This window comes from Rutidosis leptorrhynchoides, chromosome 3 (assembly GCF_046630445.1).
Source record: "Rutidosis leptorrhynchoides isolate AG116_Rl617_1_P2 chromosome 3, CSIRO_AGI_Rlap_v1, whole genome shotgun sequence".
Lineage (NCBI taxonomy): Eukaryota > Viridiplantae > Streptophyta > Magnoliopsida > Asterales > Asteraceae > Rutidosis > Rutidosis leptorrhynchoides.
The window spans coordinates 45293497-45365585 of NC_092335.1; the positions used below are offsets into that span (position 1 = coordinate 45293497).

Sequence of the window (72089 nt, forward strand, 5' to 3'; positions counted from 1 at the left end):
CTTCGATTCCATCAAATTCCAAAGGTTTGCAGGCAGTGAATTCTTTGTAGGTGCATCCTACACGATTTCCTGTACTGCCAGATCCAAGGTTATTGTTGGTATGTAGCGCAGCCTGTACTGCGGCTATGTTTGAAGCTAGAAAAGTACGGAATTCCTCTTCATTCATATTCACGGTGTGTCGAGTAGTCGGTGCCATTTCCTTCAAAATAGTCAAATGGAACAAGTTAATCATACAGAATATTAAGAGTAGTTAATAGTATTTCGTAGCATAATATGAACTCATTTATAAAAGCTTTTTCTTCATATTAGCGTTTTATAAGTTTAAATTCGGGTAGTACCTACCCGTTAAGTTCATACTTAGTAGCTAATATACAATTCAACTACTACAATTCTATATGAAAAACTGATTGTAATAATATTTCGCGTTCAAACTTTTATACAATATTTTACAAACTTACAATACCGCTTATTTTACATAAAGCATGAAATATAGCACACAATAACTTTGATACAAGATAGTTGTGAAGATAATTCTAGCTAGTACACAAGTCGTTCAGCAAAGGCAATAAAGACACGTAATTCATACGTCCAGAAACAAGTCATGCATTCTGGTTTTACTAGGACTACTTCCCATCCTTGGTCTTGTGGAACATAACCGTTATGGCCATTGATAAGACAGCGTGTTGTAATGTCGTCAAAGGGACGAGGGTTACGTAATGTCCAACAGTCCCGTAACAATCTAAAAATCTCATTTCTTACCCCAATTACCGACTCCGTCACTTGTGGGAACGTTTTGTTTAATAGTTGTAGCCCGATGTTCTTGTTCTCACTTTGGTGAGAAGCGAACATTACTAATCCGTAAGCATAACATGCTTCTTTATGTTGCATGTTAGCCGCTTTTTCTAAATCACGAAGTCCAATATTCGGATATATTGAGTCAAAATAATTTCTTAACCCATTGCGTAAAATAGCATTTGGGTTCCCCGCAATATATGCGTCAAAGTAAACACATCGTAACTTATGGATTTCCCAATGTGATATCCCTCACCTTTCGAACGAAAGCCTTTTATAAACCAAGGCATTCTTGGAACGTTCTTCGAATGTCTTACAAACTGATCTCGCCTTAAATAGTTGTGCCGAAGAATTCTGACCGACTCTAGACAAGATTTCATCAATCATGTCTCCGGGTAGGTCTCTTAAAATATTGGGTTGTCTATCCATTTTGTGTTTTTTATACTGTAAAATAGACAAGAGTTAGATTCATAAAAAAAAATACTTATTAATACAAGCAATTTTTACATATATCATAAAGTATAAGCACACTATATTACATATATTACACCACACGAATACAACTATCTTATTCCGACTCGCTTGTTTCTTCTTCTTTGGTTTTGGTTCGTTTTGCCAAGTTTCTAGGGATATATGATGTTCCCCTAATACGAGCCGTCGTTTTCCACATTGGTTTAGAAAAACCTGGTAGTTTAGAGGTTCCCGGGTCATTGTTACAACTTAAGGACTTCGGGGGTTGACGATACATATAAAGTTCATCGGGGTTGGAATTAGATTTCTCTATTTTTATGCCCTTTCCCTTATTATTTTCTTTTGCCTTTTTAAATTCAGTTGGGGTAATTTCTATAACATCATCGGAATTCTCGTCGGAATCCGATTCATCGGAGAATTGGTAATCCTCCCAATATTTTGCTTCCTTGGCGGAAACACCATTGACCATAATTAACCTTGGTCGGTTGGTTGAGGATTTTCTTTTAATTAACCGTTTTATTATTTCCCCCACCGGTTCTATTTCTTCATCTGGTTCCGATTCTTCTTCCGGTTCCGATTCTTCTTCCGGTTCCGACTCTTCTTCCGGTTCCTCTTCGGGAACTTGTGAATCAGTCCACGAATTATTCCAATTTACATTTGACTCTTCATTATTATTAGGTGAGTCAATGGAACTTGTTCTAGATGTAGACATCTATCACATAATATCAAACGCGTTAAGAGATTAATATATCACATAATATTCACATGTTAAAAATGTATAGTTTCCAACAAAATTTGTTAAGCAATCATTTTTCAAGTAAACACGGTCGAAGTCCAGACTCACTAATGCATCCTAACAAACTCGATAAGACACACTAATGCAAATTTTCTGGTTCTCTAAGACCAACGCTCGGATACCATTCTGTAACACCCCATCTTAACATGACCACAATATTGTCCGCTTTGCCCGTAGGCGCACGACTTTTTCTTGGCAACCACACACGAGAAGCACTTTCCCAGGAGGTCACCCATCCTGGTAGTGCTCTCGCCCGAGCACGCTTAACTACATCGTACTCACACATCTGCTCTGCCTATGGTCCCAAAACGCGTTGTGTCATTTAAGCGTGAGTATTACCTTATAATCCCATGATCACTCATGTCTGTGGGCGATGTGGGATTTGCCTAGGGTGTTACATTCACCCCCCCTCAGGGACTCATCGTCCTCGATGAGGTTTGCCCCACCACCCCCAACGGCACATGAGTGGCTCTGATACCAACTGAAATGTCCCGTTCTTATCGATTAAAAACGTTCCATATTAATTGATTTCGTTACGAGGTTTTGACCTCTATATGAGACGTTTTTCAAAGACTGCATTCATTTTAAAACAAACCATAACCTTTATTTCATCAATAAAGGTATAAAAAGCTTTACGTAGATTATCAAATAATGATAATCTAAAATATCTTGTTTACACACGACCATTACATAATGGTTTACAATACAAATATGTTACAACAAAATAAGTTTCTTGAATGCAGTTTTTACACAATATCATACAAGCATGGACTCCAAATCTCGTCCTTATTTAAGTATGCGACAGCGGAAGCTCTTAATAATCACCTGAGAATAAACATGCTTAAAACGTCAACAAAAATGTTGGTGAGTTTTAGGTTTAACCTATATATATCAAATCATAATAATAGACCACAAGATTTCATATTTCAATACACATCCCATACATAGAGATAAAAATCATTCATATGGTGAACACCTGGTAATCGACATTAACAAGATGCATATATAAGAATATCCCCATCATTCCGGGACACCCTTCGGATATGATATAAATTTCGAAGTACTAAAGCATCCGGTACTTTGGATGAGGTTTGTTAGACCCAATAGATCTATCTTTAGGATTCGCGTCAATTAGGGTGTCTGTTCCCTAATTCTTAGATTACCAGACTTAATAAAAAGGGGCATATTCGATTTCGATAATTCAACCATAGAATGTAGTTTCACGTACTTGTGTCTATTTTGTAAATCATTTATAAAACCTGCATGTATTCTCATCCCAAAAATATTAGATTTTAAAAGTGGGACTATAACTCACTTTCACAGATTTTTACTTTGTCGGGAAGTAAGACTTGGCCACTGGTTGATTCACGAACCTATAACAATATATACATATATATCAAAGTATGTTTAAAATATATTTACAACACTTTTAATATATTTTGATGTTTTAAGTTTATTAAGTCAGCTGTCCTCGTTAGTAACCTACAACTAGTTGTCCACAGTTAGATGTACAGAAATAAATCGATAAATATTATCTTGAATCAATCCACGACCCAGTGTATACGTATCTCAGTATTGATCACAACTCAAACTATATATATTTTGGAATCAACCTCAACCCTGTATAGCTAACTCCAACATTCACATATAGAGTGTCTATGGTTGTTCCGAAATATATATAGATGTGTCGACATGATAGGTCGAAACATTGTATACGTGTCTATGGTATCTCAAGATTACATAATATACAATACAAGTTGATTAAGTTATGGTTGGAATAGATTTGTTACCAATTTTCACGTAGCTAAAAGAGAAAAATTATCCAATCTTGTTTTACCCATAACTTCTTCATTTTAATTCCGTTTTGAGTGAATCAAATTGCTATGGTTTCATATTGAACTCTATTTTATGAATCTAAACAGAAAAAGTATAGGTTTATAGTCGGAAAAATAAGTTACAAGTCGTTTTTGTAAAGGTAGTCATTTCAGTCGAAAGAAAGACGTCTAGATGACCATTTTAGAAAACGTACTTCCACTTTGAGTTTAACCATATTTTTTGGATATAGTTTCATGTTGATAATAAAAATCATTTTCTCAGAATAACAACTTTTAAATCAAAGTTTATCATAGTTTTTAATTAACTAACCCAAAACATCCCGCGGTGTTACTACGACGGCGTAAATCCGGTTTTACGGTGTTTTTCGTGTTTCCAGGTTTTAAATCATTAAGTTAGCATATCATATAGATATAGAACATGTGTGTAGTTAATTTTAAAAGTCAAGTTAGAAGGATTAACTTTTGTTTGTAAACAAGTTTAGAATTAACTAAACTATGTTCTAGTGATTACGAGTTTAAACCTTCGAATAAGATAGTTTTATATATATGAATCGAATGATGTTATGAACATCATTACTACCTCAAGTTTAGTAGGTAAACCTACTGGAAGTGACAAGAAATGATCTAGCTTCAAAGGATCTTGGATGGCTTGAAAGTTCTTGAAGTAGGATCATGACACAAAAATAAGTTCAAGTAAGATTTTTACTCGAATTAAGATAGTTTATAGTTATAGAAATTGAATCAAAGTTTGAATATGAATATTACCTTGAATAAGAAAGATAACCTACTGTATATAACAAAGGTTTCTTGATCATAGATGATTACTTGGAATGGATTAGAAAGCTTGGAAGTAAATTAGTAAACTTGAAGGGATTTTTGAAGTGTTCTTGAAGTGTTCTTCCTATGATGATTATAGCTTGATTCTTGAAGTGATTTTTGATGAAGATGATGATTAACTACTGGAAAAATACGTTCATAATAGTGTGTGTGTGTTGAGAGAGAATTAGAAAGAGAATTGGAAGTGAAATGGAGTGAATGATGAGTGGTAATTGGTGAGTGGTGAGTGGGGTTAAAAGGAGTTCTAGTTAGTTGACTAGCTCATGGTAGAAGTTAAAATTGATTAGTCATACATGACATAATCAAGAGTGGAATCCCATGCTAGTTCCTATTGGTATATACTCATAGTAAGTACGTTTTGAAGCTGTGTATAATACGGGTAAGAATACGACTAGAATTCTTGATGAAAGAAAAGAATGGAAAAGTAACTGTAACCATTTTAGTTAAGTATGAGTGTTTTGATATATGTCTTGAAGTCTTCCAAAAGTATTTTAATACATCTAAATACACTACTTGTATATACATTTTAACTGAGTCGTTAAGTCATCGTTAGTCGTTACATGTAAGTGTTGTTTTGAAACCTTTAAGTTAACGATCTCAATTAATGTTGTTAACCCATTGTTTATTATATCTAATGAGATGTTAAATTATTATATTATCATGATATTATGATATATTAATATATCTTAATATGATATATATACATTTAAATGTCGTTACAACGATAATCGTTACATATATGTCTCGTTTCGAAATCCTTAAGTTAGTAGTCTTGTTTATATGTATATAACTCATTGTTAATATACTTATGGAGATACTTACTTATCATAATCTCATGTTAACCATATGTATATCCATATATATATCGTCATGTCATTTTTACAAGTTTTAACGTTCGTGAATCGCCGGTCAACTTGGGTGGTCAATTGTCTATATGAAACATATTTCAATTAATCAAGTCTTAACAAGTTTGATTGCTTAACATGTTGGAAACATTTAATCATGTAAATATCAATCTTAATTAATATATATAAACATGGAAAAGTTCGGGTCACTACATATGTAACTATATATGTGTATAAAACATAGGCCGAAGTGTTTAGCTTATTTTTTGAAAAACATTCGTTTCGCATATAGTTAGTTGCGTTGTGTTCGTAAAATTATTTCGAGTTGTATGGTGAAGTCGGAAAAATTTAACGCGTATCGAGCGGGAAGATATAACCGGTTGAATATTTGGGTGGAGTTTGTTTAAGTTTTTTTTTATTAAAATAATGATTTTACGTTTTTAACCCTTGAAAAGTTGTCATTTTAACATTGTGTGGGGGTTGTTTTGTAATTATGTTGAATTTTCACTATTGTCGTTTTTGGGTGAATATCGGGAATGTACGACACCAGAACCTTTGGTTGATATATATTACTACTAGCTTTTAAGAGCCCGTGCGTTGCACGGCGGGCCCTAATAAAAAAGCTATAAAATAAGCTTAATGGAAATAAGATCAAAAATTGACTGCAACTTACAAAAAGATGAGATGAACTTGCGTGTAGAGTACAAAAGGGTTTCACATAAGTCGATGGAAGTATGTACATGGATTGGAGAGAGCAAGTTGGGGTGAAGAGAAAGATATGCCGATGATTGTGACTTCTCACCTAACTTAAAGAGGCGAGTGTGTTTCAACCGATGGATTGGATATTAGATCGGTTCAACCATTGTTGGTTTGATGGGCCTGATCGATTTTGGTCTACGTTAGTTAACTATTTGGATCACTAAGTTAAACTGTTAAAAACCCCATGTATAAATTGCGAATTATGTGAAAATTATTTGAATTATTACATAATTTTGGCCCATATTTATTTTGATAAGGAATAATAAAAGTAAGCAACAGGTAATTGTTTATAATTATTCTTATGTCTGATTAGTTATAGTTTAGGAAAAATGTACATCTGTTTTTATATGTTGTAGGTAATGTTTGGGGAAACAAATTATGTACTTTAACTTAGAAAAGATTGGCAGATGACCAAAGTTAGAGAAACATTTATGAACAGACTATATTATGATTATGATCCTGCAACTGATGAAATTATTGTTCGATGACAGTGTTATTCCAAATAGCATTTTGGTTTTAAAACAATGTTAATGTATAGAAAAAGCGTAACAACATCGAAATATGATTCGAGAATAATCCCTAAATTGATAAAACTGACAAGAACTTTTGTCCAAAGGAAACTTTGGAGGGGTGTATCTGGTGCTGCTTGTAAGGTCCACCGTGTGTTTATCCTTAGACAACATGCTTGAAGAACCACACTGTAATGGAGATTAACAGATGAAATTTGTTAGTGGCAATGAAGTTTCAAACCGATTGTCTACTATATTTTTATGATGAGTGGATAAACACTGATGGAGTAAATATTTGTACTTTTGTTGAAAATGACAGATCAGACATCTCAGCTTCAAGTTTCATCTGTTTGATTTTTTTCCTGTCAAGCTGTGAACGAAAAAAGGCAAAATAATTGTTAATTACTATAAACAAATGAAGAATAGTAAATGGTTGTTTTTTTAATTTGTTCACACAACATAATTGTTAAGGTGATGTGTTGATTACCTTGAACTGTTCACGGAAATTTCTCAACAAATACGTCATCAGTCGATGCCTCTTTGACTGTATACTTAGATTGTGTGTACTTTTTGTTGTTACCATTAATTTCCACCTTGAACAGAAGAGTATTACTGACTAATGCTTCTAATTTCACGGGTTGATCCTCATCTTCAGGTAAAGAATTTTTTTATCTCATAAGCAGACTTGGTAACATATTTCTTCACCAGAGATTCAAAAAGAGTGAATGTTGCTACCCCGGTATCGTCTGCTACACGGACACTAACCTTGAACCTGTGTATTGTGTAATAGATGTTATAAACTTGACATAACATTATGAATATTATCTTATGATCAAAATACATAGTGTTAACAATTATGTTTCATGCATTTCAAATACCTTAGTGCAACTTGTGGATTTTGACCACGGTCTTTGCATCTACGCTTCAATAATAGTTGTTGGTCTATGTCAAGTGTAAAATCGACATCCTTCGATGTTGGTGGTTCTTTCGTGTGACATTTCTTACATGCGATATATGACCACGTCTCGTCCGGTTCAACAGCAATGATCTCTGCTTCTACAACAAAGACACCTTCCTACAAAGTAGACAAAGAATCAACAGTATATGTTAGTAACAAAAATTGTATAAGTTAATGCATAATTACGTATACATGAGTATATATATTTTTTAAAAATATAAAGGATAGTAATAACAATATTAATTGATAAGTCCCCACATCCAACACAAATAACATCCTGAAACCACTCTTCAATAGGTTTGCCTTTTGGTGTCAACGATGGTGTAAACGAAGGTGCCAATTAACTCTGAGCGTCATTCTCTTTATGTATTGCCATATACCTGTAGCAATTATAGCAGTATCGATTAGCGTAATGTGATAGGAATTGTGACGATCGCTCCAAATCCATATGGACGAACATGTCATTCATCGATTTCATTGCGAGGTATTTGACCTCTATATGATATGTTTTGTAAATATTTCATTCTTTTGAAAAGGCACACCATAAATGAATATTTAAATCAAAGGTTTTTGACATCTGATGATTTCTACATATAGACAATCACCGTAATATAATAGTTTACAATAGTACTTCCGTTGACAATGCAGTCAAAATAAGATACATGGTGATGATTTGGTGAATACAACGTTTCCTTGAAAAATATGCCATGTAAGACTCTATGCACATAGCTTGTCTAACATATAAGCAAACAGCGGAAGACTTCTAGGGAACCTGAGAATAAACATGCTAACAAGTGTTAACACAAAGGTTGGTGAGTTCATAGTTTTAATGTTTTGCATAATCTGTACATAAAGGTGGATCACAAAATTTCAGTTGTTTCATCCAGAAACGTTTATCAAAATATTCTACGAAATTGAGCACCCTGGTAACTAAACTTAACGTATATATAATTTATACCCTTTGTATAATCATCTTAATAATACACGCAAATCAACGTGTACGCTTCTCAAATAGCATACGTCCGTTAAAAGGCTAGTGCTCTAGCTCAGACGGGGATATCAAGCCCTATGGATCCATATACTACTACTCGCGCCCACCAGTTCTTATAATTGGCAGTTACTAGTTACCAAAGCTAAGGAATTTTCGGTTCAAACTCGGTGTAGAATTTAGTATGTACTTGTATCCATTGCGTTTAAAATAAAGTGCATGTATTCTCAGCCTAAAAATATAGATTGCAAAAGCAATTAAAAAGAGAGCAAATGAAACTCACCTTAGCAGCATATAAGGTCATCCACTGAAATGTGACCGAAATTCGTAATGCAAAATAATCGTAGATCTCAACCTAGAGAACATATGTTGGTCAATACATGTCTAGCAAGCTATGTCAGGTCATAGTGTATCACAATCCTAATGCTCAAGATCGACATACAAAAGTTATCCAAAGTCGTTTCAAAAAGTCAATTTTGACAATAGTTCAACAAAACAAGATGTGCCTTATATAAGGATTCATTTACTCGGTTGGTAATATTCAAAAATCCAATTTATCAATCTTACAAACAAGTTGTTTAAATATTAATTGCAGATTCAAAAGCAATTCCAATTAACGTCAATCATAATTCAGTTGACCATATCTTTTAATTCGTTCATCGAAATTACGCGATTTCTAAATGAAAAGTTATTGATTTTTCGCCAGCTTTCCAAAAACATGTATATCATATACCTTTTACCAGTAATATATGTATTTAATTCGTGATTCATTATAAACTGTTTAACGACAAAATTTAGCATACAAGCATGCATAAATATATATACTCGAGCACTAGACATGGATACACAATTAATATATAAAAGATAAGATATGAATGCTCACGTATCAATATTGTGATTCAATATTGCAGGAAAGTACGTAGACGCAACGGAGATGATAAATACTAGGTTTGACTTGTGAACAATACCCATGAGCATTACCCATAACCTCCATAGCTATAACCCATAGTTTCCTTATCTCTATCCCACTCGAAAACCCATTTTGAAAGTGACACGCTCATAACCTCGTCGTAGTATTTTATGTATAATACTACTACTAATAATAATAAGATTAATAATAATAATATTAATCTTAATAATAATAATAATAATAATAATAATAATGATAATAATAATAATAATAATAATAATAATAATAATAATAATAATAATAATAATAATAATAATAATAATAATAATAATAATAATAATAATAATAATAAATATATATACGGAGATAGAGAGGAGTGAATGAGCAAACAAAACAAAGAATTCGATCGAATTTATAGCACTTGGCCTGTCCCAGCCCTCCATGCGATCACATGGTTTTTGGGCATCATGGCCATACGATCGCATGGCCCTCTGATCCAGCTCACATTCGTTTAACTTCTAGTTTGTCGACATATTTTTATATTAATATATAATTTATATAATTAATTATATATTATATTAAATTCACGTGCATAGTTGACTTGTAATTTTCGTTTCGATAAGTCGTACGTCGTCACTCGAATTATGTCCCGGTTCCGATTTTTCGAACGTCCTTTCGTATACTGAGAAAACTTGTACTTTACGTTTCGTGAATCGTACCTTTGTCAAAATATAGTCTTAAATTATCCATAAACCATATCTCTCAAAGTATATCTTAAACTTTCGAGTGTTTTGGTCATTTACTTCTATAAATCATTATCTCGCTATTTTTTACATATATATAATATATACATTTTCATTTTGAAATAGTGTTTTACTGTAGCAAAGTTTTTTACTGTAGCAAATAGTGATTTTCGAAAACACTGTAGCTTTTCGGGTACTGTAGCAATTCTAAAATACTGTAGCAAATTAGTATTTTACTGGTTCATCTTAAACGTTTTAGTTAACTTATCTAAATATTAATCGAATCAATAATCGAATGTTAATATCGTTTACTAAATAACTTGAAATCATATATATATATATATATATATATATATATATATATATATATATATATATATATATATATATATATTGTTCGTGAATCGTCGAGAATAGTCAAAGAATAATTGATTACATGAATATAGTTCCAAAACTTGAGACTCAACATTACAAACTTTGCTTATCATGTCGAAAACATTAAATCATTTAAAGATAAAGTTTAAATTTGGTCAGAAATTTCCGGGTCGTCACAGTACCTACCCCTTAAAGAAATTTCATCCCAAAATTTGAGTGAGGTCGTCATGGCTAACTATAAAAATGTTTTCATGATGAATATGAGTTGATAATTAGAGTTTTATCACCGTTGAATAATATGGATAAAACAATCCAATTACTCGAAGCGTATGAGAGAAATTATCGTAAAAGAGTGAAATGAGGAAATAGAGATTCGTTTTAACTCTTGACGTAGTAATGATTGATTTTCGGAATTTAAGGAATAGAAAATTTTCATAATCTAAATAAGATTTGATTCTTCGGAATTTAAGGAAATTAAGATTTCCTTTGATTAAATGTGTAATCTGCCTCGATTGCTATGTCTGATATTTCGCTATAAATTGACCTCTTCCGTTTCATTTATTTTCACCACTCCTATAATCTTCTCCCTTATTTCATACTTCCAAAAGATTGTGAAAATGCTTCATCCAGTTCTGATTATTGATATACTCCTAACTTTCATATCTGTCATTCTTCTTTTTCATCTACCACCAGAGAAAGTTATTTTATTCTACTATTACCTTGGGGTTATAGTGTTTTTCATTCTCTTATGTCTTTATATTGCTATACGCATTGATATACACGGTTCGTAGTTTCGGGGTTGTTATCGGGCTTTATATTTTCCATTATATTTCGGAGATTCTTGCTTTCATTTTCTCTTCCCAACCTTAAGTCAAGCAAATAATGGTCCAGAATTCGTAGGTATGAAGTTTCAGATGAACATAACTAATGTATGAAGTTTCAGATGAACATAACTAATGTTCTAAGAAAGAAATGGTAATAGCACGATCTTGATTTGTTAAATTACCAGAATTCACGAAAAAGACCGAATCATCAAGAAAAATATTTTCTTGATATTTTTAGAGATTATATAGAATGAAAGAGTTATGTAACATGGTTCATGATGAGGGTATGATCTGTGAACCTTTATCACGTTCCATTAGAAACTCAGCATGACTTACTGTAATATAATCATGTTGATCAGGTGTCATTATATTATACTAACTCATGCTTCAGTTCCCAAACACTACTTCAAAAACATTATGATGTTAAAGCGAAGGGGTATAAAATACTATTAATTTTTACTACAAAATACTATTAAATACGATGCAATTTTACATAAGTTATTTATTTATTTATAGAATGGAAATACCTAAACCTTGCTACAACACTTATAGGCAGTGTACCTAATCGTACAGTAGTGTAGTTTTTAGTAAGTCTGGTTCGTTCCACAGGGAGCTAGCCAAGTTTAATGCTATATTTTTAAAACTATATTTGTATAAATATATATATATATATATATATATATATATATATATATATATATATATATATATAAATAAGTAGTTTTATTATAAAAAAGGGGGTTTTTACCGTTTAATGACCGGTTTGTCGATTTTAAAACTTTAGTCGCAGTTAAAACCTAATGTAAAATATTAAAAATATAAAAGACTTAATTTAAAGCGTAAAGTAAATAACAATAATGAAATTGCGATAAATAAAATGACGATAATTAAAAGTGCAATTAAATATAAAATAAAGGAATTATGCTTATTTAAACTTCCGTAATCATGATGTTTGACGTGTTGATTTTAGTTTATTACCATGGGTTAATTGTCCTTTGTCCTGGATTATTCAATATGCCAGTCTGGTTTTTGTCCATAACAGTCCATCAGTCATAAATATAAAGTGCGAGTGTCCTCGTCAAATTATTCTTATATCCGAAGTCAAATATTCCAACTAATTGGGGACTTAAACTATAATTACACCAAGTGTCCTTGTATGTAATTCACCCCTGTTTTAATAAGTCCATTAACTATTAATTCATTCCCGTGTCTGGTTAAATGAACGATTATTAGTACTTATAAATATCCCGCCCATCGTGTCCGATCGAGTGTATGTGGTTATTTATAGGTACGTCCAATTGTAAATATTTATATTAAATTAACGAACTATCATTCAATTAAACAAATATAAAGCCCATTAATAGCCCATAGTCTAATTTCCACAAGTGTCGTTCTTTTGTCCAAACCCCAATTATGGTACAAAGTCCAATTACCCCGTCTTAATATTTTAGCCCAACATCATGATTACTCTGGCTTAAATAAGCATAATAATAACTTAGCTACGAGACATTAATTTAAAAAGGTTGAACATAACTTACAATGATTAATAATAGCGTAGTATTACACGGACAGAATTTCGACTTACACCCTTACAACATTCGCTAACATACCCTTATTATTAAAATTAAAATTAAAATTAAAATATATATTTATTTTTACGTAAGAGGAAAGAAGAGAAAAAGATGTGTTTTTGTTCGACTAAAACTGCGAAATTTATAGATGTGGCCTGACAATTGGGGTCATGCGACCGCATGATTTTTCTACTTCCTGGCCATGCGATCGCATGGCCTGGGATTCCAGCTCACATACGTTTGTCACCTAGTTTGCCGACGGTTTTTAATTTAAAATATAATATATATATAATTTTAAGAATTATTTATATATTATATTATATTTATGTGCATAGCTGACTTGTAATTTTTAGTCCGTTGCGTCGAGCGTTGAGAGTTGACTCTAGTCCCGGTTCCAAATTTTCGAACGTCCTTGCGTACAATTTAATATCTTGTACTTTGCGTTTTGCGTCTTGTATTCTTGTAATTTTGAGACGTTTCTCATCAATAATTTGAACCACTTTGATTGTACTTTGTACTTTTTATCTTTTTGGTCATTTGCGTCTTCAAATCGTCGAATCTGTCTTTTGTCTTCACCTTTTATTATTTAAACGAATATCACTTGTAAATAGAACAATTGCAACTAAAAGCTTGTCTTTCTTGAGGGATAATGCTATGAAATATATGTTCGTTTTTAGCATTATCAAATATTCCCACACTTGAGCGTTGCTTGTCCTCAAGAAATATAGTCTTGAATTAAAAATACAAGAATCACTTCTTTATTCTTCACACTTTGTACATCAGTAATTTTAATACGGCGGTATGAACAATGGTAGTAACGATGTAGTTTACAGTCTCACATGAGTATAAAAATTTAGATCCTTTAGGAAATTGGATCTTTATGAAAACATTTGATCTTTTGAAAATTAAATCTAGCTTTTAACCTAGATAAGTTTTTCGGAATAACCCTTCACCGATGTTTGCAAATTGTTTTTGTGGGTTTGGTGGGTTTCAGATTTGAAAATTTTAGCTCAAAACTTGCGGTTTTGTGTCACCCACTTGCTAACCTTGTATTGGGAAAGCAACACGTCCAGTATACTTGCTCCGTATATTACCTTTCGGTAAACTACCGTCCGGTTGTAAAGGAAAGCGTTGAACAAGCAACTGTTAAGGCAATGTCCCGTGACATGCTTTTAATTATGGTCTATATCGTGTCGGATGCAATTACTATCCTTTGTTGGAGCAATAGTAAAGCTCACCCTATAGTTTTTTCGGTCTGGCACAAGGTCCTGTCTTTGACCATGCTATGCAACCACCGTTCTTACGGTTGACACCCGATTTGGTTCAGGTGACCTAATGAATTCCAGGTGAATTCCTAGGATTTTACGTTCAATGGTAATGAACGCATTAAAAATGGGTTTTCAGAAAACAAATCGGTTTGTAGTTTGATCAAAATATTTTCTCGTTCAAGCTCGAGTTTAGATATCATCGAATTCCATGAGTTTGTAATTCTCAATCTTTAAAAATCAATCTCAAGGATTGAGTAATATCAGTCTTAAAAGCGGATTTTTGATCTTTAAGGAGATTATCCTTTCTGGAGATCTGATTCATTAGTCTTATCAAGCTAATTTTCACGGCGCCCTCCCCATTTTACGAGACAGATCCTCTCATGGTTAGGATAAGTCTGACCACTTGGCGACCCTGTTTGATGCTGAGGTCCGTGGATTTCCAGCTGATTTTCGAGAAAACTTTTCAAGGTTTTTCGTAGACTCTACAACTGGCCTGGACGACAACTTCCTGACCTAAATCAAGAAGCGCGTTTCTTTTTCAGAAGACTTTACTTCCTTTTAATGATGAAATTGATTCATCGTGTAGATCTATTTTTCTTTCAAATATATTACAATTTACCGGGTAAAACGGTTAATTTTGTCCAAAACAAAAGTATCTTCAATTATTTGTACAAAAATATGTGATATATGTTTTAAATAACTTGGTAAATTTTCCCACACTTGGCTTTTATTTTCCTTTCTTTGCCTTTTTATTGTCCTCTATTCCATTTTAAATGAATTCTAACATTTTGGGTTGTTTCTCAATTTATGTCCTTTTCGAGGTAACAATAATTTCGGTATTAACACCTAGTTTTATTGTTCATAAATATGTATAAACATGATTTTGAATTCATTTATTTGAAAATTTTAAAAAATTTTACTAGAATTGGGTAGTCAGTATATAAGACTAGGGCTGTTCTTTATTATCAGAGAGCACTAGATTCTAATACAACTACTGCATTACTAGTATTTTTAATGATAACCAAGTGTATAAGTTAAAAAATTTTAAAAATTCGAAAGAATTTAACCCCTTCCCACACTTATGATCTTGCAATGCCCTCATTTGCAAGAAATCAGTAACAATTTAAATTATTGAGGGTGATTAGCGTAGAAAAATGATTAAATTTTACCAAAGTTTCCAAACATATTGGCGTTTGTTTGTTGAATGATAAATGGTGCACATCATTTGTTCATTCCGTCTTGTTGTTACATCACATTTGTTTTTCATTTTGTCGTTAAAATTAGTAGCTTTTGCTGAACTTAATGCCAGTCTTTGAAAATGCGCTGTTTTACCCTGTTGTGTACAATTGACAACATACATACAAATAATAAAATGCATGGTAATTTGAAATGGGACTTAACATCCCACTTTCAAATCAAATATGAAATATTAGTACAAAATAATAAAAATGTTAAAACTTACATAAAAGTATCACAATATAATATGTTTAAACATAAATAAATAAAAATAATAAAAAGATAAAAATCATAGAAATAACCAACGGAACTATATCAATCTGGATAGGGGTTCCAGTTCATGTCGTCGGGCGGGTTCCATGGTTGGTTATAGGTGTACTGATATGCCTGGTTAGGGTCGTAGAGAGTAAATGGTGGTCGCATATCGGGCTGGTGTGGAGGATAGTAAGCAGGTCGGTTCAGTACGTAGTGATCCTGAGGTGATAGCTGGCTCATGATCTGATGCTGATGATAATTCCATCTATCATGCTTTCGTTGCCTGGAATTCTCGTACTCATTCCAGGCTTGCCACTGCTCGTATCGACTATGTCTATCCTGGTTTGTCATTTCTACCTCATCTATACGCTGGTAGACGTCAGTCATAGCCTCCCTAATGACATCCCTAATGTCATCTGCTTCCTCCATTTCCTCATCTGAACCTCTCTCTACCTGTGGATGACGACCAACATATGGTACTGCCTGATTGCGTCTGCTCTTCAATACCTTAGCACCCTGATAGACCTTCAATCCTAAAGTATCATCCTATTCCCTACATACCATAAGTGGACCCCCTTGATCCCTATCTACACCCAAATACTCTCCAATGAGAGTAACAAAAATACCTCCTCCTATTATTCCCCCTTCATGTATTCCGGCTACCACTTTGAACAGATAAAAACCAACACAGTAGGGAATATTAACAAAGCTTCTATTGTTTCGAATACACTTAAGGTAAAATAAGTCATGTAAGGTCATCTTCTCCTTATTTTTACCTCTTTGTGTAATCGAATTAGCTAAAAATCTATGTATAATACGTAGCTCTGCTTTGTTAATATCTAAGTAGGAGTGTCTTCCTCCTAGCGAAAAAACATTATAATTTGACATACGCCTCCAGACGGCATTCGCGTCAAAATTCCTATCTACCCTTTCACCATGATAAATCAAATTCATACAATCAGGTAGTAGTAATTCACTAGGAGTGTAAATCTGTAAAGCCCTGACCATGTCCAGCATGGACATCCTGTACATCCTACGGCCAAGTATAAATCTAAGAAAACTTCTATCATCTAATCTATCTACATCTGCATTTAACGCTATAGTACTCATAAGCTCAACACACCATTCCTTATATACAGGCCTACGAATGGTGAATAAACGTTCCTAATCGGGAAAAGAAGAGCTGCCATACCTTTGGATCAGATGCAGTCTAACTGAGTTAACTAGTTGGACCCTTTCCAAAGGCTCCCAATCAATTACCCTCGGCACTTCTACATTTTTCGTTACCAGTTTGAATTTGTTACTTTGATATGTCGGGTAATCTCTCCAACTTCGATCAAATCTTAGATTGGGATGCAACTGTACTTCATGAATCGTTGGGTGTTCTACAATCGGATGAATCGGAAAAATTACGTAGGCATTAATATATTCTTGTTACGGATCATAATATGGTACGTGTTGATTAGGTTGTTGTTGTTGTTCCTGTTGTTGCTCTGTTCATATTGCATTTCTGGTTCAGGTTCTGGAGCAGGTTGTCTAGATGATGATGATGCACCATCAGTATCAGTAAATCTCTGCAAAACAAATTAAACACAAAATTTGTGCATCCAAATATGCATTAGTGTTAGCAAAATAACAAATTATCACAATTACAATAACATGTTTAATCAAAATTAAACTTATACACATTTCACAATTTTAACAATTCTACTCTTTTTCAAATAAGCATTTATGAAAATGTTTACAAAGTTCATAAGCATTTAACTCAAATAACATGTTAAAATAACCATTACTAGCAATTAAACAAGTTTCAAATGGCATTTACATCAATTTAATCTAGTTCATGAATTTTATACCTAAAAAGTCCACTTTAATTCTCAAAAATCATGTTTAGGATCAAAGTTTGGATCATTTAGCTACCTAAACATGTTACACTACTTAATTTAGCAATAATTCATGAAAAAAATCGGCCATAACCTGTTTATATCAAAAAGCCCCAAATTGTTCAAGAACACAAACCCTAGATTTCTAAAATTTTTGAAGTTTTTGGCTTCAAATCATGTTAAATAGCGTCAATCTAGGTTATACATGCATAATATACTAACAATTTAACTCTAATTACACTGGAAATTAACAAAATCAAATTAGGAAAATTATAGCTCAAGAACACTAAAAATCAAATTTAAAGAGGTTTAGGGGTGAAATCTTTAACTTCTTTGAAAAGCTTCTGAACAATTTCATAATTAGAGCGGATTATAGCAAGAAATTTGGTTGATTTTGGTTAAAAATTGCGAATTTTGAGTGTATTTTGGAGTATGTTCGTGTGTTGTGTGTGTGTTTGTGGAAGAGACAGAACAGCTCACTGGTATTTGTTCCTGACCAGTTTTCCTCCTCCATGCGATCGCATGGAAATTAAGGCAAAACCCCATGCGATCGCATGGGGTCCTTTTTTTTTATATATATATATATAAAAACCATTCCTAATAAAACATATAATTAATTAAAAATTAAAATTTTGTTTCTTTTAGGATGAGGGCGTTTCGGATCGTTGTCCTAGTTCGTCCCTCGACAAAATTTTAAAAATTTGTCACGTTTTAAGCGTTGTTTTAAAAGCAAAGATTTTTGAGTTTTTTTTTTTAATATTTTTGGCATACTTTAATTCAATAAGATTAAAAATAATGATAATAAAAATTCTCGTCCCTCCCTTGGGTAAAGCAATTTCGGTTCAACGACCTATTTTTCAACTCACGACGAATTTTAAAAATCACATTTTTAACTTAATGAAATAAAGTAAATTTTTGTTTTTAAATTCACACCAGACATAAATTTAAAATGCATAAAATTAAAAATTCATATTATTAAAATTAAAAATTCACACCAAACTTATATTATATTTTTGTTTTTATACATACAAACTTATATTAAAAATATTATTTTTTCAAATATTTACAAATTTAAATATATTGATTTTAAAAAGTTTACAATATTAATTTAATATTTATATATTAATTTTAAAAACATGGTAAAAATTAAAATTAAAAATCTTTTTGGTCTTTTATCCCACTTTATTCAATCAAATATTATCAAAAATATACGCCCCTCTTTTTGGTAAAGTAATTTCGGCTATATTACCTAGTTTTACTCCTGACGAATTTTTGAAATATTTTGGGTTGATTGATTAAAGATATTTATACCTTAAGAATAAACGGTAAATTTCGCAGTGATGTAATAAATTTTTGTATGATATCAATAATTTCGGTTACGCATACCTAATTTTATTTAATACCAATTTAATACTTTATAGTGAACGATTCAGCGTTTATTATCAAAAGGTTAAAAGCAATAAAAATAAAAATAAAAACTGTACATACTTACCTATGAGAAAGAATTCTCAGAGACCTGCTTTAGCCGACTCATAGGAGAGTCGTGTGATTTGGTTCTCCATAGCTACATAAGCGTAACCTCGATTCTTCAATATCTTTTCTTCTAAACATATAAACGGTCATTCTCTGCATAGAGTAACAAATTCGGTATTTGAATATGTTTGATTATTTGAACATTTACCTTCATGTGACCATTTTCCGCATTTATAACATCTTTCAAGGTGTCGTGCTCTTTTTTTTTTGCGGATTTTAATTTTCCTTTTCCAAAATGTATCTTATGATGATCTTTCCTGAGTTCTTTTCTTACTCCGTCCATTTTGCTTCTTATGAATGATACCAGTTCACTCGGAAGGGTGTCATTATTACGTTTAGTAATCATAGCGTGTAGCATTAGTCCATGGTTCAGATCAAAGGAATTCTTCATCTCGTAAAACCTAAAAAAAATAAAAATTCAGAATGGAGGGAGAAGACTAGTTCTTTAGGGTCTGCTAGGGAAAGACCATTCGGATTCCATTCTCGAGAACTACACGAAAACAGAATATCTAACTCTAACAGAAATATATATTACCCTAAAAAGATTCGAACCTTCCCACACTTAGTTAGCTGTGGTGTCGAAATTGTGATTAACATCATCTTCAACTTCCATTGGACTATCTATGTAATGTTTAACTCCGTGACCATTAACTTTAAATTCAATCCCATTTGAATTTATTAACTCTATTGTTCCATATGGAAAAACTCTTTTGACTATGAATGGTCCAGACCATCTTGATTTCAATTTTCCAGGAAATAGCTTGAATCGTGAATTGAAAAGAAGAACTCTGTCTCCTTCTTTAAATTCTTTTGAACTTCTGATTCTTTTATCATGCCATTTCTTCGTTCTTACTTTATAGATTAACGAATTTTCATATGCTTCATGTCTTAATTCTTCTAATTCGTTTAATTGACTTAACCGTAGACGTCCGGCTTCATGTAAATCAAGATTACATGTCTTCAAAGCCCAAAATGCTTTGTGCTCAATTTCTACTGGAAGATGACATGCTTTTTTGTAAACGAGTTTAAAAGGTGTGGTTCCAATTGGAGTTTTGTAGGCTGTTCTAAAAGCCCAGAGTGCATCCTCCAATTTCATGGACCATTCCTTCGGATTTGATCCTACGGTTTTCTCTAGAATACGTTTTAAAGCTCGGTTGGTATTTTCAACTTGTCCACTTGTTTGTGGATGATAAGCGGTTGAGATTTTATGAGTTACTCCATATCTTTTGAGAACTTTCTCAAGTTGATTGTTACAAAAATTAGTACCCCGATCACTTATTAAAGCTTTCGGTGTTCCAAACCTAGCAAAAAGACGTTTTAAAAAGTTGACTACAACTCGTGCATCGTTAGTCGGGAGAGCTTGTGCTTCCGTCCATTTAGATACATAATCAATGGCAACGAGAATGTAGAGATTATTATGAGATTTTGGAAATGGACCCATAAAGTCAATACCACAAATGTCAAATACTTCACATACTTGAATGACATTTTGCGGCATTTCATCATGTTGACTTATTTTTCCAGACCTTTGACATGCATCACAGGATTTGCAAAGAAGGTGTGCGTCTTTGAAAATTGTAGGCCAATAGAATTCAGCATCGTAAACTTTTCTTGCTGTTAGTTGAGGCCCATAATGCCCTCCTGTTGGTCCTGTGTAACAATGGTTTAAGATTTGACTGGCTTCATCTCTGAATACACATTGGCGTATTATTCCATCAGGACAACTTTTAAACAAATGTGGATCTTCCCAGAAATAGTGTTTTATATCACTAAAGAATTTCTTTCGTTTTTGGTACGACAATCCTTTTTCAAGGAATCCACATACTAAGTAGTTTGTATAGTCTGTAAACCATGGAATTTCATTATAATCGATCTTCAATAAATATTAATCAGGAAAGTTGTCTTGTATGGCTGGTTCATTCAGAACTTCTAATTCAGGATTTTCAAGACGAGAAAGATGATCAGCGGCGAGATTTTCTGCTCCCTTTTTATCTCGGATTTCAATATCGAACTCTTGTAAGAGTAAGATCCAACGGATTAATCTTGGTTTGGCATCTTGTTTTGAAAATAGGTATCTAAGAGCAGAATGGTCGGTATAGACCACAGTTTTAGCTAGAACGAAATATGAACAAAATTTGTCAAAAGCAAAGACAATAGCAAGGAGTTCTTTTTCAGTAGTTATGTAATTCGTTTGTGCTCCTTGTAACGTCTTACTAGCGTAATAAATATGTTGAAATCGTTTTTCAATCCTCTGTCCTAAAACGGCTCCCATTGCAAAATCACTTGCATCGCACATGAGTTCAAACGGTAGATTCCAATTTGGAGTTGTCATGATCGGCGCATTAGTGAGTTTTTCTTTAAGAATATTAAAAGATTTGATGCATTCATCTGAAAAGATGAATGGTGCATCCTTTTCTAGGAGTTTATTCATAGGAGTGGCAATTTTAGAAAAATCTTTTATGAAACGTCGGTAAAAACCGGCATGCCCTAGAAAAATCCTAACTCCTCTAACATTGGTGGGATGTGGAAGTTTAGCAATTACATCTACTTTAGCTCTATCCACTTCAATTCCTTCCTTTGAAATTTTATGACCAAGAACGATGCCTTCTTTAACCATGAAATGGCATTTCTCCCAATTAAGAACTAGATTTGATTGTTCGCATCTAATAAGCATTCGTTCAAGATTAACTATACATATTTCAAAAGTATCACCGAAGACTGAAAAGTCATCCATGAAAACTTCCATGCATTCTGTCATGACCCGAAAAAATTTCGACTAATTTTAAACCAAACTCTCGATACGATATTGTATTTTTTGACACGATAAGCAACGTCTGTAAAGTTGAGTCTCAAAACTTTTGAACTGTTTCATATATTCAATTGACCTTCGACCATTCTCGACGATTCACGAACTATTATTTGTAAATAAATGTGTATACATATAAAAATAAATATAAATATATGTATAGTGTATATTAAATATAATGATTTAATGATTGTAATACTCGTTGGACGTTTCGATTATTATTTAGAGAAGTTTAATTCGAACTTATAGGATTTTAAAATAAACGGTGATCCGAAAGTGAGTTCTATAAATTTTAGGCTTATTAAAAATGTATTTAGGAACTATTTGTTAAGTTTTAACACTTTTTATATTTTACCCATAAATGAGAGAGACAGTTGAGGTAAATTTTATTTAATAAATTAATGATTGAATTTTATACCATAATGACCAAAATAAATAAAGATAATTACTGTGAAAGTTTGGGATTTTTCTGAAGACTTTTATCCGCCACTGATTTCAAATAGTGGACGATACACAGTCCGTGAAAACTGTCGGTAAGAAGAATCCAACTTATGAGGCTGCTACGCTGTGTCACTTATAATTCAAATGATTGTTGCTTTATATTATTATTATTATATTATAATTATTACTGTGTATATTTTGGTTTATTCACAATATAACGGAGTATATAGATATAAATATCCAAGTTATATATACATTATATCAATGCATACAGAGTTAAGGAATCACATAAACACACATACATTAACCATCTATCAAACCCATCACTTTATCTTCTCTACTTTTAAATTTGCTCAATCAATTCACTACCATCAAAACTCGAAACTATCGAACACCATCAAGACCCTATCAAATTGTCGAACACCCATCCTCCACCTTCACCCTACCACCGTCTTCATCCGTCACTTTTTTTATTCGGTTAAAGCTTCATCACAACCATCATCACCAAAAGAGTCACTATGCTACTACTACTGTTACTTTTACGCCACCACTCACCTTCTTGATTACTCATAAACGACTAAATCACAACCACCACGAACCCACCACTATTACCATTACATTTTATTTTCCTTTGTTTATTGTTCCTGTCCAACGAACCACCGAGACAACCCTCATCATCTCATTTACTATGTTTTTGTATGTATCCAACCATAACCCACAACATACATGCTTTGCTCGGCATCTTCCCCTTTCTGTTATTCTGATACAGTAAACGAGGAAAACAATGAAAGTAATGGAGCTACAGTAATGTTGCCAACACATTACACGATCCGTTTAAGTTATAAACGATACGCGTAAATGATTGATAGTGCTCCAAATGAACATATATTTAGTAGCAATATCCTCCCAATATGTAAATTATTTAGTTGTAATTGTCCTATTGTAAGTTGTAATCGTTTATATTAAATAAGTGCGAAGACAAAAGGCGAAAATGACGATTTGAAGACGCAAATGACCAAAAAGCTCAAATGTACAAGATACAATCCAAGTGGTTCAATTTATTGATTAGAAACGTCTAAAAATGACAAGCGTACAAGTTGCGGAACGCAAAGTACAAGATATTAAATTATACGAAAGGACGTTCGAAAATCCAGAACCGGGACCTGAGCCAACTATCAACGCCCGACGCAACGGACTAAAAATTATGAGTCTACTATGCACAAGAATATAATATAATATTTAAATAATTATATAAATTATTTATATATTATATATTATATTAAATAAAACGTCGACTAGCTAGCAAACAAAGCAATTGGGCATGGCCAGAATGGCCATGCGATCGCATGAGATTAACACTGAGAACCCATGCGATCGCATGGGCCTCAGGATCAGACCACATCTATAAAAGGCAACGAGTTTTGGCCAGAAAAAGAACACACCATCCACAATAATAATACTCCCTCTGTAATATATATATATATATATATATATATATATATATATATATATATATATATATATATATATATATATATATATATATATATATATATATTATATTTGTATATATATAATATATATTAGTTTAGTTTTATATTAGATTAGTTTGGGTTATGTAAAGGTTATTTTACTGGTTTTAAAGTCGAAGTTCTGTCTGTGTAAAGCTACGCGATAAATACTCAATGTAAGTTATGTTCTCCTTTTTAATTTAATGTCTCGTAGCTAAATTATTATTATGCTTATTTAAGACGAAGTAATCATGATGTTGGGCTAAAAATATTAAAATTGGGTAATTGGGCTTTGTACCATAATTGGGGTTTGGACAAAAGAACGACACTTGTGGAAATTAAACTATGGACTATTAATGGGCTTTATATTTGTTTAACTAAATGATAGTTTGTTAATTTTAATATAAAGATTTACAATTGGACGTACCTATAAATAACCACATACACTCGATCGGACACGATGGGCAGGATATTTATATGTACGAATAATCGTTCATTTAACCGGACACGGGAATGGATTAATAGTCTATGGAATTATTAAAATAGGGGTGAAATTATGTACAAGGACACTTGGCATAATTGATAACAAAGTATTAAAACCTTGGGTTACACGCAGTCGATAATCTGGTGTAATTATTAAACAAAGTATTAAAACCTTGTTACAGTTTAAGTCCCCAATTAGTTGGAATATTTGACTTTAGATATAAGGATAATTTGACGAGGACACTCGCACTTTATATTTATGACTGATGGACTGTTATGGACAAAAACCAGACGGGCATATAAAATAATTCAGAACAAAGGACAATTAACCCATGAGAATAAACTAAAATCAACATGTCAAACATCATGATTACGGAAGTTTAAATAAGCATAATATTTTTATTTCATATTTCATCGTACCTTTATTTACTGTCATTTTAATTACTGCAATTTACTTTATCGCAATTTAAATTCTGTCATTTATATTATCGTCATTCATCTTTACGCTTAAAATATAAAATCGACAAACCGATCATTAAACGGTAAAAAGCCCCTTTTATAATAATATTACTATATATAATTAAATATATTTTATATAAATATAGTTGTTAAAAATATAGCGTTAAACTCAGCTATCTCCCTGTGGAATGAACCGGACTTACTAAAAACTACACTACTCTACGATTAGGTACACTGCCTATAAGTGTTGTAGCAAGGTTTAAGTATATCCCATCTATATAAATAAATAAAATTTGTGTAAATTGTATCGTATTTCGTAGTAAAATATAATATTATTTCGTACACCTCCGCTCGAACATCAAGTTTTTGGCGCCGCTGCCGGGGACTCGGCAAAACGCTATATTTTTAATATATATTTGTATAAATATATTTATTTATCATTTTTAGAAGAAAATATAAAAAAAAATCTATATATTTTTAAAAGTTGTTAAATATATATAAAGTTAAAAAGTATTTTTAGTTTAGTTTTTAAAATTAAATTTTTATTTAAGTTATATTTGTATTTTATTTAATATAAAAATAGAAAAAAAATATAAATATAAAAATCAATCGGGCCGAGAACTGTAGCAGTCCAATTTCTGAACCGGATCCGAGGCTCATGCGATCGCATGAGATTTTAATTATCAAACTATGCGATCGCATGGCTTGATTTGACCCGCCTGATACATCTGCCGACAGAAATTAGGGTTTTTAAATAATAATAATTATTAATATAAACCTAATTAGGGTTTTAATTATATATTAATTAATTTTAGTTTTATTAATTTGTATTATTTTGTTTAATTAGTTTTATAAATTATAAAATTAATACTTTTATAAAATAAATAATATAAAAATAATATTTTTATAAAAATTGTACTTTTTATAACTTTAAGTTTATTTTTTTATATTTTGTATCTTTTTAATTGTTTTAGCGTAATATTTTTGTTATTTTTAGCTCGTAATTAGTTTTAAGTCATAGTTTTTGCCGTAGTTATTTTTATTTCTTGGTTTTTAGGCTTTGCCGTAAAATCCCTTAAGTGCTTTTTCTTTAGACTAAGATTTAGATGCTTTAGAATTTTGCGACGCCGTTTTTATATTTTAGTACCTTTTTAAGTTATTGCCATTTGGGATATAGTATTTCTTTTAAGCTTTAATATTTTTAGACGCAACTTTTAATTCTTAGTTTTTAGACTTTTAAGTTTCGACGCGCTACGTTCTTTTTATTATTTTTTGACCTTTTATTTTTTTTGACGTTCTTTCGATGCGCTCTTTTTTTCTTTCTTATTTCTCGACGCTCTAGTTTTTAGGACTTAGAATTTTTTTTTCTTCTATTTCTTCTCTAAAATTTCAAAACAAAAAATTATTTTAAGCGGTTAAATTAATAAACATCCAAATTTTCTGCTTCGTAGTAATAGTTGGATTTGTTAGTAGCTGAGTTGTGAGCTTCCGATTTAAAGGGTTCTGGCTCCCTGCTACATCTATTGGCTATTCGAAACGTGGGCAAAAGCAGGAAAGTCTATTAATTTAATAACTTATATAATTTTTAGTTTTATAACTAATAGGATAATTAGTAAATGCACCACATTGTAGCTAAAATTTGGTAAAAAGTGTATTATGGAAAATTTTGAGAATATGTTGGAAACTCTTTCTGACATGCGAAATCAATTAAATCAATACTCTCAAACGGGTGTTGATGACAATTCGTTCGGTCAATCTTGGATCACAAATGATGAAACAATAACTGGTTGTGAAATCTGTGGAGATTATCACTTAACATGGGAATGTTATTATTACGTTCCTATGAAAAATTATGCACCCATGGAACCTGAATGGAATAATTATGAGGAATACAATTCTAATTGGGATTATTCCCAAGAATATATCCAAACTCAACAACCAGAAGACGAGGAAAATTATGTGCCTGAAAATTCTTTAGATTATATGAAAATCAAACTCGAAGAACTTGATGCTCAAAATGAACAAATGAGAGAGTTTGTAAATCGGCAAGCTGAAACTCTTTCAGATTACACACCTGTTGATCTGAGGAGTCGTGTGTAAGAAAATCTCATATCATCGAATTTTGATGAATTCGAGAGCTCCGAAATCACCAACTATCCCGATGATACTTTTTATTCAGCTTTACCAATTTCACAACATATCGACACATTAGCCTCTACCGACGAAATCATCGATCAATCAATGAATGAAGAAGAATTAAGGGTGACAAATTGGTACTCTTGGGAAAACGATAACGTTGAAAATTTTACCACCGAGACCAAAGTGGAGGAACCGATAAGGACCGTTAATGAAGAAGAATTTGCTTCAATCCAGCCACAACCTTCCAACCCAATATTCTCAATAGACGAGTCATCTACCGAAGATGAACTACGAGCTGTAATAGATAATGACACCTCGGATTTCACCCAATTGGGTAATAGAGGTGAAAACTTTGATCCCAAGAATAAACGGAAGGAAATGTTAGGAATTGTCCACCCTATAGAAATATGTATGTCGGTATATATCGATCCATTTGACCAAGAACCAGAAAAGAGATATATCCATTTACTAAAAGCTACACTTAAAAAAGAATTAAGTAGTGACGATCGGGTGGGTCTAAACTTTAAACCCATTGATATATTTTATACCACCCGAGATGTAAATAACTGGCTCACTATTTTAATTGGTGGAACTTATTCTACCGACTTCACATGTCGTCAGCTAAGTGTGGGGAAGTCTAACCCCACTTAAATTTAAATTAGGGGTTCGGGTTAGTGCATAACTCGTTAACAAAAATGCATGATAAGTTAGGGTAAAAGATGCATTTTCAAAGATTAGCAAACAGTTCATAAAAGCAACCATTTTTGAAGAAAAACATGTGTAATAAAACAACAAAAGGAATGAACTATGAGGCGCGCCATCTATCATTCGAAGAGCTTTGTAATTACAAACTGGGTATTTTTAATCACTTTTCTACACTAATCACCCTCATGAATTTATAATTATAGTCTGATTTCATGCAAATGAGGGCATTGCATGATCTCAAGTGTGGGGAAGGGTTATAAATTCTCTCGGGTTTATACTTGGTTTATTTTCTAAATTTTGTGAAAATTTTAAAAAATTTCAACTAAATGAATTCAAAATCATGTTTATACATATTTATGAACGATAAAACTAGGTGTTAATGCCGAAATTATCGTTACCTCGGAAAGGACATAAATTGAGAAACAACTAAAACGCTTGAATTTATTTATTAGAAATAAAAAGACGCATGAAAAAAGCCAAGTGTGGGGAGAATATACCAAGTTATTCAATTAAAAATTATCTATCACATGTTTCTGTAAAGTTTATTGGAGGTGCTTTTGTTTTGGACTAAATTAATTGTTTTACCTAATTTATTGTAATACTTTTGAAAGAATAGATGGATCTGCACGATGAATCAATTCCATCATTAAAAGGAAGTAAAGTCTTCCGAAAAAGACACGCGCTTCTTGATTTAGGTCAGGAAGTTGTCGTCCAGACCAGCTGTAGGTTGACGAAAAATCTAGAAAAGTCATTTCTAATATCAGCAGGAAATCCACGGACCTCAGCATCAAACAGGGTCGCCATGTGGTCAGACTTATCCTAACCATGAGAGGATCTGTCTCGTAAAATGGGGAGGGCGCCGTGCAAATTAGCTTGATAAGACTAATGAATCAGATCCCCAGAAAGGATAATCTTCTTAAAGATTAAAAATCAGCTTTTAAGACTGATATTACTCAATCCTTGAGATTGACCTTAAAGATTGAGAATTACAAACTCATGGAATTCAATGATATCTAAACTCGAGCTTGAACGAGAAAATATTTTGATCAAAACTAAAATCGATTTGTTTTCTGAAAACCCATTTTCATTGCGTTCATTACCATTGAACGTAAAATCCTAGGAATTCACCTGGAATTCATTAGGTCATCTGAACCAAATCGGGTGTCAACCGTAAGAACGGTGGTTGTATAGCATGGTCAAAGACAGGACCTTGTTCCAGACCAAAAAATCATAGGATGATCTTTACTATTGCTCCTACAAAGGATAGTAATAGCATCTGACACGTTATAGACCATAATTAAAAGCATTCAGGGGACATTGCCTTAACAGTTGCTTGTTCAACGCTTTCCTTTACAACCGGACGGTAGTTTACTGAAAGGTAATATACGGAGCAAGTATACTGGACGTGTTGCTTTCCCAATACAAGGTTAGCAAGTGGGTGACACAAAACCGCAAGTTTTAAGCTAAAATTTTCAAATCTGAAACCCACAAAAACAATTTGCAAACACCGGTGAAGGGTTATTCTGGAAAATTTATCTAGGATAAAAGCTAGAATGAATTTTCAAAAGATCAAATGTTTTCATAAAGATCCAATTTTCTAAAGGATCTAAATTTTTATAGTCATGTGGGACTGTAAACCACATCGTTACTATCATTGTTTATACCGCCGTATCAAAATCACTAATGTATAAAGTGTGAAGAATAAAGAAGTGATTCGTGTGATTTAATTTCAAGTTCTGTATTGCTTGAGGACAAGCAACGTTCAAGTGTGGGGATATTTGATAGTGCTCCAAATGAACATATATTTAGTAGCAATATCCTCCCAATATGTAAATTATTTAGTTGTAATTGTCCTATTGTAAGTTGTAATCGTTTATATTAAATAAGTGCGAAGACAAAAGGCGAAAATGACGATTTGAAGATGCAAATGACCAAAAAGCTCAAATGTACAAGATACAATCCAAATGGTTCAATTTATTGATTAGAAACGTCTAAAAATGACAAAAGTACAAGTTGCGGAACGCAAAGTACAAGATATTAAATTATACGAAAGGACGTTCGAAAATCCGGAACCGGGACCTGAGCCAACTATCAACGCCCGACGTAACGGACTAAAAATTATGAGTCTACTATGCACAAGAATATAATATAATATTTAAATAATTATATAAATTATTTATATATTATATATTATATTAAATAAAATGCCAACGAGCTAGCAAACAAAGCAATTGGGCATGGCCAGGCTGGCCATGCGATCGCATGAGATTAACACTGAGAACCCATATGATCGCATGGGCCTCAGGATCAGACCACATCTATAAAAGGCAACGAGTTTTGGCCAGAAAAAGAACACACCATCCACAATAATAATACTCCCTCTGTAATATATATGTATATATTATATATATATATAATATATATATTAGTTTGGGTTATGTAAAGGTTGTTTTACTGGTTTTAAAGTCGAAGTTCTGTCTGTGTAAAGCTACGCGATAAATACTCAATGTAAGTTATGTTCTCCTTTTTAATTTAATGCCTCGTAGCTAAATTATTATTATGCTTATTTAAGACGAAGTAATCATGATGTTGGGCTAAAAATATTAAAATTAGGTAATTGAGCTTTGTACCATAATTGGGGTTTGGACAAAAGAACGACACTTGTGGAAATTAAACTATGGACTATTAATGGGCTTTATATTTGTTTAACTAAATGATAGTTTGTTAATTTTAATATAAAGATTTACAATTGGACGTACCTATAAATAACCACATACACTCGATCGGACACGATGGGCAGGATATTTATATGTACGAATAATCGTTCATTTAACCGAACACGGGAATGGATTAATAGTCTATGGAATTATTAAAATAGGGGTGAAATTATGTACAAGGACACTTGGCATAACTGATAACAAAGTATTAAAACCTTGGGTTACACGCAGTCGATAATCTGGTGTAATTATTAAACAAAGTATTAAAACTTTGTTACAGTTTAAGTCCCCAGTTAGTTGGAATATTTGACTTTGGATATAAGGATAATTTGACGAGGACACTCACACTTTATATTTATGACTGATGGACTGTTATGGACAAAAACCAGATGGGCATATAAAATAATTCAAGATAAAGGATAATTAACCCATGGGAATAAACTAAAATCAACACGTCAAACATCATGATTACGGAAGTTTAAATAAGCATAATATTTTTATTTCATATTTCATCGTACCTTTATTTACTGTCATTTTAATTACTGCAATTTACTTTATCGCAATTTAAATTCTGTCATTTATATTATCGTCATTCATCTTTACGCTTAAAATATAAAATCGACAAACCGGTCATTAAACGGTAAAACCCCCTTTTATAATAATATTACTATATATAATTAAATATATTTTATATAAATATAGTTGTTAAAAATATAGCGTTAAACTCAGCTAGCTCCCTGTGGAACGAACCGGACTTACTAAAAACTACACTACTCTACGATTAGGTACACTGCCTATAAGTGTTGTAGCAAGGTTTAAGTATATCCCATCTATATAAATAAATAAAACTTGTGTAAATTGTATCGTATTTCGTAGTAAAATATAATATTATTTCGTACACCTCCGCTCGAACATCAATGATCACAACATTTCACAAACCACTTAAAAGGTTAGATAAATCGCGTAACTTCTTTTCCACTCGTTTCTGTTTTTGCTATACGTGTTCTGTTTCCTTTCTCTTCGATTAACACAAAGAAACAAGAAAAAGATGCATATATGCAGCTGCTGTGAAACGTCCGTATTATTTCAACCATTGCAAAACCACCACCTCTATCCCTCTCCTCTCTCCTATTCCCATAGTGATAAACACCAACACCTACCATCGATTACACTTATTTTCTTCAAAACCATTACCTCGTTATCTCCTGTTTCTACTGTAAGGATTCTGTTTCAGCTTTATGTTTTTCTTCATACTCGTCATCATCGAACCACTTTATGAATACCCTGGTTTCTTATTAAGTTTCGTATTTATGTTTCTGTTTGTATCTGAAGAACCCATTGTCCTTCTTCGATTTACTGAGCAAACACCAAAACCCATCACTGTATACCTGGAAACGAATAAAGGAGGAAGGACGTGTTGTTTTATTTCGATGAACCCCACCACTCACCATTCCTGGTTCGATTTTAAATAAAACAATATGTTGGGCTTATGATCTATTTAAATAGGCTTGCAAGGAGTTGGGCTGAGATAATATATAAACTCCACTTGGGCCGTGACCTTAGTACTAATTATTGGGTCGTATTCTGTTTGGTTATTGGGCTGAGACAGATAGAACGGGTTAAATAAATACATCGAGCAAAATAAAATAGAAATGTAAGCAGCAGCGTGGGGGTTTGGGTGTATTTTGGGTTAGCGAGAGGTCGCGGGTTCGAGTCCCGTTCTGGGCAATTATTTTTGCGAGCTAGTTTTAAAGGCAGTTTCATTTTTAAAAATTCATTATTATTAATATTAATATCATTATTATTATTAAGTATTATAATTATTGTTATTATTAGTATTATTATTATTATTGAATGTTATGAATAATAGGATTATTATTATTATTATTATTATTATTATTATTATTATTATTATTATTATTATTATTATTATTATTATTATTATTATTATCATCATCATCATCATCATTATCATCATTATGATTATTATTATTATTATCATTATAATTATTGTTATTATTATTATTATCATAGTCACATTTATAAGTATTATTATTTATATTATTACGAGTAATATTATTATGTAAGCACTAAAGACAATATCATAACTATCTTTACCCGCAACATTATCATTTTTACAGTTATTATTATTCAGTATTATTACCATTATTAGTATTATCTTTAAGGTTGATGTTAGTAGTACCATTATGATTAAAACCATTATGTTAGTATTATTATCAAAAAGTATAAGTTTCATTATCATTATTATTAAATTATTTAAATTATTAAAAACTACAGATATTATCACTATTATGAGATTTATTATTAAAACTATCATCATTATTATTATCAGTATCACTTATAATATTATTATTAAAAAATAATTACGTTTATGAAAATAAAAGTTTTAAGAATATTATTAAGGTTATCAGTATATTTTAAACATATTAACATTTTTTTATATAAATACTTACATATAATAAACCATTGAATTCTAACCTAATACTAATTAAAAATATATAGATATAGTAATATAACTAAATGTAAAGATATTAATTATTTTAGATATATACACAAAATAAACAGATATAACATAAGAAATTTGTATGTAAATAAGATATATATTTTTAGAATATAATTACAAATATATAAATAAATAATAAAACTCTTAAACTATTAAATTACATCACTAATAATAATATATAGATTTGTTAAATTACAAGTATATGTTTTAATATATATACAAATGATATAGGTTCGTGAATCCAAGGCCAACCCTGCATTGTTCAATATAGTCATATGTATTTTTACTACAAAATACATTTGGTGAGTTCATTTGATTCCCTTTTACTCTTTATATTTTTGGGACTGAGAATATATGCGTTGTTTTCATAACTGCTTTATTAAATACTTTTGAAATATATTTTGAACTGCGAATGCATGAAATGCTTTTATAAATGTTTGACGAGATAGACACAAGCAAAACATTCCTAGAATGAATTATGTGGACGTGATAATTGCCACCATTGAATTATGTGGACGTGATAATTGCCACCAATTGATATGAATATTTTTTCTCTGATTATTATGCTTGGTAACCTAAGAATTAGAATCGGGTATGGCCCTAATTCACGCGAATCCTAAAGGTAGCTATCGGGTTTGACACCCCCACCCAGAATGTTCACTAGACGGAAGGGCTAGTGGGCGTGGTGTTTAGTACTTCGAATTTTATATATTTATACAGATGAGATGTTCTGTTTTGGGGATATTATTGATGCACATTATATTTTAAGGTCGGTTACCAAGCCAAGAATTGAAAGCTATGAAAGCTATGAAAGAAAAGTGAATGTTATGTATCGAGAGAATGATTTTTATACACATGTTATGTGTATTATTTTTATGCACGAGATATGTGTAAGGTTATTTAAAAATTGTGAGGCAACCTACGGGGGAGAAAAGGATACGAACCTACTCTGCTAAGCATTATGAAAAATGGTTTCATCCACGAGATAGGTGTACTGTATTTAAATCTTGTGGTCTATCAAAATGATGAATTTTATTGTTTATGATAAACCTATGAACTCACCAACCTTTTGGTTGACACTTTTCAAACATGTTTATTCTCAGGTCTGAAAGAAATCTTCTGATATGCATTTGCTCATTTTAAAGATATTACATGGAGTTATTCATGGCATATAGAGTTCAGTACCTAGCAATGGGACCATATGTTGAAGATTTCGTCCAGATGGATTAGGACGGGTCTCTACAGGTGGTATCAGAGCGGTGGTCTTAGCGAACCAGGTCTTGCATTAGTGTGTCTAACTGGTAGTTATTTAGATGCATTAGTGAGTCTGGACTTCGACCTAGTAGTTGTTAGGATATTAATAAGTCTGGACTTGAACCTGGTCTGCATGTCAAAAGTTTTGCTTATCATTTCTTGTCAAAATTACCTGCTTACCATTCTTAGTCTAGACACATCTTACTGCATTGACTGCATGAATAGTGAATAGACAAAATTCATATCTTAGCGTATCTGCTAATCCATATCTTAGCATATCTGTTACCATAAACTTTGCCTGATATATTTCGTAAATTCCTCCGTAATCTACGAAATCTTTTGTTCTATATATCTATGTAATTCGAATACCATTCGATAGTCGAAAATCATTTCATATCGAGAAATCCTTCATTCAGTCGAATGAAATGGAAATCGCAACTAGTTCAAGTTCTTCGGAACCCGACAGCTATTCCGACATGGAAGTTTACCTAAGCTCCAAAAGCAGTGTCACCAGAATGAGTCAACCAATCAGCCATCCCCAATTCATCTGATAGATTCGTAGTCTACTCAATCATTGAAGACAAGAAGAAGGCTATCCTTTCCATCAACCAAATTCACCTTTTGGCGAAGAACCTGAAACACTTACCGGTGAACCTATCAGAAACACCATTTTCACCCTCATTTTCCGAATATCTCGCTATGATTATATACTATCTCAAATTCAAAACCTTATTCATTCGCCCGTTCCTACCGACAATCATCCCGAAGTAATAAGTCAACGAGCTTCGCACCCGAGTTGTAGCCTTGAAAAATATGGTGCAAAATGTACCAGCTTCAGCAACATTACCGGCATCAACAGTACCACCAACAACAACATCCGCATCACAGGCCTAAATTTCACAATCTGTCCCACGGACATCAACATCATACGCACCATAGATACCAAGGAGTACCAACAGCAATGAACGATGAAGTATTGATCCATAACTTCATTAATATTCTGCGAAGAATATGTGGATCCTAATAATTAATGATGAAGTATTAATCCATAACTTCATTAATATACTGCGAAGAATATGTGGATCCTAATAATTAACGATGAAGTATTGATCCATAACTTCATTAATATTCTGCGAAGAATATGTGGTTCCTAATAGTTTTAGAGATTACTTATTCTAGCTCAAATCGAAAATCAAATGAGTCTAATATTATATTGACTCATAAAATCCATAATTACATCTGAAGAAAATATATGTGTATATATATTTTCATAAAGATTGTGATTAAAAATTCTTTCGTACAAACTGTTAATGGTGAAAATATTTTAACGGGTAGGTAAAACCCGAGGAATATTTAGATCTCGCATTAACATGTTGCACTGTACATCCTTCAGTTCCGATTCAACAATCATTTACTATCCTACTTACAACTACAGATATACGTATCCGTTCATTCACGAATAACCAGTTTTATTCCAATTCAATTTCATATTCGAATTTCGACCGATCAGAATCCAAGTCAAAATATGACAAGTGGCATAATGAAGAAAATAATGGACAAAATAAAATTGATTAGTAACTAATTAATTAACTACGTAAAAATTTTAAATCTATACTAACTAAATCCTAGCTAACTGTTCCTATACCTGTAATGAATATTTCCGTATTACATTTTACTTATTGTCATTTTAATTGTCGCAATTAATTATCGCAATTTTAATACTCGCAATTTTATTTGGTCGTCATTTAAATACTGTTATTCACTTTAAGCACTTTAAATATCGTCATACTGTCAAAATATACTAACATTGGTTAATCCCAAGATAATATGATATAACCTTGATTAACTGGACTACATATTGAACTAGTGGACTATCGGACTATTGGACTACCAACATTGGATTACTAACTTTGGACAATTAAAAAGTATTTAAAGAGTAGGAAATATTAATTTCAACATTTTGACTTAAAATATCGTTAATAAGTTACATCTACTATAGTTAAATAATTCTTCAAAGTTTACTACTTGATTTCATCTTAAACCTCATTTGTATCTTGACAATTACAATTTGCATTCAAACCTTTCATGATTCTTGAAAACACCTCAATCGAGAGGATAAACCAACCGCACTTCATCTACGGAAGAAAAGATTTATGCATATAGTATGCACCTGAAAAACTCTTGGAACCTGAGTAAAGGTATAACACGTATCTGTGCTAGCACCTTTGACATTGTTATTACAGAAAATAACATTTCAATTCTTTTTCACAATAGTCAGTTTTGTCACAGCTCCAGCAAGTCAACTTCGATTTTTCGTTTGAAACAACCTTATTATAACCTTGATATATACGCGTGCTCTTTTATTGTTATTGTTACCAGGAAACCTTTTATATTCTACAATATTACCAACAGACGTACCAGCAACCTCGTTGCTCCTTGGCTTAAATCTCTCCTAAAAAATTTTATATTTATTTATTGAAACCCTATCATGTACTCATCGACATCTTGTAGCGATTGTTGCCATACCAAATACCGGGAAGCATTAATCATTAATTCTCGAATTTCGCAGCGTTCTTACGTCAACAGTTATATATCTATATAACGTATATCTTCTGGACTGATGAATTTCAATTCGGAATCTCTGAATTCTCGAAAATCACTATAGCTTACGAATCAGATCTCCGAGTTCTGAAAAAGCTGATGAAGCAGCGAAAACTGAAGACTGTTTAAACTGTCAAAAGTTTGATAATAAAGAGCGATATACTGAAAAAGCTCAAAAGTTTTGGTACTGGAAAAACGAATTGAGTAAACCATGAAGGAGACTGTGGACAAATCACAAAGAGTAAACATGTACTTAACGAATCCAGACGATTCAGTACCTGACGAAATCTTCAGCGAATATCTTGCTTCCTACTTATTTCGATTCTTTGCAGAAAAAGTTTCTGCATCACCCTTTAATTTCAGGTACTTTAGAAATTCTAAGATATCATCGTATCATCCGTTATAAATATCTTCGATATTCCTGAGGATACCTTCATAGCTATTCTTGTCCGAAATTATTTATCTCTTCGTGCTATCTATATTACATCATAAAAGAAACTGTTTTAGTTTCTATATTCTGTAACAATCAAGTTTAAATTATGAATGATTTCCTAGAGAAGTGTTGGGAATTGAAGCATGAGTTAGTATAATATAATGACGTCAGGCCAATGTGGTTATATTACAGTAATTCATGCTGAATTTCTAATGGAACATGATGATTCACAGACTATACCGTCATCATGTGCCATGTTACATAACTCTTTCATTCTATTTAACCTCTAAACATATCAAGAAAATATTCTCTTGATATTTCTGTTCTTCCATAATTCCAACAAATTGCTAATAAATCGTGCTACTACATTTTCTTTCTGATTAGAAGATTTCCTTAAATTCCTTGAATTCCGGAAATCCACCATGACTACGTCAAAAGTTAAGACGAAACTTTTCACTCTTTTGTGATAGCTTCACTCGTACGCTTCGCATGATCGAATCATTTTATCTATATTAATCGAAAATGATAAAACGCTATTTATCAACTCATAATCGTCAGGAAAATATTTTTATTGTTAGCCATGACGACCTCACTCAAATTTTAGGACGAAATTTCTTTAACGGGTAGGTGTACCCTGTCATGACCCGGAAAATTTCGACTAATTTTAAACCAAACTCTCGATACGATATTGTATTTTTGACACGATAAGCAAAGTCTGTAAAGTTGAGTCTCAAAACTTTTGAACTGTTTCATATATTCAATTGACCTTCGACCATTCTCGACGATTCACGAACTATTATTTGTAAATAAATGTGTATACATATAAAAATAAATATAAATATATGTATAGTGTATATTAAATATAATGATTTAATGATTGTAATACTCGTTGGACGTTTCGATTATTATTTAGAGAAGTTTAATTCGAACTTATAGGATTTTAAAATAAACGGTGATCCGAAAGTGAGTTCTATAAATTTTAGGCTTATTAAAAATGTATTTAAGAACTATTTGTTAAGTTTTAACACTTTTTATATTTTATCCATAAATGAGAGGGACAGTTGAGGTAAATTTTATTTAATAAATTAATGATCGAATTTTATACCATAATGACCGAAATAAATAAAGATAATTACTGTGAAAGTTTGGGATTTTTCTGAAGACTTTTATCCGCCACTGATTTTAAATAGTGGACGATACACAGTCCGTGAAAACTGTCGGTAAGAAGAATCCAACTTATGAGGCTGCTGCGCTGTGTCACTTATAATTCAAATGATTATTGCTTTATATTATTATTATATTATAATTATTACTGTGTATATTTTGGTTTATTCACAATATAACGGAGTATATAGATATAAATATCTAAGTTATATATACATTATATCAATGCATACAGAGTTAAGGAATCACATAAACACACATACATTAACCATCTATCAAACCCATCACTTTATCTTCTCTACTTTTAAATTTGCTCAATCAATTCACTACCATCGAAACTCGAAACTATCGAACACCATCATGACCCTATCAAATTGTCGAACACCCATCCTCCACCTTCACCCTACCACCGTCTTCATCCGTCACTTTTTTTTATTCGGTTAAAGCTTCATCACAACCATCATCACCAAAAGAGTCACTATGCTACTACTACTGTTACTTTTACGCCACCACTCACCTTCTTGATTACTCATAAATGACTAAATCACAACCACCACGAACCCACCACTATTACCATTACATTTTATTTTTCTTTGTTTATTGTTCCTGTCCAACGAACCACCGAGACAACCCTCATCATCTCATTTACTACGTTTTTGTATGTATCCAACCATAACCCACAACATACCTGCTTTGCTCGGCATCTTCCCCTTTCTGTTATTCTGATACAGTAAACGAGGAAAATAATGAAAGTAATGGAGCTACAGTAATGTTGCCAACACATTACACGATCCGTTTAAGTTATATACGATACGCTTAAATGATCACAACATTTCACAAACCACTTAAAAGGTCACATAAATCGCGTAACTTCTTTTCCACTCGTTTCTGTTTTTGCTATACATGTTCTGTTTCCTTTCTCTTCGATTAACACAAAGAAACAAGAAAAAGATGCATATATGCAGTTGCTATGAAACGTCCGTATTATTTCAACCATTGCAAAACCACCACCTCTATCCCTCTCCTCTCTCCTATTCCCATAGTGATAAACACCAACACCCACCATCGATTACACTTATTTTCTTTAAAACCATTACCTCGTTATCTCCTGTTTCTACTGTAAGGATTCTGTTTCAGCTTTCTGTTTTTCTTCATACTCGTCATCATCGAACCACTTTATGAATACCCTGGTTGCTTATTAAGTTTCGTATTTATGTTTCTGTTTGTATCTGAAGAACCCGTTGTCCTTCTTCGATTTACTGAGCAAACACCAAAACCCATCACTGTATACCTGGAAACAAATAAAGGAGGAAGGACGTGTTGTTTTATTTCAATGAACCCCACCACTCACAATTCCTGGTTCGATTTTAAATAAAACAATATGTTGGGCTTATGATCTATTTAAATAGGCTTGCAAGGAGTTGGGCTGAGATAATATATAAACTCCACTTGGGCCGTGACCTTAGTACTAATTATTGGGCCGTATTCTGTTTGGTTATTGGGCTGAGACAGATAGAACAGGTTAAATAAATACATCGAGCAAAATAAAACAGAAATGTAAGCAGCATCGTGGGGGTTTGGGTGTATTTTGGGTTAGTGAGAGGTCGCGGGTTCGAGCCCCGTTCTGGGCAATTATTTTTGCGAGCTAGTTTTAAAGGTAGTTTCATTTTTAAAAATTCATTATTATTAATATTAATATCATTATTATTATTAAGTATTATAATTATTGTTATTATTAGTATTATTATTATTGAATGTTATGAATAATAAAATTATTATTATTATTATTATTATTATTATTATTATTATTATTATTATTATTATTATCATCATCATCATCATCATTATCATCATTATGATTATTATTATTATTATCATCATCATCATCATCATTATCATCATTATGAGTAATATTATTATGTAAGCACTAAAGACAATATCATAACTATCATTACCCACAACATTATCATTTTTACAGTTATTATTATTCAGTATTGTTACCATTATTAGTATTATCTTTAAGGTTGATGTTAGTAGTACCATTATGATTAAAACCATTATGTTAGTATTATTATTAAAAAGTATAAGTTTCATTATCATTATTATTAAATTATTTAAATTATTAAAAACTACAGATATTATCACTATTATGAGATTTATTATTAAAACTATCATCATTATTATTATAAGTATCACTTATAATATTATTATTAAAAAATAATTACGTTTATGAAAATAAAAGTTTTAAGAATATTATTAAGGTTATCAGTATATTTTAAACATATTAACATTTTTTTATATAAATACTTACATATAATAAACCATTGAATTCTAACCTAATACTAATTAAAAATATATAGATATAGTAATATAACTAAATGTAAAGATATTAATTATTTTAGATATATACACAAAATAAACAGATATAACATAAGAAATTTGTATGTAAATAAGATATATATTTTTAGAATATAATTACAAATATATAAATAAATAATAAAACTCTTAAACTATTAAATTACATCACTAATAATAATATATAGATTTGTTAAATTACAAGTATATGTTTTAATATATATACAAATGATATAGGTTCGTGAATCCGAGGTCAACCCTGCATTGTTCAATATAGTCATATGTATTTTTACTACAAAATACATTTGGTGAGTTCATTTGATTCCCTTTTACTCTTTACATTTTTGGGACTGAGAATATATGCGTTGTTTTCATAACTGCTTTATTAAATGCTTTTGAAATATATTTTGAACTGCGAATACATGAAATGCTTTTATAAATGTTTGACGAGATAGACACAAGCAAAACATTCCTCGAATGAATTATGTGGACGTGATAATTGCCACCATTGAATTATGTGGACGTGATAATTGCCACCAATTGATATGAATATTTTTCCCCTAATTATTATGCTTGGTAACCTAAGAATTAGAATCGGGTATGGCCCTAATTCACGCGAATCCTAAAGGTAGCTACCGGGTTTGACACTCCCACCCAGAATGTTCACTAGACGGAAGGGCTAGTGGGCGTGGTGTTTAGTACTTCGAAGTTTATATATTTATACAGACGAGATGTTCTGTTTTAGGGATATTATTGATGCGCATTATATGTTAAGGTCGGTTACCAAGCCAAGAATTGAAAGCTATGAAAGAAAAGTGAATGTTATGTATCGAGAGAATGATTTTTATACACATGTTATGTGTATTATTTTTTTGCACGAGATATGTGTACGGTTATTTAAAAATCGCGAGGCAACCTACGGGGGAGAAAAGGATACGAACCTACTCTGCTAAGCATTATGAAAAATGGTTTCATACACGAGATAGGTGTACTGTATTTAAATCTTGTGGTCTATCAAAATGATGAATTTTATTGTTTATGATAAACCTATGAACTCACCAACCTTTTGGTTAACACTTTTCAAACATGTTTATTCTCAGGTCTGAAAGAAATCTTCCGCTGTGCATTTGCTCATTTTAAAGATATTACATGGAGTCATTCATGACATATAGAGTTCAGTACCTTGCAATGGGACTATATGTTGAAGATTTCGTCCAGATGGATTAGGACGGGTCTCTACACATTCTTCTATCATGTCGTGAAAAATCGCCATCATGCACCTTTGAAAGGTTGCAGGGGCGTTGCAAAGTCCAAAATGCATGCGTTTATAAGCAAAAGTACCATAAGAGCACGTGAACGTGGTTTTTTCTTGGTCCTCGGGTGCTATTGGAATTTGAAAATATCCGGAAAAACCTTCAAGAAAACAATAGTAACTATTTCCAGTTAATCTTTCCAACATTTGATCAATGAAAGGTAAGAAAAAGTGATCTTTTCTGGTGGCGTCATTTAATTTTCTATAATCAATACAAACACGCCATCCTGTTACAGTCCTAGTAGGAATAAGCTCATTTTTCTTATTTGTGATGACAGTCATGCCACCCTTCTTAGGTACGCATTGAACTGGACTTACCCATGGACTATCAGAGATTGGATAAATTAAACCTGCATCTAGCAGTTTAATAATTTCTTTCTTAACAACATCTTACATATTAGGATTTAGTCTTCGTTGGCGTTGCACATACGTTTTATGACCTTCTTCCATAAGGATTTTATGTGTGCAATACGAAGGACTTATGCCTTTAATATCATGAATCTTCCATGCAATAGCTGGTTTATGAGGTTTTAGCACAGAAATGAGTTGAGATTTTTCATTTTCCATAAGAGAAGATGATATTATTACAGGTAATTCAGATTCACCATGTAAATAAGCGTATTCCAAATGGTTTGGAAGTGGCTTTAATTATAATATCGGTGGTTCTTCTATCGATGATTTATATCGATATCTGTCTTCTTCTTTTAGCATTTGAATTTCTTCTGTTGTTGGTTCATATCCATTAGCCATAAGTGTAGCTAACATTTCAGCTTCTTCAATTGGTCCAGTTCCTTCTCCTAAAGAACATTCTCCTGTTCCTTGTAATTCTGGAAATTCTTCTAACAATTCTGCATGTGAATCCATAGTTTGAATATAATAACATGTATCATCTGCAGATTGCGGTTGTTGCATGGCTCTATCAACAGAAAAGGTAACACTCTCGTCCTCTATACTTAGGGTCAGTTTCTTACCAAACACGTCTATTATTACTTTAGTTGTGTTTAAGAATGATCTTCCTAATATGAGAGGAACTCGAGAATCTTCTTCCATATCCAGAATAACAAAATCTACTGGAAATACTAAAGTACCAATTTTAACTAGCATGTTCTCCATTATCCCTCTAGGATATTTTACTGATCGATCAGCTAGTTGTATAATTATTCTTGTTGGTTTCAATTCTCCAAGGTCTAGTTTAGCGTATAGTGAATACTGCATTAAATTTATACTAGCACCTAAATCTGCTATTGCTTCTATTGAACTAAGACTACCCAGAAAATATGGAATTGTGAAACTTCCTGGATCAGATAATTTTTCTGGTATCTTATTCAACAGCACTGCAGAACAATTAGCATTCATTGTAACAGCCGAGAGTTCTTCCATTTTCTTTCTATTTGTGATTAGATCTTTTAAGAATTTAGCATATCATGGCATTCCTGAAATTACATCAATGAAAGGAAGATTGACATTTATTTGTTTAAATATATCCAAGAATTTGGATTGCTCGGCTTCAAGTCTCTCTTTTCTCATTTTACTCGGGTAAGGAAGTGGTGGTTTGTATGGTTTAACATAAGGTTTAGCTTTAACTGTGTTATCTTCATTAACCTTCTCAACTACCGGTTCTGTTTCCTTATCTTGCTCAGATTGTGGTTCAAGTGGTATAGGAATAGCGTCATCAGAAATTACAGGTATTTCAGGTGGTTTAAGTGTAATACCACTTCTTGTGGTAATGGCTTTAGCTGTTTCATTCCGGGGGTTAGCATTTGTATCGCTAGGTAGACTTCCCGATTTTCTTTCACCTATCAACCTTGCTAGGTTGCTCACTTCTTGTTTCAAATTTTGAATAGAAGCTTGTTGATTTCTAAATGCTTGAGCATTTTCTTCATTGGTTTGTTTCTGAGATGTGAAAAACTGCGTTTGAGATTCAACTAGCTTCGACATCATGTCTTCAAAATTTGGCTTTTTATCATCGGTTTGTGGTGGTTTACTTTGAAAAATAGGTCTTTGCTGATTGTAAGTATTATTAGGTACTTGTTGATTGCTAGGACCTTGTTGGTTCTTGTATGGAACATTTCGGTTATAGTTCTGATTTTGATTGTAAATTGGTCTTGGCGGTTGATAATTATTCTGATAATTATTTCCAGGCCTTTGGTTTATATATGAAATATTCTCTCTTTGTTCCATTGTTTGTTCAATACTGAGACAATCTTTTTTCAAATGTGGTCCTCCACACTGCTCACAACTAATTCATATTGAGTGAATATCTTTAGTCATCTTTTCCATTCGTCTCTCGACAGCATCTATCTTTGCAGAAATGGAATCAAAGTCATGGCTAGAATCGGCTCTAGCCGCTTTAGATGATCTAACGATATCTTTTTCTTGATGCCACTCATGTGAGTGGGAAGCAGTGTTATCAATAATTTTGTAAGCTACAGTTGCAGTTTTCTTCATAATGGAACCTCCAGCTGCTATATCTATGTCTTTTCTTGTAGTGATGTCGCATCCTTGGTAGAATATTTGTACTATTTGATAAGTGTCTAAACCATGTTGCGGACATCCTCTTAATAACTTTCTAAATCTTGTCCACGCTTCATATAGAGTTTTGTTTGGCTTTTGCGTGAACGTAACAATTTCTCCTTGAAGTCTTACGGCTTTAGATGCCGGAAAGAATTGTTTAAGAAATTTTTCAACTAAAACATCCCATGTATCAATCGCCCCTTCAGGTAACGATTCTAACCAATCTTTGGCTTCTCCCTTTAAAGTCCAGGGAAATAACATGAGATAGATCTGTTCATCCTCCACTTCTCTTATTTTGAATAAAGTACAAATCCTGTTAAAGGTACGAAGATGTTCATTTGGATCTTCCTTTGGCGCACCACTAAATTGGCATTGATTAGTTACCATATGTAGAATTTGTCCTTTGATTTCATAATCTGGCGCATTAATGTCAGGTTGAGTAATTGCGTATCCTTGGCCAGTGCGTTTAGCTCTCATTCGGTCTTCCATACTTAGAGGTTCCAGATTCTCCATTATTGAATTTGTTGAATCTGAATCACTAGAGGATTCTGATTTAATGGGTTCTTCCTCGACAATCTCCATTTGAATGATTGGTGGTTCCGGAGGAAAGATTAGTGGTTCGGGATCTCTGAATTGTCCCTGAATATCCTCCGGATTCTCAATTGTGAGGTCTGGTTCAAAAAATGGATTATCGGAAATTTGAATTGGAGTACTTGGTCGACTGGATGACGATTCTAAGGAAAAATCAACTGCGACAATATTGGCTAGATATCTTGATCGAGTTACAGGTGGTGAACGTATAAAAGGTGGTGAACGTGTTACTCGGTGCATTCACTGAATATCCTATTAGTTATAAAATTAAAAATTATATAAGTTATCAAATTAATAGACTTTTCTGCTTTTGCCCACGTTTCGAATAGCCAATAGATGCAGCAGGTAGCCAGGACCCTTTAAATCGGAAGCCCACAACTCAGCCACTAACAAATCCAACTATTACTATGAAGCAGAAAATTTGGATGTCTATCAATTTAACCGCTTAAAATAATTTTTCGTTGAAATTTAAAGAAATTTTAGAGAAGAAATAGAAAATTCTATGTCCTAAAAACTAGAGCGTTGAGAAATAAGAAAGAAAAGAGCGCGTCGAAAAAAAACGTCGAAAAATAAAAGGTCAAAAAATAATAAAAAGAACGTAGCGCGTCGAAACTTAAAATTCTAAAAACTAAAAATTAAAAGTTACGTCTAAAAATATTAAAGCTTAAAAGGAATTCTATATCCAAAACGGTAATAACTTAAAAAGTACTAAAATTTATAAAACGGCGTCGCAAAATTCTAAAGCACCTAAATCTTAATCGAAAGAAAAAGCACTTAAGTAATTTTACGGCAAAGCCTATAAATCTAGAAATAAAAAAAACTACGGCAAATACTATATTAAAATTAATTACGAGCGATAAAAATACAAATTACGTACTAAATAATAAAAATATACAATTTATAAAAAGAGACAAAAATGATAAAATTACTAATTTGTATAAAAATATTATTTTTATATTATTTATTTTTAAAAGTATTAATTTTATAATTTATTAAAACTAATTAAAACTAAAAATACAAATTAAATAAATAAAACTAAAACTAATATTAGAAATTAATTAATTAATAAACCCTAATTAGGGTAAATAATTAATAATAATAATTTTAATTATTAAACCTAATCCTGTCCGCTAAGGTACCAGACGTGTCAACTCAAGCCATACGATCGCATGGATTTCGCATTATATTTTCATGCGGTCGCATGGGCTAGGGTTCCAGGCCAGAGTTGGGCTGCTACAGTACCTTGGCCCGATTACTTATATTTTTTTTTCTGTTTTTGAATTTATATAAAATATTTAAATAACTTAAAAAATTAAAATAGAAATAAAAATACTTTATAATTTTATATATTTTGAACAACTCTTAAAAATATATATATTTTTTCTTTTTATATTTTTGTATTTTTAATAACTAAAATGTATTTTTACAAAAGCGTATTTTTACAAAAGTAAACTAAGAATTTTAATAAAAAAATTTTATAGCGTTTCGCTTTCGGCGTTGTTTTTCCCCGGCAGCGGCGCCAAAAATACTTGATGTTAAAGCGAAGGGGTATAAAATACTATTAATTTTTACTACAAAATACTATTAAATACGATGCAATTTTACACAAGTTATTTATTTATTTATAGAATGGAAATTCCTAAACCTTGTTACAACACTTATAGGCAGTGTACCTAATCGTACAGTAGTGTAGTTTTTAGTAAGTCTGGTTCGTTCCACAGGGAGCTAGCCAAGTTTAACGCTATATTTTTAAAACTATATTTATAAATATAAATATGTATATAAATAAGTAGTTTTATTATAAAACGGGGGTTTTTACTGTTTAATGACCAGTTTGTCGATTTTAAAACTTTAGTCGCAGTTAAAACCTAATGTAAAATATTAAAAATTTAAAAGACTTAATTTAAAGTGTAAAGTAAATGACAATAATAAAATTGCGATAAATAAAATGACGATAAATAAAATTGCGATAATTAAAAGTGCAATTAAATATGAAATAAAGGAATTATGCTTATTTAAACTTCCGTAATCATGATGTTTGACTGTTGATTTTAGTTTATTACCATGGGTTAATTATCCTTTGTCCTGGATTATTCAATATGCCCATCTGGTTTTTGTCCATAACACTCCATCAGTCATAAATATAAAGTGTGAGTGTCCTCGTCAAATTATTCTTATATCCGAAGTCAAATATTCCAACTAATTGGGGACTTAAACTATAATTACACCAAGTGTCCTTGTATGTAATTCACCCCTATTTTAATAAGTCCATTAACTATTAATCCATTCCCGTGTCCGGTTAAATGAACGATTATTAATACTTATAAATATCCCGCCCATCGTGTCCGATCGAGTGTATGTGGTTATTTATAGGTACGTCCAATTGTAAATCTTTATATTAAATTAACGAACTATCATTCAATTAAACAAATATAAAGCCCATTAATAGCCCATAGTCTAATTTCCACAAGTGTCGTTCTTTTGTCTAAACTCCAATTATGGTACAAAGCCCAATTACCCCGTCTTAATATTTTAGCCCAACATCATGATTACTTCGGCTTAAATAAGCATAATAATAAATTAGCTACTAGACATTAATTTAAAAAGGTTGAACATAACTTACAATGATTAAAGATAGCGTAGCATTACACGGACAGAATTTCGACTTACACCCTTACAACATTCGCTAACATACCCTTATTATTAAAATTAAAATTAAAATTAAAATTATAATATATATATTTATTTTTACGTAAGAGAAAAGAAGAGAAAAAGATGTGTTTTTGTTCGACTAAAACTGCGAAATTTATAGATGTGGCCTGACAATTGGGGTCATGTGACCGCATGATTTTTCTACTTCCTGGCCATGCGATTGCATGGCCTGGGATTCCAGCTCACATACGTTTGTCACCTAGTTTGCCGACGGTTTTTAATTTATAATATAATATATATATATATAATTTTAAGAATTATTTATATATTATATTATATTTATGTGCATAGTTGACTTGTAATTTTTAGTCCGTTGCGTCGATCGTTGAGAGTTGACTCTGGTCCCGGTTTCGGATTTTCGAACGTCCTTGCGTACAATTTAATATCTTGTACTTTGCGTTTTGCGTCTTGTATTCTTGTAATTTTGAGACGTTTCTCATCAATAATTTGAACCACTTTGATTGTACTTTGTACTTTTTAGCTTTTTTGTCGTTTGCGTCTTCAAATCGTCGAATCTGTCTTTCGTCTTCACCTTTTATTATTTAAACGAATATCACTTGTAAATAGAACAATTGCAACTAAAAGCTTGTCTTTCTTGAGGGATAATGCTATGAAATATATGTTTGTTTTTAGCATTATCACATTCGTATTTTAAATTCGAATTTTTCAGAATCTAGAAACTAAAACAGCTTATTTTATGATATAACACAGATAGCGTGAAGAGATAAATAATCTCGGAAAATGATAGTTATGAAGATATCTTCAGAAATATCGAATACATTTATAATGAAAGATATGATAATATCTTCGAATTTTTAATATCAACGGGTGAAGAAGATTTGTCTGTGAAGGTTTAGAGTCAGGAGCAAGGTATTCGTTAATGACTTCAGCAGACACTGAATCATTTAGATTCTTTGAAGGCACGTTTAGTCTTTGTGATTTGTCCACAGGCTTCTTCATAGTTTGCTCAATCCATTTTCCAGTTCCAAACCTTCTCTTTTTCTGTGCTTTTCCAACACGCTACTCTTTATCATCCAACTTTCGACTGTTAAGGTCGTTTATAGTTTTTGCTGCTTCATCAGCATTTTTTCAAAATTAGAAGAACTAGTTTCACTTGGCCTGTCCCAGCCCTCCATGCGATCGCATGGTTTTTGGGCATCATGGCCATGCGATCGCATGGCCCTCTGATCCAGCTCACATTCGTTTAACTTCTAGTTTGTTGAAAAATTTTTATATTAATATATAATTTATATAATTTATATAATTAATTATATATTATATTAAATTCACGTGCATAGTTGACTTGTAATTTTTGTTTCGATAAGTCGTACGTCGTCACTCGACTTATGTCCCGGTTCTGGTTTTTCGAACGTCCTTTCGTATACTGAGAAAACTTGTACTTTACGTTTCGTGAATCGTACCTTTGTCAAAATATAGTCTTAAATTATCCATAAACCATATCACTCAAAGTATATCTTAAACTTTCGAGTGTTTTGGTCATTTACTTCTATAAATCATTATCTCGCTATTTGTTAATATATATATAATATATACATTTTCATTTTGAAATAGTGTTTTACTGTAGCAAAGAGTGATTTTCGAAAACACTGTAGCTTTTCGGGTACTGTAGCAATTCTAAAATACTGTAGCAAATTAGTGTTTTACTAGTTCATCTTAAACGTTTTAGTTAACTTATCTAAATATTAATCGAATCAATAATCGAATGTTAATATCGTTTACTAAATAAATTGAAATCATATACATATATATGCACATTAAGTTATATATATATTGTTCGTGAATCGTCGAGAACAGTCAAAGAATAATTGATTACATGAATATAGTTCCAAAACTTGAGACTCAACATTACAGACTTTGCTTATCGTGTTGAAAACATTAAATCATTTAAAGATAAAGTTTAAATTTGGTCAGAAATTTCCGGGTCGTCACAGGAATGAAGATTTATACAACAATAGTTTAAGAAAATACAAAGTATTGCTAACCTATTCCTGAAATCATCGATGACTGGTATGTCATTGTCCATAAAAACTCTTGTGTGACTCCAGTCTATACCCACAGTAAGTTGACCTGCAGTTAAATATGTACATAAAAAAGGTAATTCAATAGGTTATATAAGATGTATATGGTAAATTAATCATTTGGTGGAGAAATGTGAATTAATGAGGTTACGTTGGTATTTCCTTGTGCGTCCAAACTGAATAGTCAAGATGACACACTGATTTTCTTCAACAGTTTTCATGTATGCCAAAAAGTTGACCATATATTTCGCAAATACAGTGCATGAGACAATCGAACCGCTACAAATATTTATAAACAGTAAGTAAAATAAGTTGTTTAATATAATAGTGTGGTATAAGTATATTGTTGAAGAAACATAAGTATTATGATAAAATTTGCAGGTTACTCTAAATCCTTGTGCTCTAGGTTGATGTATTTTGACTTATCATCACTGCCGGTCCCATAAGACTTCGGTTCACGGTCATAGAAATTAACTCTACTAACTACATCTGCAATTTGTGATTAACAAAATTGTTAGAGACTAAATATAAATTGTTTATTGAGGTAATTCAAAGTTTTTAAAAATAAAGGTAAATAAGCAACAAAAATTATTAGTTCACAATACCTGCAGTGTGTTTTTCTGGAAGTTGACAAGTGATTAGATCTAGAAATGGAATGAATTTGAAACCATTACTTCCAGACCATTGAGTTGAAGGCACTGGCACAAGTGTTGTTTTATTTAAAAAATCAGTTTGCAATCATGTGTACAATGATTAAGATTGGTCCCCTGATTGTTCAGCTTTAATGTACCAACATTTTTAAGCGCATAGACATTGTGCTCTTTCAGAAGATCTTCATATTTTTTCTTATGAGTATTTTTCAGAGTGAGAGCAATTTGATCACCCTGCAATGAACATTAAAGTTGAATTAAACACAAAATTTTGTAACTTTTAAAAAACAAAAATATGAATAAGAATGATACATGAAAAGAAAGGCAAACTATTGTAATTCAACATAGATTTAAATCACCCGTTCATCAGTTGCAATGACATCTAGGAAAGGCAAACCGTTGTCAAAATTTGATTTTGTCAATGTTTCAATGCTGAGTATCTTCACACGCGTGCAAACAGATGGACTCCTTGGAGTGATTGCTCCGACCATCAGCAATTTGGATTTCATTGATGAAAAAAGTTCGTGTTTTACAATATTAATGAGAGTGAAAGAAGTTATAGGAAAAGATAACTTTTCTTTTGTACTTGAGAATGAGAATGATAAAAGAAGTTATATAGAGATCGTGATTAGAGGCTAATTTTGAAATGGATACCACGATGGACTAAAATCATGGAAACGATTGTAACTTCCAATCATTTTGTGATTTTAGCCTTAATTAGGATAATATTGATAATATAGTTACCGAAAATAATTTGTAAAATCTTTTTGAAAATGAGATTAAACATTTTTAATCATAGATGTGATGACCCAGAAATTTCCGACCAAATTTAAACTTTATTCTTATATTATTTCGATACGATGAGCAAAGTCTATTAAACCGAGTTCCAAAATATTTGAACTATTTTTCATGAATGTATTTGAACCTTTGACTATCCCCGATGATTCACGAACAATTAGAGTAAATGAATATGTAAATGCATATATAAATATAAACATAAATATAAATATAAGTGTTTAAGTTTAGGGATAAACTTTAATCAATTGGAATTAAAAATGAATCTATGTACAAATATATATGATTTCGATGTATAATTATTATTACATGTATATTATATAGATAGGGTAAAAATATTCAGTTATATGATTTGTAAACATTATACAAGTGATAAAATATTAATATAATTAAAGATAATTACAAGATAAAATATAGTTGTTATATTATTATTACTTTCATTAGTATTATTAAAATAAATATTAATAATAATATTTATATCGGTATTATTAATATTATTATATATAATATATAAATATGAAAGGTGATACATGTAATTTATTTTAGTATTACTATCATTTTAATTATCAGGATTATTAATTATATTACGATTATTATTAATATTATCAATTTAATTATTATGATAAAAAAGTTATTACTAGTAATAATAATTATTAATATTATTATTATTGTCTTTTTTATTAATATCACTATTGTTTTTATTATCATTATTTAATATTATTAATATATATTATAAGATATATATATATATATATATATATATATATATATATATATATATATATATATATATATATATATACACAAATATATGTAATATACCTAAATATAATTACAAAAATAGATATAAGCGATATATTGTTATATATAAATAAATACGTAATATAATCTATATGAATCCAAATCAATTATGCATCGTTATCAAACTGTATCTGATTGCAAATACTGTTTTTAATTGTTGAATCTATTACCAATAGAGTCCAAATTCTGTTAGAGGTAAGTATCAACTTTTTATTTAATTTTGTGTTATATTTTTTTTTTCTTCTCGTGACTGATTGAAGGTCGATATATCCAAACGTGATATATAAATCTAGCAGCTCTAATATTAACGAAACATTTAAAACTCTCCTCTATCTTTATCAATTACAACTATCACGGATTTTTGATTAAAGCAAAAAAAAAATTTTTATGCAGCTCGACACTCTGTTCAGTCACAAATAAAAAAATAGCTTATTTTCGAATTGAATTTCAAAATCTATAATTGCAACTGTATTATGAATCCTTTACTTAATCTATCTGCAAAGTTCCAATTATCCATTTGCAAAATCAAGAACGAATTTTGAAGTCAAAGTATCAATTTCAAAAAGTCAAATATCGTGTTCATCATGAAATTCGTAAAAGTATTGATGTTTTTGGATAAATTGACGATCCAGAAACATTATAGAGGTGATTTGAAACACAAATAGTGTTGTAAACTTTGTCTAAAACGTTTTCGATTTCAAAATCAATGTGTCAAAGTATCAATTTCAAAAAGTCAAATATCGTGTTCATCATGAAATTCGTAAAAGTATTGATGTTTTTGGATAAACTGACGATCCAGAAACATTATAGGGGTGATTTGAAACACAAATAGTGTTGTAAACTTTGTCTAAAAAGGTTTCGATTTCAAAATCAATGTATAAGTTTGCTGTGTACATCGCGACGTTATTTTCTTTATTATATAATTTTTTTTTTCGTTTGACTGTTAATCTCACAACAGGTCGATTATAATGCTATTTTTAGTCTTAATTAAAACATTAAATTTGCTAGTATTGATAGTTGTTTGATTCGGGTAAATTGAGTAATGGAAGAAGATGAAGAAACCGAAAATAAGTTAAAAACAATTAGGATATGTTTTAATTCAGAAAAAGCAAAGTTGGTCGAATGGTTTGTGTGTGTTGGTGTAACCAAGAGGTCTCGGGTTCGAGTCTAGCTTGGAGCAAATTTTTTTAGAAAAGCAACATAGAAGGGTATACACTTTAATTCTCATTTCTATTATTATTATTATTATCATTATTATTATTATCATCATTATTGTTATTATTATTAATGTTGATATTATTATTAATGTTGTTATAATTAGTGTATTACAAGTATTATAATTATTATTATTAGTAGTAGTATTATTATAATTATTATTATTTATGGATTACTAGTTATTATTATTACTATTAATATAAGTATTAATCACCATTATTATTATTATTATTATTATTATTATTATTATTATTATTATTATTATTATTATTATTATTATTATTATTATCATTATTATTATTATTATTGATATTATGATCATTATTATTATTATGAATTGTTATTACGAAAATACCACAAACTATTATTATTATCCCTAATATTAAGTATTAGTATCAAGTTATAATAATAATAATAATAATAATAATAATAATAATTATTATTATTATTATTATTATTATTATTATTATTATAATTATTATTATTATTAACATATATATTATTATTAATATTTTCATTATTATTATTAATATGATTATTACAACCATTTTATTTAAAAACTATCTTTTATATCAAAAATTAACATTTTTATTAAAATTATTATAATTATTTAAATTTCATTTAGGTTAGTATTATTATTATGAACATTATTTATATAAATATTTACATATAACAAAATATCAGTTTTTAAACATAATACTAAATATATATTTATAGATATATGAAAATAACTAAATAAATAAATATTAATTATTTTAAATGCAAATATATACAAATGATATATTTAAATACATATAACATAACAAAAATTAATATTTTTATATACAAAATGAACATATAAAACATATATATATTATTAACATAAAAATGATATAACTAATACATTTATATATACATATGTGTTCAATTACAACTATGAATATTAATAAATATACAAATGATATAGGTTCGTGAATCCGAGGCCAACCCTGCATTGTTCAATATCGTCTATGTATTTTTACTACAAAATACAATATGGTGAGTTTCATTTGCTCCCTTTTTAAATGCTTTTGCAATATATATTTTTGGGACTGAGAATACATGCGCTATTTTTATAAATGTTTTACGAAATAGACACAAGTAATCGAAACTACATTCTATGGCTGGATTATTAAACCGAATATGCCCTTTTTTAGTCTGGTAATCTAAGAATTAGAGAACATCACTAATTTTGAGAATTAGTGCACCCCTAATTGACGCGAATCCTAAAGATAGATCTATTGGGTCCAACAAGCCCCATTCTGGAATATAGAATGCTTTAGTACTTCGAGTTTATCATGTCCGATGGGTGTCCCAGAATGATGGGGATATTCTATATGCATCTTGTTAAGGTCGGTTACCAGGTGTTCACCATATGAATGATTTTTATCTCTATGCAGTTTGCGAAATGCCTGATACGAGATGTGTACTTATGAGAAATGAAAATCTTGTGGTCTATTAAAATGATGAAAATGATCGTTTATGATAAACTAATGAACTCACCAACCTTTTGGTTGACACTTTAAAGCATGTTTATTCTCAAGTATGAAAGAAATCTTCCGCTGTGCATTTGCTCATTTTAGAGATATTACTTGGAGTCATTCATGACATATTTCAAAAGACGTTGCATTCGAGTCGAGTTCATCAAGATTATTATTAAGTCAATTATAGTTGGATATATTATGAAATGGTATGCATGCCATCAACTTTCGATGTAATGAAAGTTTGTCTTTTAAAAACGAAGGCAATGTTTGTAAAATGTATCATATAGAGGTCAAGTACCTCGCGATGTAACCAAATGTAATGTATTCATCCAGATGGATTAGGACGGGGCATTAGAGTTGGTATCAGAGTGGTGGTCTTAGCGAACCAGGTCTTGCATTAGTGTGTCTAACTGATAGTTGTTTAGATGCATTAGTGAGTCTGGACTTCGACCGTGTCTGCATGTCAAAAGTTTTTCTTATCATTTGTGTCAAAAAAATACCTGCTTATCATTCTTAGTCAAGACACATCTTACTGCATTGATTGCATGAATAGTGTATAGTCAAAATTCATATCTTAGCGTATCTGCTAATTCATATCTTAGCGAATCTGTTACTATAAACTTTGCCTAGTATATTCCGTAAATTCCTCCGTAATCTACGAAATCTTTTGTTCTGTATATATAGATATTCTATGTAATTAGAATACCATCCGATAGCCGGAAATTATTTCATATTGAAAAATCATTCATTCAATCGTACAAAATGGAACTCACCAATAGTTCAAGTTCCTCGGATTCCGACAGCTATTCCGATATGAATTTCCACTCGAGCTCCAAAAGCAGAGTAACCGGAATGGATCGGTCAATCAGCCATCATCAATTCTGGATGAATTGGGGGCTGAGTTCGTAGTCGACTTAATCAATGGAGACGCGAAGAAGGCGATCCTTTTCATCAACCGAATTCACCTCTTGGCGAAGAACCTGAAGCACTTACCGGCGAACCAGTCCGAAACACCATTTTCACCCTCATTTCCCGAATATCTCGCCATGATTATATACTATCTCAAATTCAAAACCTTATTCACTCGCTCGTTTCTACCGACAATCATCCCGGAGTAATAAGTCAACGAGCTTCGCACCCGAGTTGTAGCCTTGAAAAATATGGTGCAAAACGTACCAACTTCAGCAACATCAACGGCATCAACAGTACCACCAGCAACAACACAAACCACAACAACACACGCCTCAACATCTCATTCTGTACCTCGAGCATAATCATCATTCTACCTGACGTTCTACATTATTTATCTTCGTTCGACATGACAATTATGTAATCTCTAATATTTTAGAGATTATATATTCTTGTTCTAATAGTAAATCAAATGAGTTTAATATCATATTAACTCATTAAATCCATGATTATATCTGAAGAAAATATATATGTAAGTATATTTTCATAAAGATTGTAATTAAAAATTCTTTTATACAAACTGTTAATGGTGAAAAAATTTTAACGGGTAGGTAATACCCGAGGAATATTTAGATTTCACATTAATAAGTTACACTGTACATTTTTCGAAGCTGATTCAACAGTCGTTTACTATCCTACTTACATCCACCGATATACGAATCCGTTCACCACGGAATAACCATTTTCATTCAATTTTATATTTGGATTTTGACCTACCAGAATCCAACAAGTGGCATAATGAAGAAAATATTTGACAAAATAAAATTTGTTAGAAACAGACGAATTAACTATGAGGAATTTTGTTGAGAATCCACGCTAACTGTTCCTAGCTAACTGATTACATTTTATTTATCGCAATTTAATTATCGCAATTTATATTCTCGCAATTTTATTTATTGTCATTTAATTTCTGTAATTTATTTTACGCACTTTAAATATCGGGACACGTATACAAGGTTTTGACATATCATATCGACGCATCTATATATATTATTTGGAATAACCATAGACACTCTATATATAGTAATGCTTGAGTTAGCTATACAGGATTGAGGTTGATTCTACAATAATATATATACTTTGAGTTGTGATCGAGTCTGAGACATGTACACGGGTCACGATACGTATTAATTAATTCGAATATTATATATTAAACTATATATGAAATATTGAATTGCTAACTGTGGACTATCAACTGAGGACTACCAACATTGGACAATTAAAATGAATTAAAATATTGATTATAACATATGAAACTAAACAATCCTTCAAGTTTGCCACTTGATTTCATCTTAAACTTCATTTGTATCTTGACGAATACAATCAGCGTTCAAACCTTTCATGATTTTTGAAAACACCTCAATCGAGAGGATGAACAAACCGCACTTCATCTACGGAAGGAAAGATTTATGCATATAGTATTGCACCTGAAAAACTCTCAGAAACTGAGTAAACGTTTAACGCGTAGCTGTGCTAATTCCTTTAGCGTTACTATTACCGAAAATAAATTTGCAATCTCTTTTCAAATTAGCCCAATTTGTCATAGCTCCAGCAAGTCAACTTCGACTTTTCATTCAAAACAACCTTATTATAACCTTGATATATATGTGTACTCATTTATTGTTACCGGAGAACCGTTTATATTCCACCACGTTAGCAGTGAACTTACCAGCAACTTCAATGAATTTGGACTTTCCGAAAAATCATTATATTCATTGAAACCCCATCTTGTATTCATCCATACCCTGTAACAATAATTTCCATATCAATTACTGAGAATCAGCAATCAGTATTTCGAATCTCGTAGCATTTCTACATCAATAGTTATATGTATACATATAACAATTATCTCCTAGAATTACGACCTTCAATTCTGAAATTTTGAAAAGCACCCAGCCTACGAATCAATACATTGAACTTTGAAAAAGCTGAATGAAGCAGTAGAAACTGTAGGCAACCGTAAATGACCTTAATCGTCGGAAGTTTGATGATAAAGAATAGTATGTTGGAAAAGCTCAAAAAAGTTGGAACTGGAAAACGGATTGAGCTAACCACGAAGGAGACCAAGGACAAATACAAGGACCATACCCTGTATTCCAAGAATTCAGATAATTTTGTATCTGATGAAATCTTTAGAGAATATATTGCTCCGAAGTCATGTTAAATCTTGTGGAAAATCCTTCTTCATCAACCTTCAATATTAGAAATTCTGAAAATATCATCATAAATATCTTCGATATTTCTGAGAATATTTTCATAACTCTTCTTGTCTGAAAATTAGTTATCTCTTCGTGCTATCCGTATTACATCATAAAGGAAACTATTTTAGTTTCTAAATTTCTTTAAAATACGAGTTTAAATTATGAATGATTTCTGGAGTAGTGTTGGGAATTGAAGCATGAGTTAGTATAATATAATGACGTCAGGCCAACATAATTATATTATAGTAAGTCATGTTAAATTTCTAATGAAACGTGATGATGGTTCACAGTAGATCATACCCTCATCAGGAACCATGTTACATAACTCTTTCATTATACTTAACCTCTAAACATATCAAGAACATAATTTCTTGATAGTCCTATCTTTTCCGTGATTCTGGTGATTTATCAAATCAAATCCTGCTAATACATTCCTTTCTGCTTAGAATACTATAATCATTCGAAATTCCATACTTACGAATTCTGGACCGTTACTCGCTTTACTAGAGGTCGAGAAGATAATAAAAAGGCAAAGAGCTCCAACATATAAGAGAAAATATAAAGCCCGATACTAACACATAAATTACAAACCGTGTATATCAATGTTTATCGCAACATAATGACACGGGAGAATTAAAAACACTATAACCCCAAGGGCGAAGTGGAAGAAAATAGATTCCTCCGGTGGAAGTTGGAAAAGGAGAATGATTATTGCGATAATAAGGATAAAGATAAGGATTAGAACTGGATTAAGCATTTTCACAATCTTTTGAATTTGAGAATTGAATATGGGAGAGATAAAAGTGATGGAACGGAAGAAGTTAATTTATAGCGAAATATCTGATAAAGAAATCAAGGCAAATAATCGCATTTAATTGAAGAGATTTTATTCACCAAAGAATCAAATCATTCAGATCTCAACGATTTTCTTTAAAACCCTTGAATTCCGGAATTCAACCAAGACAATTTCAAAAGTTATGACGAAACTTATTTTCCTCATTCCACTATTTTGTGATAGCTTCACTCGTACTCTTCACATAAACGATTTGTTTTATCCATATCACTCACTGATGATAAAAACTCTAAATTCCAGCTCATACGAGTCATGAAAACATAATTACTGTCAGCCATGACCATCCCAATCAAATTTCGGGATGAAATTTCTTTAACGGGTAGGTACATCTAATGCCCCATCCTAATCCATCTGGACGAATACATTACATTTGGTTACATCACGAGGTACTTGACCTCTATATAATACATTTTACAAACATTGCATTCGTTTTTAAAAGACAAACTTTCATTACATTGAAAGGTGACGGCATGCATACCATTTCATAATATATCCAACTATAATTGACTTAATAATAATCTTGATGAACTCAACAACTCGAATGCAACTTCTTTTGAAATATGCCATGAATGACTCCAAGTAATATCTCTAAAATGAGCAAATGCACAGCGGAAGATTTCTTTCATACCTGAGAATAAACATGCTTTAAAGTATCAACCAAAAGGTTGGTGAGTTCATTAGTTTATCATAAACGATCATTTTCATCATTTTAATAGACCACAAGATTTTCATTTCTCATAAGTACACATCTCGTATCAGGCATTTCGCAAACTGCATAGAGATAAAAATCATTCATATGGTGAACACCTGGTAACCGACCTTAACAAGATGCATATAGAATATCCCCATCATTCTGGGACACCCATCGGACATGATAAACTCGAAGTACTAAAGCATTCTAAATTCCAGAATGGGGCTTGTTGGGCCCAATAGATCTATCTTTAGGATTCGCGTCAATTATGGGTGCACTAATTCTCAAAATTAGTGATGTTCTCTAATTCTTAGATTACCAGACTAAAAAGGGGGCATATTCGGTTTAATAATCCAGCCATAGAATGTAGTTTCGATTACTTGTGTCTATTTCGTAAAACATTTATAAAAATAGCGCATGTATTCTCAGTCCCAAAAATATATATTGCAAAAGCATTTAAAAATGGAGCAAATAAAACTCACCATATTGTATTTTGTAGTAAAAATACATATGACGATATTGAACAATGCAGGGTTGGCCTCGGATTCACAAACCTATATCATTTGTATATTTATTAATATTCATAGTTGTAATTGAACACATATGTATATATAAATGTATTAGTTATATCATTTTTATGTTAATAATATATATATATGTTTTATATGTTCATTTTGTATATAAAAATATTAATTTTTGTTATGTTATATGTATTTAAATATATCATTTGTATATATATGCATTTAAAATAATTAATATTTATTTATTTAGTTATTTTCATATATCTATAAATATATATTTAGTATTATGTATAAAAACCGATATTTTGTTATATGTAAATATTTATATAAATAATGTTCATAATAATATTACTAACCTAAATGAAATTTAAATAACTATAATAATTTTAATAAAAATGTTAATTTTTGATATAAAAGATAGTTTTTAAATAAAATGGTTGTAATAATCATATTAATAATAATAATGATAATCTATATATATATATATATATATATATATATATATATATATATATATATATATATATATATATATATATATATATATATATATACTGACTCCCATGGTCATAAATGAGTTCAATAAAAGTTTATAATTTAATCATTTAAAAGTAAAAAAATAAAAAAATTCTTTAAAAAAATACTATTTAAATACTAATAATAAATCCATTAATAATAAAATCTAAGTTTTAATCCTTTCATTTTCCATGTATTAAATTGATTAATTTCAATCCTTTCATTATTCTTATAATAAATAAATAAGTTTTAACCTTTTCATTTTCCTTATATTAAATAAGTTATTATAATATTGCCTATAAATACTCATTATTCATTTTCACAATACAATTATCACCTTATTGTCTCAGCTTATGATTTTTATTTATTAACTGTCCAGAAAATGCATATGTATTATGTTCGTGAAGAGGTCGTTATTTTCTTATTTGAAACTGTTGTTGACTTGATGAATTATTTTTAGGTCCCCACTGATCAAAAGGGGTCATCACTATATCTTCTAGACAAGATCGTGCAGAATATTTGAAGAGATTAAATTAATTATTTTGCTGCAATACATGAGGTTAGATCTTTAGTCACACCAAATGTATATAAAGTATGTTTATTTAATAATATAAGTTAGTTTTTTTTTTTTTTTGCTTCAAGATTAGTAACTATAATCTATACTAATGCCTAAACTTGATAAAAGGCTCTGAATTGCTAATTGTCAAGGCGGCTAGGGTCAATAGCAGTTTAGAACCGGAATCATGGGTGCATCATCAATGAATAAGTGACATAGCTTAAACGAAGGGTCAAGGCGGCTAGGGTCAATACCCAAGGGCGCGTTCTTGTTTGTGGAATATATATTTATGCACAAGTAGTCCTCGGATGGTTATCCAAAAACCATGCCATTGAATGAGCCACCACACTGTCCAAGTTGGGCCCATCTAATACCCAAACATAAATTGTTAGTGTATTTATTTTTAGGAACTCAAAAACCCGATTCATATTAATCCATGAATTGTTAGTGTATTTATTTCAATCGTTTTCGTTTGTATGTACCATCGAATCTTTACGAAGCATTGTGGAGTATTTTCTAATAAATACACTAGCAATAGGAATAACAAAGATAATTTAACATGTATTGAATAAGTCAACCATATTATATGTTATGTTTGATCGAGTAGCTATTACAGAGTAGTCTAATTAGCATATAATTGTTACTTTTACTACATCAAGTTTAATATTAACCAGCTTATTATTAAATATTAAGTGAATACTTACTACGTATCAAATATTTGAGTTTTAATGTAACTATAATTACTTAATTATTACTCATAATAGATGTGTTTAAGAAAATAAAAATATAAAGATGGTAAAAATAGTTGATTAATTAATCAGGATAAGACAATTTAGAACTAAAAAATTAATAATAAAATGTTGCGCATAAAGTCTCTCAGTTTGATTATTGATATTAAGTTATTATCATACATTTAATCCTAAATATTTTTATTCATAACTAAAATTGATGCATGTTATGCATAATAACAATAGTTTTAAACTTTTCATTTTTCCTAAACATTCATAATAACTTTATGTTATGTCATAAATAATAACAATAGTTTTAACCTTTTCACTTACCTTATATATAGTACCTAATTAAATTGATAGTCATTATTGTCTTGAAATACTATTTTTCATTTTTCACCTCACCACACTTTCCAAATGAAATAATGACACTTTTCAAATGAAACAATTGATAGAGTTATATAAATACACGTTTTTATAATTATTATTTAAGATGTTTGATCTTCTATATAGTATTTACTTGTGATATATATATATATATATATATATATATATATATATATATATATATATATATATATTCCACAATAGACAACACAAATTGATTTACGTATGTTTATATTCAAATATTCTAGATTCGTATTGTTAACCGTCGACATAAATCGCTTCACGTACCAACATTACAAGTGCGATGCAACAACGCTTACCATATTCGTGCAACGCACGGGCAATGCACCTAGTATTACTTGTAATACACTAATTATAACAACATTAATAATAATAACAATAATGATAATAATAATAATGATAATAATAATAATAGAAATGAGAATAAAAGTGTATACCCTTCTATGTTGCTTTTCTACAAAAATTTGCTCCAAGCTAGACTCGAACCCGAGACCTCTCAATTACACCAACACACACAAACCATTCGACCAACTTTGCTTTTTCTGAATTAAAACATATCCTAATTGTTTTTAACTTATTTTCGGTTTCTTCATCTTCTTCCATTACTCAATTTACCCGAATCAAACAACTATCAATACTAGCAAATTTAATGTTTTAATTAAGACTAGAAATAGCATTATAATCGACCTGTTGTGAGATTAACAGTCAAACGAAAATAAATATATAATAAAGAAAATAACGTCGCGATGTACACAGCAAACTTACACATTGATTTTGAAATCGAAAACGTTTTAGACAAAGTTTACAACACCATTTGTGTTTCAAATCACCTCTATAATGTTTATGGATCGTAAATTTATCTAAAAACATCAATACTTTTACGAATTTCATGATGAACATGATATTTGACTTTTTGAAATTGATACTTTGACCTCAAAATTTGTTCTTGATTTTGCAAATTGATAATTGGAACTTTGCAGATAGATTAAGTAAAGGATTCATAATACAATTGCAATTATAGATTTTGAAATTCAATTCGAAAATAAGCTATTGATTTATTTGTGACTGAACAGAGTGTCGAGCTGCATAAAAAAAATTGCTTTAATCAAAAATCAGTGATAGTTGTAATTGATAAAGATAGAGGAGAGTTTTAAATGTTTCGTTAATATTAGAGCTGCTAGATTTATATATCACGTTTGAATGTATCGACCTTCAATCAGTCACGAGAAGAAAAAAAATATAACACAAAATTAAATAAAAAGTTGATACTTACCTCTAACAGAATTTGGACTCTATTGGTAATAGATTCAATAATTAAAAATAGTATTTGCAATCAGATACAGTTTGATAATGATGCATAATTGATTTGGATTCATATAGATTATATTACGTATTTATTTATATATAACAATATATCGCTTATATCTATTTTTGTAATTATATTTCGATATATTACATATATTTGTATATATATATATATCTTATAATATATATTAATAATATTAAATAATGATAATAAAAACAATAGTGATATTAATAAAAATGACAATAATAATAATATTAACAATTATTATTACTAGTAATAACTTTTTATCATAATAATTAAAATGATAATATTAATAATAATCATAATATAATAAATAATCCTGATAATTAAAATGATAGTAATACTAAAATAAATTACATGTATCACCTTTCATATTTATATATTATATATAATAATATTAATAATATCGATATAAATATTATTATTAATATTTATTTTAATAATACTAATGAAAGTAATAATAATATAACAACTACATTTTATCTTGTAATTATCTTTAATTATATTAATATTTTATTACTTGTATAATGTTTACAAATCATATATATTTGTACATAGATTCATTTTTAATTCCAATTGATTAAAGTTTATCCCTAAACTTAAACACTTATATTTATATTTATGTTTATATTTATATATGCATTTACATATTCATTTACTCTAATTGTTCGCGAATTATCGGGGATAGTCAAAGGTTCAAATACATTCATGAAAAATAGTTCAAATATTTTGGAACTCGGTTTAATAGACTTTGCTCATCGTGTCGAAATAATATAAGAATAATGTTTAAATTTGGTCGGAAATTTTCGGGTTGTCACAATAGATAATGAAAATGATAATTATGAAGAATTTTTTTTATTTTTAGATGGGATTTAAATAGGCGTACGTTTTCTAAAAATATCCAAATCTTAAGCAAGAATAAAAAATGGTGAAATCACATAATTGGATGTAAACATGGGTCAATTTTTTAGATTGACCAACGCGCCTATGATAAAATAGTAACTATGAATTCGCTGTAAACTGTAAAATTAGTGTAATCAATAATATAAATCATATAAAATAGATGTATAATTAGTTATACAATAATGAAAACGAATTGAAAAATTAATTTACCTATGGATATTGAAAGGAAATTATGAATAATAGGTATTGAATACACATAATTTAATGAAAATGATTGGTGTTAACAGTTGATTTAAGATATGAATCTGATGAATGTTGGGTGGTTACCGAAAAAACGACGCCTTCTCGAAATTAGGGTTTTAACGCTAGGATAGTGGTACGAATAATTACAAATTCATAAAATAGGTAAATATAATACGAATCGACGAAATGTATAAAAACGAAGGTTACCAGAATTAGATGATTTTTTAGATCTCTACCGGTGTAGTGTTAATAGACTGAACTCTGGGTGGGTCAAATTATCCGGCGAACTTCCGTTCATCGGACCGATGAGATTCATCCAGCAGCGGTAGCAACACGATTAATAGGTACCGTTATGCTTGAAAAAAATGTATTGAATAATACTATAACATTTTCATTTCATTTCGTCGTCGAAGGAGCATAGATATGGTCAGAGTATGAAGAATGGTTTGATTCATTTTTTTGGACGTGAGAGAAAAGAAGAGTGGGAGATGAGAGAGAAGGTGGATGAAATATGAGCGGGTTTTCTATTGGCTTTTTTTTGTGGACACGTGTTTGAGACATGGGACAAAAGGAATTAGAAATTAGGGAGTAGTATTGTGACCCTTGTCAGTTGGAGAGTGAAGGGACGGGCTTCTGACACATTGGCAGTTTTTGGTCGAACTTAAGATACATCTTTTACCTAATTCAATCTCTCTATCTCTCACGTAATATATATATATATATATATATATATATATATATATATATATATATATATATATATATATATATATATATTAATTTTAATTTTAATTTTAATAATAATAAGGGTATGTTAGCGAATGTTGTAAGGGTGTAAGTCGAAATTCTGTCCGTGTAAAGCTACGCTATTATTAATCATTGTAAGTTATGTTCAACCTTTTTAAATTAATGTCTCATAGCTAAGTTATTATTATGCTTATTTAAGCCGAAGTAATCATGATGTTAGGCTAAAATATTAAGATAGGGTAATTGGGCTTTGTACCATAATTGGGGTTTGGACAAAACAACGACACTTGTGGAAATTAGACTATGGGCTATTAATGGGCTTTATATTTTTTTAATTGAATGATAGTTCGTTAATTTAATATAAAGATTTACAATTGGATGTAATTATAAATAACCATATACACTCGATCGGACACGATGGGCGGGATATTTATAAGTACAAATAATCATTCATTTAACCGGACACGGGAATGGATTAATAGTCAATGGACTTATTAAAACAGGGGTGAATTATATGCAAGGAAAATTGGTGTAATTATAGTTTAAGTCCCCAATTAGTTGGAATATTTGACTTCGGATATATGGATAATTTGACGAGGACACTCGCATTTTATATTTATGACTGATGGTCTGTTATGGACAAAAACCAGATGGACATATTGAATAATCCAGGACAAAGGACAATTAACCCATTGGTAATAAACTAAAATCAACACGTCAAATATCATGATTACGGAAGTTTAAATAAGCATAATTCCTTTATTTCATATTTCATCGCATTTTTATTTAGTATCATTGTATTTAATTGCACTTTTAATTATCGTACTTTTTAATTATCGCAATTTTATTTATCGCACTTTAATTTATCGCACTTTAATTATTGTCATTTACTTTACGCTTTAAAATTAAGTCTTTTATATATTTAATATTTTACATTAGGTTTTAACTGCGACTTATGTTTTAAAATCGATAAACCGGTTATTAAACGGTAAAAACTCCTTTTATAATAATAATACTACTTATATTTATATTTATACAAATATAGTTTTAAAAATATAGCGTTAAACTTGGCTAGCTCCATGTGGAACGAACTGGACTTACTAAAAACTACACTACTGTACGATTAGGTACACTGCCTATAAGTGTTGTAGCAAGGTGTAGGTCTATCCACTCTATAAATAAATAAATAACTTGTGTAAAATTGTATCGTATTTAATAGTATTTTGAAGTAAAAATATAACTATTTCATATACACCTCTACGCACATCAAGTATTTTTGGCGCCGCTGCCGGGGACTGCTTAAAACGCTGGGAGCGAAACGCTATATATATATATATATATATAAAATTAATTTACTTTTGTAAAAATACGTTTTAATTTTTTAAAATACAAAAATATAAAAAGAGAAACAAAATATATATATTTTTTAGAATTATTCAATATATATAAATTATAAAATATTTCTATTTCTATTTTTATTTTGTAAAAATATAAGTTTTTATTTAATTTATATAAATATTTTATATAAATATTAAAACAGAAAATTTAAACAGAAAAAAAGATTTAAAATTATATTCGGGCTACACTGTAGCAGCCCAAATAATCTGGCCCAATTTTTTAATTCATGCGACCACATGGATTCGTAGACCAAAACTCATGCGACCGCATGAAGGGTTCTGACACGCCAGAATTGACCTGGTACAGCATTAATTACGGAATATTAATAATAATTATTATTATAAACCCTAATTAGGGTTAATTATAATATTAATTATTTTAGTTTTTAGTTTTAATTTGTATTTTAAGTTTTATTTAGTTTTATTAAATATATAAACTTATTACTTTTATAAAATAAATAATATAAAAATAATATTTTTATAAAAAATTGTATTTTTATAACTTTAGTTTTATTTTTCCGTATCTTTTTATTAGTTTAATTCGTAATTTGTATTTTTCATTCGTAATTAGTTTTAAGATATAGTATTTGCCGTAGTTATTTTTATTTCTAGATTTTTAGGATTTGCCGTAAAATCCCTTAAGTGCTTTTTCTTTAGACTAAGATTTAGGTGCTTTAGAATTTTACGACGCCATTTTAAGATTTTAGTACTTTTTAAATAATTGCCGTTTTGGATATAGTATTTCTTTTAAGCTTTAATACTTTTAGACGTGACTTTTAATTTTTAGTTTTTGGACTTTTAAGTTTCGACGAGCTACTTTCTTATTTTTATTTTTCGACCTTTTATTTTTCGACGCTCTAGTTTTTAGGACATAGAATTTTCTATTTCTTCTCTAAAATTTCTTTAAAATTTCGACGAAAAATTATTTTAAGCGGTTAAATTGATAGACATCCAAAATTTTCTGGTTCGTAGTAATAGTTGGATTTGTTAGTGGCGAGTTGTGGGCTTCCGATTTAAAGGGTCCTGGCTACCTGCTGCATCTATTGGCTATTCGAAACGTGGGCAAAAGCAGAAAAGTCTATTAATTTGATAACTTATATAATTTTTATCTTTTATAACTAATAGGATATTCAGTGAATGCACCGAGCAAAACATTCACCACCTTTTATACGTTCACCACCTGTAACTCGATCAAGACATCTAGCCAATATTGTCACCGTTGATTTTTCTTTAGAATCGTCATCAAGTCGACCAAGTACTCCAATTCAAATTTTCGATAATCCATTTTTTGAACCCGACCTCACAATTGAGAATCCGGAGGATATTCAGGGACAATTCAGAGATCCTGAACCATTAATCTTTCCTCCGGAACCACCAATCATTCAAACAGAGATTGTCGAGGAACAAACCATTAAATCAGAATCCTCTAGTGATTCAGATTCAACAAATTCAATCATGGAAAATCTGGAACCTCTAAGTATGGAAGACCGAATGAGAGCAAAACGCACTGACCAAGGTCACGCAATTACTCATCCTGACATTAATGCACCAGATTATGAAATCAAAGGACAAATCCTACACATGGTAACTAATCAATGCCAATTTAGTGGTGCGCCGAAGGAAGATCCAAATGAACATCTTCGAACTTTTAATAGGATCTGTACTCTATTTAAAATAAGAGAAGTTGAGGATGAACAAATCTATCTCATGTTATTTCCCTAGACTTTTAAGGGAGAAGCTAAAGAATGGTTAGAATCGTTACCTGAAGGGGCGATTGATACATGGGACGTTTTAGTTGAAAAATTTCTTAAATAATTCTTTCCGGCATCTAAAGCCGTAAGACTTCAAAGAGAAATAGTTACGTTCACACAAAAGCCAAATAAAACTTTATATGAGGCGTGGACAAGATTTGGAAAATTGTTAAGAGGATGTCCGCAACATGGTTTAGACACTTATCAAATAGTACAAATATTCTACCAAGGATGCGACATCACTACAAGAAAAGATATCGATATAGCAGCTGGTGTTTCCATTATGAAGAAAACCGCAACTGAAGCTTACAAAATTATTGATAACACTGCTTCCCACTCACATGAGTGGCATCAAGAAAAAGATATCGTTAGATCATCTAAAGCAGCTAGAGCCGATTCTAGCCATGACTTTGATTCCATTTCTGCAAAGATAGATGCTGTCGAGAGACGAATGGAAAATATGACTAAAGATATTCACTCAATACGAATTAGTTGTGAGCAGTGTGGAGGATCACATTTGACAAAAGATTGTCTCAGTATTGAACAAACAATGGAACAAAGAGAGAATGTTTCATACATGAACCAAAGGCCTGGAAATAATTATCAGAATAATTATCAACCGCCAAGACCAATCTACAATCAAAATCAGAATTATAACCGAAATGTTCCATACAACAACCAACAAGGTCCTAGCAATCAACAAGTATCCAATAATACTTACAATCAGCAAAGACCTATTTTTCAAAATAAACCACCACAAACCAATGATAAAAATCCAAATTTTGAAGATATGATGTCTAAGCTAGTTGAATCTCAAACGCAGTTTTTCACATCTCAGAAACAAATGAATGAACAAAATGCTCAAGTATTTAGAAATCAACAAGCTTCTATTCAAAATTTGGAACAAGAAGTAAGCAACCTAGCAAGATTGATAGGTAAAAGAAAACCGGGGAGTCTACCTAGTGATACAAATGCTAACCCCCGGAATGAAACAGCTAAAGCCATTACCACGAGAAGTGGTATTACACTTAAACCACCAGAAATACCTATAATTTCTGATGACTCTATTCCTACTCCACAAGAACCACAATCTGAGCAAGATAAGGAAAAAGAACCGGTAGTTGAAAAGGTTAATGAAGATAACACAGTTAAGGCAAAACCTTATGTTAAACCATACCAACCACCACTTCCTTACCCGAGTAAAATGAGAAAAGAGAGACTTGAAGCCGAGCAATCCAAATTCTTGTATATGTTTAAACAAATAAATGTAAATCTTCCTTTCATTGATGTAATTTCAGGAATGCCTAGATATGCTAAATTCTTGAAAGATCTAATCACAAATAGAAAGAAAATGGAAGAACTTTCGGCTGTTACAATGAATGCTAATTGTTCTGCAGTACTATTGAATAAGATACCAGAAAAATTATCAGATCCAGGAAGTTTCACAATTCCATGTTTTCTGGGTAGTCTTAGTTCAATAGAAGCATTGGCAGACTTAGGTGCTAGTATAAATCTAATGCCGTATTCACTATACGCTAAACTAGACCTTAGAGAATTGAAACCAACACGAATAAGCATACAACTAGCCGATCGATCAGTAAAATATCATAGAGGGATAATGGAAAACATGCTAGTGAAAGTTGGTACTTTAGTATTTCCAGTAGATTTTGTTATTCTGGACATGGAAGAAGATTCTCGAGTTCCTCTCATATTAGGAAGACCATTCTTAAACACGGCTAAAGCAATAATAGACGTGTTCGGTAAGAAACTGACCCTAAGTATAGAGGACGAGAGTGTTACCTTTTCAGTTGATAGAGCCATGCAACAACCGCAATCTGCAGATGATACATGTTATTACATTCAAACTATAGATTCACATGCAGAATTGTTAGAAGAATTTCCAGAATTACAAGGAACGGGAGAATGTTCTTTAGGAGAAGGAACTGAACCAATTGATGAAGCTGAAATGTTAGTGGCACTCATGGCTAATGGATATGAACCAACAACAGAAGAAATTCAAATGCTAAAAGAAGAAGACAGATATCGATACAAATCATCGATAGAAGAACCACCGACATTAGAGTTAAAGCCACTTCCAAACCATTTGGAATATGCTTATTTACATGGTGAATCTGAATTACCTGTAATAATATCGTCTTCTCTTACGGAAAATGAAAAATCTCAACTCATTCCTGTGCTAAAAGCTCATAAACCAGCTATTGCATGGAAGATTCATGATATTAAAGGCATAAGTCCTTCGTATTGCACACATAAAATCCTTATGAAAGAAGGTCATAAAAACGTATGTGCAACGCCCAAGAAGACTAAATCCTAATATGCAAGATGTTGTTAAGAAAGAAATTATTAAACTGCTAGATGTAGGTTTAATTTATCCAATCTCTGATAGTCCATGGGTAAGCCCAGTTCAATGCGTACCTAAGAAGGGTGGCATGACTGTCATCACAAATGAAAAAAATGAGCTTATTCCTACTAGGATTGTAATAGGATGGTGTGTTTGTATTGATTATAGAAAATTAAATGATGCCACCAGAAAAGATCACTTTCCCTTACCTTTCATTGATCAAATGTTAGAAAGATTAGCCTGAAATAGTTACTATTATTTTCTTGACGGTTTTTCGGGATATTTTCAAATTCCAATAGCACCCGAGGACCAAGAAAAAACCACGTTCACGTGCCCTTATGGTACTTTTGCTTACAAACGCCTGCCATTTGGACTTTGCAACACCCCTGCAACCTTTCAAAGGTGCATGATGGCGATTTTTCACGACATGATAGAAGAATGCATGGAAGTTTTCATGGATGACTTTTCAGTCTTCGGTGATACATTTGAAACATGTCTAATTAATCTTGAACGAATGCTTATTAGATGCGAACAATCAAATCTAGTTCTTAATTGGGAGAAATGCCATTTCATGGTTAAAGAAGGCATCGTTCTCGGTCATAAAATTTCAAAGGAAGGAATTGAAGTGGATAGAGCTAAAGTAGATGTAATTGCTAAACTTCCACATCCCACCAATGTTAGAGGAGTTAGGAGTTTTCTAGGGCATGCCGGTTTTTACCGATGTTTCATAAAAGATTTTTCTAAAATTGCCTCACCTATGAATAAACTCCTAGAAAAGGATGCTCCATTCATCTTTTCAGATGAA

The 72089-nt window shown here is 31.0% G+C and overlaps 1 protein-coding gene across 1 annotated transcript; it reads right to left on the bottom strand.

Annotated features, from left to right (window-relative positions):
- Positions 1–6158: 6158 nt before the first annotated feature.
- LOC139899932 (uncharacterized) lies at positions 6159–51307 on the bottom strand. Its single transcript, XM_071882757.1, has 13 exons — positions 51158–51307; positions 50897–51032; positions 50754–50846; positions 50535–50637; positions 50300–50427; positions 50113–50197; positions 8176–8182; positions 7723–7919; positions 7550–7616; positions 7366–7437; positions 7146–7214; positions 6934–7033; positions 6159–6187 (listed from the first exon to the last, which is right to left on the bottom strand). The coding sequence occupies exons 1-13, from the start codon at positions 51305–51307 to the stop codon at positions 6159–6161; spliced, it is 1236 nt and encodes a 411-aa protein (XP_071738858.1).
- Positions 51308–72089: the final 20782 nt, after the last annotated feature.

What these genes read in the sequence shown, in the direction of transcription:
- LOC139899932 (XM_071882757.1), bottom strand. Translation starts at nt 51,307, where the DNA reads ATGAAATCCAAATTGCTGATGGTCGGAGCAATCACTCCAAGGAGTCCA. An exon ending in TCATTGCAACTGATGAACGG is followed by an intron (nt 51,033 to 51,157) that starts GTGATTTAAATC and finishes TGTTCATTGCAG; the next exon opens with GGTGATCAAATTGCTCTCAC. An exon ending in CTAGAGCACAAGGATTTAGA is followed by an intron (nt 50,428 to 50,534) that starts GTAACCTGCAAA and finishes AAATATTTGTAG; the next exon opens with CGGTTCGATTGTCTCATGCA.